This window comes from Leiobunum rupestre, chromosome 10 (assembly GCF_980474605.1).
Source record: "Leiobunum rupestre chromosome 10, qqLeiRupe1.1.hap1, whole genome shotgun sequence".
NCBI classification, from domain to species: Eukaryota; Metazoa; Arthropoda; class Arachnida; order Opiliones; family Sclerosomatidae; genus Leiobunum; species Leiobunum rupestre.
Genome location: NC_143393.1, coordinates 31,388,651 through 31,460,739, shown reverse-complemented (window position 1 = coordinate 31,460,739; position 72,089 = coordinate 31,388,651). Strand labels below are relative to the sequence as shown.

General features: G+C 31.3%; 1 protein-coding gene across 2 annotated transcripts; it reads left to right on the top strand.

Moving 5' to 3' along the window:
* Positions 1–20,866: 20,866 nt before the first annotated feature.
* On the top strand, positions 20,867–55,062 carry LOC149925386 (uncharacterized). 2 transcript variants are annotated; one of them, XM_090160894.1, is made up of 5 exons: positions 20,867–21,178; positions 48,675–48,718; positions 50,130–50,633; positions 52,358–52,591; positions 54,733–55,062. In XM_090160894.1, exons 1-5 carry the CDS (start codon positions 21,121–21,123, stop codon positions 54,850–54,852), a joined length of 960 nt encoding a protein of 319 aa, XP_090017020.1. In that variant the 5' UTR covers positions 20,867–21,120; the 3' UTR covers positions 54,853–55,062. The 2 variants fall into 2 exon arrangements, with proteins under 2 accessions (XP_090017020.1, XP_090017021.1); XM_090160895.1 differs by lacking the exon at positions 20,867–21,178 and adding an exon at positions 48,504–48,609.
* Positions 55,063–72,089: the final 17,027 nt, after the last annotated feature.

Genomic DNA, 72,089 nt, shown 5'->3' with positions numbered 1-72,089 from the left:
GGAAAAAATTCTGTCGAAAGCCAAATCCCATAGAAGAAGTGCGATGTCCTTACCCGATAAATATGAATATTCAAATTCAAATTGTTTTATTAATTTTGTAGTTGTCGTACATATTCGAGGGCCAAGTCAACTTGCGACTTATAGCCCTCGTTTGCATTAAGAAAAAATATTTTAATAATATTAATATTAATATTTTTATTAATAATAATGTAATAATTATATAGTATTAATTAAAAATTAAAAACACGTGATTCAAAAGTAGGCAAGGGTTAAACTACTAGTGTTAAACCAAATTATTTAAATGATTAATTATAGATTTAAATTAATAATTAGTAAATTAATTGCGTGGCTAGTGAAGCTCCCTCACTAGTAACTCAATTGGCGTTCGGTCTGAAACCAGTGTCTCCAAGATTATTACACCAAATGTAATGAAACTTATTTGCATACATTCAACCATATGTAACATAATCACTCATAAGTATGCCATAAAAGCATTTTCGATAATGAAACCTTGTTCATGAGATATGACGTAAATTACGTCACTTACAATTCCGTGACGAAATACGCGTCATCAGCTTTACTGATGGGAAACGGAAGTTAGTGAGAATTCCTCGCGCGTTTCTGGCTTTGCCCATGTCAAGTTTAGCTCGTGCCTCGCGATCACATGATTTCATTTCCATGGTAACCTTTTCAATAGCGCAAGGATTATAAGCATTTTTACATTTTTGGGACCGCTCAATGTATGTTCCGCGTGAAACAAGGTCTCATTGAATTTTTTTCAATGTAAATATTATACAGAGGCATACTTATGACTAATTATACATATGATTCAACTAACAAGCTTCCGTAACCTAAAATATTTTAAAAGATACAGTTAATATAGATAATTTTGCCAACCCTTCAAGTTTTCGCTTTGTTTCAACACCATTTGCAAATAACGTTAGTGGCATATGGTCAACAAAGTAAAATATATGTTCTTTCACTTGAAATATAAATATAAATTAGATTTATATTTATAAACAAAGAGCATTATCGTCGATTTTCTATTCGTAGAAAAACGCTTCGTTCAGGCGATTTACGGTGGTTGATCGAAATATTTTGCAATAAACTCAACAAAGGTAACTAATTTCTCAGATACAACATCAAATGGCAAATGTACATCTCTTAAATCGAATATTTATTTACCTTAAAAGTCAAGCATTGACTTAGCCTATGACCCCATGCGTCACGATGTATATATATATATATATATATATATATATATATATATAACAATAAACTATTATTATTATTATTACTATTAAAAAAAAAAACAAATTAAATATTTACTCTACGGTTTTGAAATTTTATAGCTTTTATTATTTTTTATATATGATAAAGAGACATATTTCATTAATTTAGTTTTGGTTGACGGTGCGAGAGGTTAAATTTAAATGCAAAATTTCAAAATTTATATTATATTAAAATTAAGAACTAAATTTATATTGAATTAAAATTAAGAACTAAATTTATATTGAATTAAAATCAAGAACTAAATTTATATTGAATTAAAATTAAGAACTAAATTTATATTGAATTAAAATTAAGAACTAAATTTATATTGAATTAAAATCAAGAACTAAATTTATATTGAATTAAAATTAAGAACTAAATTTATATTGAATTAAAATCAAGAACTAAATTTATATTGAATTCAGTTTCCCGAATGTAGATGGCAACTCAAGCTCGGGATTATATTTTGAATATGAAGAACTTGTTCTTTATATTTTTCATATTTATAATACACACACGCGTGTGTAAAAAATAATCGGGAATCATTTTGGAAAAGTAGTCAATTTCACATGAAATTTGATGTTCATGTTCGGTAAACATTTCGATAAGCACATTGTATCCAGTTTGCAAAAGCTGGTTTTTCTATGCTTAACTACAATATTACGTTGGTTGATCATTCTTTCGTTATTTATATAAAATTGTAAAACCAACAACGCCAAATAGCATTGTGATGATAAATTTCCAAAATTTTAGTCAAGCATTTGAAATTATATTTATTAATATTTTCCCGGGGCCCTATGGAATGTGAGCAGATACTAGATGCTCCCAGTTATCGATTTTCCTGGTTAAATTCCTTTTTGGAAATTTTAATTACTTTTTATATTTATTGGCTCTCCACAAGATTTCATACTGAACGCGTTAATCAGTTGAGCTAATAATAATAATAACCAGCTATAGGCTAATACCCAAGGCACCACCTTAGGCGCAAGTCATCTAGCAACATTTGCTTTTAAACGGGTGGCCGGGTTACAACGCGTAGGAGGGTGGTGGCAAGCCCTTCATGCCACGCGAGCCTGCACTAACTATTATCAAAAGTGACATAATTACCAAAAGTGTGTCAATCGGACCTATTTCTTAATGAATGTTACGAGCGAAATACAAGTTGGGAGGGGAGGAGGCGGAGTACGCCTTGGGGAGGGAAGGAAGTTAAAACCAACAAATAACGCCTCGTAGTGAGGAACGGAGGAACTAAGTAGCACTGGTCAAAGTTAGTGTTTTTTTTGATTTTTCGTCGTTCTGTGTAGATGCTATCGCCATCTACCTACGATATAATACCAAGGACTAAAAAAGATCCAGAAAGGCGACAATAAGTAGTCTTTTATGTGGTCGATCTCGAGTCGAGCATTCATTAAACCTTTAGCATACGAAAGTACTGGGATTGTCACACTTTTGGTAATTATGTCACTTTTGCTATTACCCTTAACCACTCCAAGTTTTTATGGAAACGGGAAACCGAAGAACTCGGGGAAAACCTCTTTCATTGAACCTGGTCAGAATAATTTTAGCTTGAGCGAATGAATCAGATAAAAATTTAGATCAGATTGGTGGGTGAGGTGAATATAAAATATTTAACTGATATGACTATCTGATTACCCAAAAATTACAACTTAAACGACCGGATCAAGTGACCATTAGACCAAGCTATTCAGGTACTAAAATTTTATTTGGTTTTTAATAACAAAACCTAAACATAGATGGCAATGGTCTGTACAAATAAAACTAGTCGAACTTTCGCTCGGCTTAGCTTAGCTCAGTCACTGTTTCCCGGTAAAATTGGCGGAATGATTTAGCGCACCTGGTATCAACCTGTTCTCTAAACAATTACATTCGTTGGAGAAACAAAGTTCAGAAATTTCCACTAAATTTATTTAAATTCAAAAGTGAATATAATCTATTCTCAAAAATAATTGCCAATCACTCGTTTCCTGCCGAAGCATTTTGTCTTTATTTTTAAAAATCAAGCGACGATATAATTTTTAATTTCAACGCAGTCGACTTCGAGAGAATGATGAGACAAAAACATCGATATAATTCCGAACACACGTGCAAGAATTACTTTCTCGGAGCTTTTAAAACGGGTTATCAACTCTCGATCGTAATTTTTTTTCGCGTTCTTTCGTCGCAGCAGGTGTTTTATCAAAAATATTCTGGAACTAGTTTCGTTAATTTCGTAAGGGCTTTTTCATTCAACTCTTCTTTCGGCGCAGACGGGTCAACGGGTTCGACTTGTACCCGCAATTTCACGAAAACGCTCTTTATATTAATATCTCTTCGGAAGCGAAAATGTTGAATGTATTTCGCCATCGAATGCTCTTCTTCCGTGTTTAGATTTAGAACAAACCGCGCTTCATCATGAGCCCATCAACTCGGCTATGATTTGTGACGCACCGCCAGACATTTGACCACCCTAATTCTACATTCTGCCGTGGTTTGCAAGTCGCCGATATACGGCGCTTCATAGATACAAATTTTTCTTTCTATCAAGTGAAATGATTAAAACCAAAAGGGTATAGAATTACTTCTTACTATATAAGTATTCATCTCCGTATCCTGGTAATGTTATTCTCTTCAAACATGCACAGCTGGTTTTTCAAAATGCTTTTTGTAAGAAATAATAGTGCACGGCGAAATTCATCATTTAGCGAGTTTCTAAAACTATTAAAGAGGAAAGTAATTTATTAATTTGTACATATTCCTATGCTGTGTAATTTTAACGTTTTACATGGTTAGGGAAAGTAAAAAGTAATGCGGTGTACACATAATATAATGTAATATACTTTAATGTAATGTACTATTACGTAATATAATGTAATGCAATGTAATTTACCATTATGTAATATAATGTAATGTAATATACTTTAATGTAATGTACTATTACGTAATATAATGTAATTTAATGTAATGTACTATTATGTAATGTAATGTACTATTATGTAATGTAATGTACTATTATGTAATATAATGTACTATTATGTAATGTAATGTACTATTATGCAATGTAATGTACTATTATGTAATGTAATGTACTATTATGTAATGTAATGTACTATTATGTAATGTAATGTACTATTATGTAATGTAATGTACTATTATGTAATGTAATGTACTATTATGTAATGTAATGTAATGTACTATTATGTAATGTAATGTACTATTATGTAATGTAATTTACTATTATGTAATATAATGTAATGTACTATTATGTAATATAATGTAATGTACTATTATGTAATATAATGTAATGTACTATTATGTAATATAATGTAATGTACTATTATGTAATATAATGTAATGTACTATTATGTAATATAATGTAATGTACTATTATGTAATATAATGTAATGTACTATTATGTAATATAATGTAATGTAATTTAATATTATCTAATGTAATGTAATGCAATATTATGTAATGCGATATTATGTAATGCGATATTATGTAATGAAATATTATGTAATGAAATATTATGTAATGAAATATTATGTAATGCAATATTATGTAATGCAATATTATGCAATGCTATATTATGTAATGAAATATTATGTAATGCAATATTATGTAATGCAATATTATGTAATGAAATATTATGATAAATTTGCGCACGCTAGAAAGTAATAGAATGGTAAGTGCTTTAAAATAAGAAGGCCACGTTACTTTATAGAAATATCTTTTGTTTATTGTTCAAATAAATATTTTTATAAATCTTTGAGTTTTTTGGTGTTTTAAAATGTATGGAAAATCTGTATTTGGTTTTGCAATTTCATTTCATAATGGTTAACAACGATCGAACAATGTACGGACTGCTTATTTATCTCGTGACAAAGGACAATTTACTAAAATTCAAGTGTTTAGAAATATGTTTTATTTCACCTTTGTTACCTATCTGTTGTTAGATGTTGATAGTTAATTAACAGTAATATTTAATAGCGACTTTAAATTCGTTTAATGTAAACTAAAGAATGTTGGGTAGTATTTAAAACATTATTTTAAATAGACCTTTATATATAGTATTTTATTTTAAAATACCTTTCCCAAAGAGTATTCAGTATTTTATTTTAAATACTTTTCCCAAAGAGTATTTAGTATTTAATTTGAAATACTTTTCCCAAAGAGTATTTAGTATTTTATTTTAAATTCTATTCCCAAAGAGTATTTAGTATTTTATTATAAATACTTTTCCCAAAGAGTGTTTAGAATTTTATTTTAAATACTTTCCAACGGGTATTTAATATTATATTTTAAATACTTTTCCCAAAGAGTATTTAGTATTTAATTTGAAATACTTTTTCCAAAGAGTATTTAGTATTTTATTTTAAATACTTTTCTCACATAGTATTTATAATTTTATTTTAAATACTTTCCCAATGAGTATTTAATATCAGATTTTAAATACTTTCCCAATGAGTATTTAATATTTTATTTTAAATACTTTTCACACAGAGTATTTAGTATTTTATTTAACATACTTTTCCCACAGAGTATTTAGTATTTTATTTTAAATACTTTTCCCACAGAGCATTTAGTATTTTATTTTACATACTTTTCCCACTGAGCATTTAGTATTTTATTTTAATTAATTTTCCCACAGAGCATTTAGTATTTTATTTTAATTAATTTTCCCACAGAGTATTTAGTATTTTATTTTAAATAATTTTCCTAAAAGAGTTTTTAGTATTTTATTTGAAATACGTCTCCCACAGAGTATTTAGTTTTTTATTTTACATACTTTTCCCACAGAGTACTTAGTATTTTATTTTAAATACTTTTCCCAACGAGTATTTAGTATTTCATTTTAAATACCGAAAATTTTACTTGACACTGAAATGAATGACTATTATTGATCAGACTTGAATCAAAAGTATGGCATGTACATGACTGTTGGAGCATACCATATTAAGCCTATAGATTTATCTTCGACGTTTACAAACGAAGCAAAATTTCCAGGATAATGTTTATTTCCCTAAATACACTCAAAGGCGATTATGTGCCTGATTTCAACCCCTTTCGTTTATGTGCCTATCCACCATTACGGTATTGCGAATATCCAATCTTTTATTGTGATCGTAAAACCACTTAGCGACCAACGCTAAGCTTTTAAGCTGCTGGATATAACTCCACTAAGCGGATGCTTTGCCTTTTTTCAAACCAAAACCAGCTAATTTAATTTCTTCCGTGGGCCACTAGGTGGCTCTATGTTCATTGAAAAGGCTAATTATCACTTAACTGTTGTAATAGCTTTCCTTCAAAATAAATGGCGAATTATCACGGAGCTCGATTATTCGTCATTAACATCGCATCTTTCCGATATGATAGCGTAGTGTTTAAATGTTTTAGCTAACGCATTATTTTAATGATTTGCTTTTAGCCCATTCTATGGATGCCTACTAATTGTTTCTGTCATACTTAAGGGAAAAACGCCTAACGAAAAATGTTCTCTTTCTAACCACCCTTTTAAAATTTTTGGTTAATTATTTTGGTTTGCGAGCTAAGTTAGAACTTGTAGTTTTCTTCACCAAGGACAACCATCATAATTAATTTTACTGTCTTCCAAAGCTGTTAATCAAGTTAATTTAGTCGACAAATATTTAAAACATTTAGATCTACCTTGAAATGTTAATGGAAATTTCTAATCACATACCTCTGGCTCACTTAAGTGTGATTAGAATCAAATAGTCACACCTCGGGGAACTCCTACTTCTTTTAAAGAAAATCTTGGCTGAAGTCTGGTTTGCCTATTAGAGAAACTCCATCTGAAACTTAAATAATAAGTTAGAACAATTCGAAAATTGGGCCGAAAACACTTAATTATTTTATGTAAATTATTACGTTTATTTTTGACAACTAGCTTGTCTGAACAGTAAATTTTCGAATCGAAACGAAACGAAATGATATAAAATGATATAAAAGATAATAAAACGATATAAAACGATATAAAATGACATAAAATGATATAAAATGACATGAAATGACATAAAATGATATAACAGGATATAAAATGATATAACAGGATATAAAATGATATAGCATGATATAACATGATATAACATGACATAAAATCATATAAAATGATATAAAACGATATAAAACGATATAAAATGACATAAAATGATATAAAATGATATAACATGATATAACATTATTTAACATGATATAACATGATATAACATGACATAAATTGATATAAAATGACATAAAACGATATAAAATGACATAAAATGACATAAAAAGATTTAAAATAAAACGAAACGACTAGAAATTGTATTAAATTAAATAATTTTTAGTAGAAATTAACATAGACATTTAATACGTTTATAGAGAGTAACAAAATTTAAAGAAATAACAATTTGTATGATGTAATATTTTCCTCCTGCCAGCCAGCCAGGCCTCCTATCACGGAATAGTTGAACTAGGATTTGTACACTATTTTGGTATAAAGCAACCGGAATTAACGAACAGGCCTGCCAGAAATTGTATCAAACAGAGGTCAATTACCCACGTACAACTACATCTAACGTTTAAATATTTAATATCCTACTATAAATTAATCGCTATAATTTTCTGACAGCGCAACAAAATTTTAAAATACTCTAATATCATATAAAAAGATATTTTCTAGCAAAACAATCGAATCCTTTTATTCCCAATTAAGTACCCCACCCGAGGCATATGCTATTTTATACATCTGACACTTCAATTTTCCCTTATTTGGGTATAAATATTGCCATTGAACCCTCGAGGTCATTCAGAAACGAATCACGGGTAATTTTTCCTTATGATTAGCCTAAAAATACCAGACTGTTTTTCTTACAAGATAATGTTTTTTTTTTATTTTATCAATGTTAAATTAAAAATAAAGAGAAGAAATTATCACGTAAAAAATAAATATGTTTAAACGCGCGAAGAAGCAGAAATAGAGCTAAATTTTGCCAATTTTTCCGGGACCAGCACTGGTTTTTCAATATGAATAATAACATAAGTAACATAATAACAATAAGTATGACACTTCCTATGGCTTTAGGGCTAATTTTCTAACCGAACCTTTTTTGGGCACTCATACTCTCTACAAGCTGTGACTTGGACTCGCGACTTACCGTTTTGGATGATTCCTTTTTTCTAAAAATTTAAGCCTAATATCGGAGATCACGTTATGGAGTCGCGAGGGGCTTTGGCTTTGTTTAGAAGCCCGCCTGCGAATCACGCGTGGTAAAAAACTGTTTTAATTTTTATCATTTTAGCCTAATATTCGGCCTATCTATCGGAAACCAGATATTTCGTCTTAGCGGAAGTCTCGCGTATTTTAGACACTAGAGGGCTCTGTGCTTAGAAAACATCTTGATTACGCGATAACTATGACTATCAGTTTGGTTGTAAATCTCGTTAATTGTCATACTTATTGTTATTACGTTACTTATGATAATAAGGATATCGCAAAACACCGTTACGAAAATGAGGAAAATAAACGTAACCCCTTTTAACAACAGCTTCTTCGTGGATTTCAGGGTCGAAGCATTCAGCGGCGCGGAGTACCCTTTACGCCGCTAGGAAGGGCGTTGTCTCTTGAAAGTAATCTCTCTCCGATCTTAATGTATAAAAGCATCGTAGTAATCTAGCATTTATACTTTTCTTCCTCTACAACGTTTTCTTTTTAATTCTTAAACGAAACTGAAAACAGAGCCGAAGGCCTTTTCATTCAGGAGATTCTTATCCGACGCTTTTCTGCTTAATTTGACTGACGACGAACGGCTCCAAGCTCTACCGTACGGTCTCAGGAACTACCCCCCCCCCCCCCCGTGAGCTCGGAATTACTGTAAATTTGTAAATGTATCCGTCGACCACTGAACCCTGAGCTCTTCAGAATCAGCGAACGACTAACCGATGAAACTTCATCAAATTGGCCTAATAGTTCTTTTTATAAACTAACGTGGCCTTCTTGTTGAAATGTTGCTCTTACGTCACAGTGTCTTACTTTCACAAGCCTACTAGCGCGCGCTACAGTCGCGAGGAATATAGGTTTTTTTAGCGCGCGTGAAAATCGCTCGTGCACAAAATATACTAATAAAGCTGAGTCTTGTGACGTAAGAGCAACATTTTAACAACTATTCCAAACTGTTTGCATTGGCGATTCGCTTTGAAAAACCACTAAAAAACTTAAAGCTGAATAATCAGCTAGGCTAATACCCTTGGCACCACCTTAGGCCCCATCATCTGGCGACTTTTAATGCCTTTTTTAACAGGTGGCCTGTCTAGTCAGTCTACACCTGATTACTCGTTTTCAGTAAACATTTCTATGATTTTGATTGAATTCTTGCAATATTTGTGTGATTTCTAATGTTTTCTCGTAATGTTTTGGTGATTGCCATTAATTTCTAACAATTTGTCCACGTTTTTTATTTATTTTATGACACTTTTCCCGTAATTTCCTTTAATATATAAGAATTTTTCAGCGATCTCAATTGATTTCTAACTTTTTAATCAGTGATTTCCATTAATTTCTCGCAATGGTTCCGGCGATTTCAACTGATTTCTCACAAAATTTCGAAGATTTCTGTGATATCCTACATAAAATAGCCTATATTCAAATTTTAAAAAGAACCAAATTAAAGTCGTGAGCAATATTACGTTGATCCGCCGGAGAGCGCGCTTGGTTTTGAAAGTAAAAATTGTTTTGGAAATATTGTTTTTAAAATTTTAGTTTTGGATTTATAACGGAGATGACAGTTAAATAAAGAAAATTCTCTAACAACCTTCAATTACACTTCTACTGATTTATACATGGATTTATCACACTTTTCCCCTATTTACATTGATTTATCACACACTTTTCCCCTATTTGCATTGATTTATCACACACTTTTCCCCTATTTACATTGATTTATCACACACTTTTCCCCTATTTACATTGATTTATCACACACTTTTCCCCTATTTACATTAATTTATCACACACTTTTCCCCTATTTACATTGATTTATCACACACTTTTCCCCTATTTACATTGATTTATCACACATTTTTAGTGAGTTTCATTAATACATAACAATTGTATCTGCCTTTTCAACGGGTTTCTCACAACATTTCGGTAACATCTATTGATTTCTCACAATATTTCAGTTACATCTTTTGATTGATCACAATATTTAACTAATATCTATTGATTTATCACAATATTTCGGTCACATATTTTGATTTATCACAATATTTCGGTCACATATTTTGATTTATCACAATATTTCGGTCACATATTTTGATTTATCACAATATTTCGGTCACATATTTTGATTTATCACAATATTTCGGTCACATATTTTGATTTATCACAATATTTCGGTCACATATTTTGATTTATCACAATATTTCGGTCACATATTTTGATTTATCACAATATTTCGGTCACATATTTTGATTTATCACAATATTTCGGTCACATATTTTGATTTATCACAATATTTCGGTGACATATTTTGATTTATCACAATATTTCGGTGACATCTTTTGATTTATCACAATATTTCACTAATATCTATTGATTTCTCACAATATTTTAGTAACATCTATTGATTTCTCACAATCATTCGGTAACATCTAATGATTTCTAAATTTTCTTGTGATAACATTTTCCAGCTTCGAATTGATTATACCAGAAGTGAATAAAATCGAACTACACTATTAAATTAAATTTACTGTACCATTTATAAACAACAGTAATGGTTTGTACAAAATAGCGAACAAAGTCTATAGAAACGCTAAATTCAGCTTGCGTAGCTTGATCGTAATTTACCGAAGCAAAATTTCCTGTTTTGATTAGAGACAGCAGAATCATTTAGAGATAAACTCCTCCCAAGCTGCGGCTCAAGACTTCCCGGGGCGCAATTCCCCTGGCTATTCTACCGAGGGACCACATTTCCATTAGATTCAAGATAAGATGCCGGGATATCAACCCCAGAAGCGTTTCTCGAAGGCATTTGTTAGTTTAAGTATTTAAACGAACGAATGATATTAAAATTAATACTTCTTTTAATTTTCTTTAATTAATTTTGAAATTTTTATATTAACTATATAATAAATAAATTAGAATAACACTGTATTAAATAAAGATGAGAGAGAGAGAGAGATATATATATATATATATATATATTTATTTCAGTTTAAGCCAGCTCCAACAAACAGAGAGGCGTTTATTTTCTAATTATTTACACTGAAATTTATACAATACTTCATAAAGCATTTAAATGTTAACATATATTTTTTCATTTACAACATGAATCATTTTACTATTTAGGGCGCTACTGTACATATTTTCGGTATTACTATATTTATCGTAACTTAAAAGTATTGATAGTTGTTTCTTAAAGAAAGACAAAAGTGGTCCATGAATTAAAGGTTCGTAAGTGTGAAAACATATTGAAATTTCGAAACACATTACAACTGTATAGATACAAGTTTATTTTCGTGGGGAGCAAGTTTGTATTCATCAAAATTATTAAGCCAGAAATTTTGCCATATATATATATATATATATATATATATATATATGTTTGTCCGCTATAGGAATCTACAATTTTGAACTTAGGTCGACCACATTTGGTATACTATCTCATCTTACCATGACTGTGGTTTTCGACGGTTACGGTCGGCAAAACAGCTTTAATTAATTGAATTAATTTGGTGATTAGGTATATCCGCTATATACAAGATACTACACTTTTATCGTAGCCAAAAGACCGAGTTTCTTAATTCTTTAGGCATACACACAAATAAAGCTTAAATTATTGCAATTTTTTTCACTGATGCTGTGTCCTTGGTATGCTTTGTTTTGTTGTACAAATAATGTTAAATTGTAATTTAAGTATATAAAAAATTCCGACTCAGCTAGTAATAAATAATATTAGATATAAATGTAAATTTATTTATAAATATGTATAGTTTTATTAAGCAGATAAATTAATTTCGGGGAAAATATCAATTGCATGTTGGTAAAATAATAATTAATACAATTAAGTATACATATATAAATATATAGATGGATTAGGCAGATAAATTATTTTTCGTGCTAAACAACTTAAATATGGTATTTATTAAATATATAAGTTATATATATATAATAACTTATATCTTCCTAAATTTTCCAATAAAAAATATTTTAAAAACATATAAAAAAATTGGTAATTTCCAATAAATTTAAAATATTTATCATTGGAAAATTTAGGTAGATATAAATTGGTACAGTGAGTATTAATTTCGTTTTAATGTCAATCAGGTATATTAATTAAAACTTTAATTTTGAAAGTGAAACGCCAATTGATGAGCTCTTATATATCTGGCTTCATAAACGTTAATTTGCCAATTAAATCCGCATTAGTGGAACCCGAATACTGGTCAAGTATGTCACTAATTAATGCCTGAATTATCTAAATATTATTTAGGACTTAGTGTTAAATTGAGGACGTTGTATAATAAGTATTATCTAGCTTGCCAATTTTTATAATCCCATTTATTAGAATAACAATACGGCTTAAGTACCATTTCAAATAGGCCGAAAAAGAATTAAATTTAAATTAAAAATTAATAAATAGTAATACGTTAAGCTATAATGAAAAGTCGTTTTTATTAAATGTGTACTAATGTAAAGGATTGGCGAGGAAAAAGTAATGATTTTCTGATGTCTTTAAATTATTTTAATTTAAGAAAGTCATCAATTAATTATTTGTATCGGATATAATGAATGGGTTTAAATCTATGCTAAGTGTCACTTGTTCTCAAAAAGAGTTTGATCATATTTATGGTTTGATTAACCCAGAAATTAACCTCTGCTTTGTTTGGATGACTTCACCCATTTTTAAGGAGAGGCGTTGTCCTAGAAAATAATAGTGACATTTGGCGCATCTCTGATTTCAATCTTGGGAAATGAACTTGTCACATATCGCACGACAAACGTTTGACCAGTGGAGAAGATTCTTTCACGGGGGTAACACCATTAGAGGATGATTTTTAAATATGGTACCAATATTAAATGATTTAATAACCGCGAAAAACATGATTCTTTGTGTTTATTTCTAATGTGGAATTCTGTCTGCGTTGAACTTTTGTTTACGTAAAATAACGTTTTTATTCCCATGTCACTAAAATTGGCGCCATCTAGGACAAATGAAAAGCATCGAATTCGAACCTCTAAGAAGTCTCCATTGGTAAGAAGCGAGTGAAAAGGTAATTGATATTCTTAACGATATAGCTTCGCGAAACTGATCTGCAACGGGGAAAAGTAGCTGCTTCAACGGTTTAGAAATACGGAAACGAGAAAAACGCAGACGTCAGTCAAAAACTTCTCAAATGTTTTGCATTTTATTTATTAAAACAATGAAATGAAACCGTAAAGAAATTGCTTAGCGTGATGGATTGTAACCGATAAATGTATATTTATAGCAAACAAGCGCGCGGAGGAGATAAAAAGGCTCGATTCGGCTCTGTTATGAGAAAACACAATACAGCTTAGCTATAAATAAGACTGTCGAAATTACGACTCGCGCTATTCAAAGTGAGTGGCAAATTATTATTTTTTGATTGTGGCACTTCGAGCCTCTATTCGAAATCGAGGAGTAATTACCTCTCATTCTATTATTATTTTTTCATTTCAAAATTTTGTATTTTTCATTGTTGATTTCGAATGAGGAGATTCTAAAAAAATACTTTGAAGAATAGAATTTGTTTAAGCCTTTGATCACGTAAGATTTTATTGAAATTGAACGTGCTAAGATTTTTACTCTAGAAAGCGGTGAATTATATATGGTCGCTATCTAGTGGGTTTAATGATTGACATTATATGTCCCGAAAGATTTGTGACCAACTGCGTGTCGAGGTTAGCCACGCAATTGAATGTAGCCGGCCGTAATTATTATCAGCATTTAAATTCGGATATAACAAAATCAAATTGTAAACCAGATTGTTTAAACCCGAAACTAATCGGAATGTATTATAAACACACATACAGAATGCGAGCATATTTCAGATTCCTCAAGATATCAATTTATGAAGTTTCCCGGATTAAATTTATTTCAGAATTTTAACTACTACACATTGGTATTTGTTCTCCGCAAGATTTCAATTAATTTCTCAGCTAACAGAATCTGTTCAGAATAGATAGAGCATATCAGTTCATATTGGTTACTTGAGAGAATTGATCTGATACAATTTGAGATCAGATAGGTGGGGGAGGACGCTATAAAATATTAAACTGATCTGACGAATTGATTATCTTCAGATGTCTGAAAATTACAACCTGATTGACCTTATCAGGTGGCAGTTGTAAGCATTGCTTCTAATATTATTGCAAAATACGTTAAACATATTACGTTTCCGATGAGTTTTGAAAATAGACCTGAAAAAATAAAAATGACAAAAAGATCTCGATCCGTCAAAGATAGCAATGCGCATGTGGAGAAGGGATGGATATCGAAATATCAAACTATCGATTGTGTAAGTACAATTTTAATAAGTGGCAATATGTTACGCTATATTTTCAATTTGACCAATACTATCGACAGTTTGATATTTCGATAGCAGCCTCTTCCGCACACGCGTACTGTCTTTTATTACGGATCATGATTTTTTTTGTCATTTCTGATTATTTCGGAATATCCTCCCAGTGCTTTAAGAAACAAATATTAAAGTAATTACATAATATAATGACCATTTAATTAGAAAAATATACTGTAAATCAATACACTGTACGAACGTTTAGATTGTCAGGTAGAGTTGTACACGGGATAATTTAGAACCGTTAATAAGTATATTTTTTCCACAGTTTCGCGACCAATTTACTCAGCGAAGTTGGATCTACTTATTCCCTAATTTATTCATCCTTCGCATTGCAGTCCATATGTGGTTCCTTTTAACGTTACATTAAGTAGAGTGTATACAGAAGACTTATTTTAGATTACGAATCATTATAAATAGAAAAGAGAAAACATCTTTTATATATTTTTAATTTCAATTCCGTTTGAGTGTTCCGTAATAATTGCAACCTTCTCGGCGCGGTATATAATTACCAAAAAGCCTTGAATTTCAAATCGGAAAGAATATCACACACCCTCGCCTGACATATTTGTAATTTTCAAAAAATATATTATAAAATGAAAATAAAATAATGTTATAGCTCGGCCCAAACAATACCGTCGAAAAAAAGGGGTCAATCTAGTTGCCAATTATCTTCGTAATTGTCCTCACCGAAAATCTTTTGAAAATGAAAAATGTCGGTCGAGGTATTGAATATACGAGCCGCCTGTCATCGGCTAAAAAGCTTATTAAGCTCTACGGCTCTCTTCGTCTTTTGATATGGCCATAAAATATTTTATTTTGACGTGAACGAGCTACAAATCGCAAATATAATAATCACGAAAAACGGCGTTTGTCGTATATCATTTCGGAGATCTCTCGGAAATAATTGAAAGTATAATTGCGACATATTTAATGAGCTGGGGCACATTGGAAAATCATAAGGAAGCTTGGTTGACCACTTTCCTCATCTTGGATGACCCTTAACTCATCTTGGTTGAGCGTATCTTTTGGAGACCCCTTCCACCATCTTGATTGAGTTTATCTTTAGTGACCACTTCAATCATCTTGGTTGAGGCTATCTTTTGGTGAGCACTTCAATCATCTTGGTTGAGCCTATCTTTTGGTGACCACTTCAATCATCTTGGTTGAGCCTATCTTTTGAAGACCCCTTCCACCATCCTGGTTGAGCCTATCTTTTGGAGACCATTCCACCATCTTGGTTGAGCCTATATTTTGGAGACCCTTGCACCATCCTAGTTGAGCCTATCTTTTGGAGACCCTTCCACCATCTTGGTTGAGCCTATATTTTGGAGACCCTTGCACCATCCTAGTTGAGCCTATCTTTTGGTGACTACTTCAATCATCTTGGTTGAGGCTATCTTTTGGAGACCCTTGCACCATCCTAGTTGAGCCTATCTTTTGAAGACCCTTCCACCATCTTGGTTGAGCCTATATTTTGGAGACCCTTGCACCATCCTAGTTGAGCCTATCTTTTGGAGACCCTTCCACCATCTTGGTTGAGCCTATATTTTGGAGACCCTTGCACCATCCTAGTTGAGCCTATCTTTTGGTGACCACTTCAATCATCTTGGTTGAGGCTATCTTTTGGAGACCCTTGCACCATCCTAGTTGAGCCTATCTTTTGAAGACCCTTCCACCATCTTGGTTGAGCCTATATTTTGGAGACCCTTGCACCATCCTAGTTGAGCCTATCTTTTGGAGACCCTTGCACCATCCTAGTTGAGCCTATCTTTTGGTGACCACTTCAATCATCTTGGTTGAGGCTATCTTTTGGAGACCCTTGCACCATCCTAGTTGAGCCTATCTTTTGAAGACCCTTCCACCATCTTGGTTGAGCCTATATTTTGGAGACCCTTGCACCATCCTAGTTGAGCCTATCTTTTGGAGACCCTTCCACCATCTTGGTTGAGCCTATATTTTGGAGACCCTTGCACCATCCTAGTTGAGCCTATCTTTTGGTGACCACTTCAATCATCTTGGTTGAGGCTATCTTTTGGAGACCCTTGCACCATCCTAGTTGAGCCTATCTTTTGAAGACCCTTCCACCATCTTGGTTGAGCCTATATTTTGGAGACCCTTGCACCATCCTAGTTGAGCCTATATTTTGGAGACCCTTCCACCATCTTGGTTGAGCCTATATTTTGGAGACCCTTGCACCATCCTAGTTGAGCCTATCTTTTGGTGACCACTTCAATCATCTTGGTTGAGGCTATCTTTTGGTGAGCACTCCCCCATCTTGGTTGAGTTTATCTTGGATGACCCTTCCACCATCTTGGTTGAGCCTATATTTTGGAGACCCTTGCACCATCCTAGTTGAGCCTATCTTTTGGTGACCACTTCAATCATCTTGGTTGAGGCTATCTTTTGGAGACCCTTGCACCATCCTAGTTGAGCCTATCTTTTGAAGACCCTTCCACCATCTTGGTTGAGCCTATATTTTGGAGACCCTTGCACCATCCTAGTTGAGCCTATCTTTTGGAGACCCTTCCACCATCTTGGTTGAGCCTATATTTTGGAGACCCTTCCACCATCCTAGTTGAGCCTATCTTTTGGTGACCACTTCAATCATCTTGGTTGAGGCTATCTTTTGGAGACCCTTGCACCATCCTAGTTGAGCCTATCTTTTGAAGACCCTTCCACCATCTTGGTTGAGCCTATATTTTGGAGACCCTTGCACCATCCTAGTTGAGCCTATCTTTTGGAGACCCTTGCACCATCCTAGTTGAGCCTATCTTTTGGTGACCACTTCAATCATCTTGGTTGAGGCTATCTTTTGGAGACCCTTGCACCATCCTAGTTGAGCCTATCTTTTGAAGACCCTTCCACCATCTTGGTTGAGCCTATATTTTGGAGACCCTTGCACCATCCTAGTTGAGCCTATCTCTTGAAGACCCTTCCACCATCTTGGTTGAGCCTATATTTTGAAGACCCTTCCACCATCTTGGTTGAGCCTATATTTTGGAGACCCTTCCACCATCTTGGTTGAGCCTATATTTTGGAGACCCTTGCACCATCCTAGTTGAGCCTATCTTTTGGTGACCACTTCAATCATCTTGGTTGAGGCTATCTTTTGGTGAGCACTCCCCCATCTTGGTTGAGTTTATCTTGGATGACCCTTACCCTATCCTGGTCGAGCCTATTTTTTGGTACCATTAACTCCATCCTGGTCGAGCCTAATTTTTGTTACCCTTAACTAAATACTGGTCGAGCCTATTTTTTTGGTACCATTAACTCCATCCTGGTCGAGCCTAATTTTTGTTACCCTTAACTAAATACTGGTCGAGCCTATTTTTTTGGTACCATTAACTCCATCCTGGTCGAGCCTAATTTTTGTTACCCTTAACTAAATACTGGTCGAGCCTATTTTTTTGGTACCATTAACTCCATCCTGGTCGAGCCTAATTTTTGTTACCCTTAACTAAATACTGGTCGAGCCTATTTTTTTGGTACCATTAACTCCATCCTGGTCGAGCCTAATTTTTGTTACCCTTAACTAAATACTGGTCGAGCCTATTTTTTTGGTACCATTAACTCCATCCATCCTGGTTGAGTCCATTGTGAGTGACCCCTTAGCTTAGATGACCTCACGGGTTGACGAACCTATTGGCATAATACCCGAGGAGGTTGCAAAATTTGGGGAAAGTGAAATAGATAAAATCAGCAACGATTACAGCCCCGCCTTTAAATGAGTAGAAGCGTAGATTGTAGACAATAAAGCTACGTCTACACCACTACACTTTCTCCCACTAGTTGTAAAGGCGGTTTAATAATCTCTCCTAAAATCGTCAATAAGTATTCAATTACTCGAATTAATTTATCGCTATTAAATCGAAATTTTAAATCGAAAGTTTCAAGAGACTTCAAAATTCGTCGTGTTTTCCCGCGTTATCAATTATGGAAAAGGAAAGTGAAACAGTTCTGGGAGCTGATAGAGCATTCGCTAATTGGTGGCCGCCGGCGCCACGCTCGGCCGCACGCGGGAAAGTGGCGAATAATGAACGTGCTCCGACGGGGGAATCGAATTAGAAATTTCCTCAACAGCGTCCCAAAGCAATTAACTATGTAAAAACACTCTTTTTCTGATTCCCAATTTCTTCCCAGATGGACACGAATTTTATGCGCAAATCGAACGTTATTTCACTTATTTTGTCCCGTTCCGTTTTTCCTTCAAATTTAAATACGCTTAATTAAGTTTCGGGGCAGTTGTATCGTTCTGTATTTCTTTTACGTCCTGTAATTATGGAAGTTCATAAATATAGATCATAATAAATTATGTTTATTCGTATTTATTTTCTCCTTTCCAGCACTTTTTCTATTCATATTTCTTTTTATAATAAATGCCCTTTTTAAAATTAATGCGATAAATTCGAAATGTGTTTCCAAAACTCAAGTATGAAGTTCTATATTTTTCGAAAAGTTTCTATAAATTTCGAAATATTTTTAAAATTTAGTACAAAAATTGAAGTATTTTTAAAATTTAGTATAAAAATTGAAGTATTTTTAAAATTTAGTATAAAAATTGAAGTATTTTTAAAAATTAGTGTAAAAATTAATTTATGTTTAAAATAAAATAGGAAAATTTAAATATTTTTAAAAAATTCATAATTCAACTGAAATTATTTGGAAAATTAAATATTTTTAAACTTTTTAAGCAAATTTAATTATTTTCAATATTTTGTATGAAAATTTAAATCTTTTGAAAATTTTATATAAAAATTTATTTTAAAAATAAATGTGGTATGAAAATTTAAATTGAAAGATTTTGAAAATTTGCTATGGAACTCCAGAAGAGTTCATGAAACTTTTCTATGCAACTTCAAAATAATTTTCAAAAATTTGCAATTAATCTCCAGAATATTTCTGAAAATTTGCACTTAATCTCCAGAATATTTCTGAAAATTTGCAATTAATCTCCAGAATATTTTGAACATTTTCTATGAAAGTCCAGAATACTTCTATTTTTTTTAAATTTATCTCAGGATTATTTCTAGAACTTTACAATTAACCTCCACAATATTCTGAACATTTGCTATGGAAATTTGCACTAAATATTCAGATAATTTAGAAAAATTTCTATGATACTCAAAATATTGCTTTAAATTTTTGTACGAATTTTACAAATCTAAAAAATGTTTGAAAATATTCGACATTTAAATCAAAATTGAGGGTATATTGACATTTACTATATTAAACTTAAATTATTTTTTAATTTTATTTACTAGATTAATTTTTAAGCCCACCTACTAACTTAGTATGGTCTACTTTAAATAGCAAAATTTGTGTAACGTTATTTATGTAATTGAAAGACTAATTAACAGTTGCCAAATTTCGTTCAATCTAACTTTGCATTTTAACTTCAAAGTAGGACTATAAGTCACATGCTGACTTGGCCCTCTTACTGCAAAAATATGTAAGAAATTCGAATAAAATTATTTGATTTGATTTGATTTGAACCTGTCTGTTAATCAATATGGATTATAAAACCATTTACTAACAATAAAAAAATTGTAATTTTGTTTTATAATTTGTTTTTAAATCCAGAACAAATTACGTTACATCGTTGCCAAATCTTCGCTTATTGATTTAAAGTGTCAAGTTTTTATTGACGCTTCGAAATTCACGGTCTTTTTATTTGTTAAGACGTATAAAACCATTATATTTTTTCCGAGTTAACGACGTGTGTGCTTAAGAGTTCAAACTAGCGCTACCTGGAGGCGGGAAAAAACAAGCCAACCGAGAGGGAAAGGCTAGGATATCGCTCTGAACTTTTCGTTAGACTTTTAAAAACGTTTTTTTTGTCGTCTCTGGCTAAAAAGTCTCTCGCAGATCTGAGAATAAAGTGAATCAAGGAAGTAGGGCGGTTAATCGTCGAACGAGATATATAACTTGACCGGACCGGCCCCCGAGGAAACAGAAAGTATTCGGCTAACATCAATAAAGGTTCCTTCTTGTTTTTAATTCTATTCCCCATCAATCGAGCCTGCGTTATTTTTTATTTGTCTCGTTCTCTTCGCTCAAGAACGACGATCAAAAATTTCCTGCGCGATTTATATGAAACAAAACATTTCATTTTGTCGCTATTTTTGCTGCTTTCGGAACTTTTCTGGCAGTCACTTTTCAGTTGAACAGAGACTAGTTTGACCATTTAAGTCCAGTGTCGCGCGCCGGTCATAGGTTTGCCCAAAAAGTCCATTTTCTTAAAGAGTGCCGTTCGTCATGTGTAACACGAAATATTACGCTTTTTTGACTGTTTTTGTTTCGGTTTACGTACTTGGTGAGTTTCATTTTATGATATTATTTTTATTATTTTGGAAGTTAGTCGCGTTCTATTATTATCCAAGGTATTTTGTCTGGATAATTTAAATTATAAACTATTAAATATAAATTTTGGTTCTAAATTATTATTTTAAAATTTTATATTATTACTTTAAATTAAAGTATAATAATTAAAATATGACCAAATATGAACAAATGATTAAAATAAATATTATCAAATGTGAACATTTGAAAAATAAAAAATACGATAAAATGTGAACTAATAATTAAATTAAAGTATTATTAAATATTAAATTTTTATTCAAATAAATATTATGAAATTGGTCATATGATTGAATCAAAATTTGATCAGATGATTGAATCAAAATTTGATCAGATGATTAAATTAAAATTTGATCAGATGATTTAATTAAAATTTGATCAGATGATTTAATTAAAATTTGATCACATGATTAAATTAAAATTTGATCAGACGATCAATTGTAACATATTATTAATTTATAAAATGACCAATTGTGAATATATGATTAATTTATAAAATGATCAATTGTAACATATGATTAATCTAGAAAATGATCAATTGTGAACATTTGATTAGATTAATCTGAAATTTTGTCAGACCAAATAATGTTTCAAATAATTTTACAATAGTTATTAATTAATTAAGTAATACTCAAGAAAGGTTTGATAAACTTACATTATCAACAGATCACTTTGAAGAATAAACTAGTCATTTCAAAATCCTTTTATTGACCGTTTCCGCTTTAGTGCAGTCCGAAATCCTATTTCGTACATTTTAAAGCCTTGAAATTTGAATTTATCCTTAACTATAAATCGTGGCCTCACTATGTATATACCACTGAAACGAAAAACATCATTTTTCGTTTAGGAATTATATTATTTTTTTTCCCAAAGCATCCCTTAAAATACGGGGAAACTATCGGGGACTTTTATCGCGGGGCACTCCCGCAGATAGCTCCTTAATAATTGGGACAAATATTTTAAAACCTAGCGTTATTTACCTTCTCGAGTATCCATTGTAAGTTCGCCGATTGTGGTTTTGTTCTACGAGCATTATACCAGCCGCTCCTTTATATTTGACTTACAAAATATTTTATTTTCGGATTTCAAGCTCGGGTTTGGGACGTTTTATGGGACAGGATAAACATCGTATTTTTCTCTAACAATATAAATTCAGGTTTTAAAAGTATGGACGCCAGAATCGTATTTATTTAAGAAAAATGCCATTGAATACGGAACGATTCGATATGGTGGAATTCCTCACATCAGAAGTATAAAAAATATTTCTTTAAAATAATATTATTCGTTTGAAACGTTCAAATAACGTTTCTGAATAAAAATAGTGTTATATGGGTATAAAATGGTTTATGAATAACTAAATATCCATACGCGGGGTAATTTTAGCTTTTTTACGTAAAAGACACGCGGTAAATGCTTAGCCGTATTTTGGCGTATGCTTCTGAAGTTGGGGGAAATCAAATCGTTTCATTTTTAAAGCCTACTTCTCCAGTTATATTATGTACTTCTGGTTATAAGTATTTGGTTAAAATAAATAATATTTGGTATATATAAATTAAATGATAATAAATTATGAATAATAATAATAATTTAGTTTTCTATATGAAAACCTCAAATAATTTCGACGTTTATCATGTCAGGAATGTATAGACTCAAAGTCGAATAATAATACTCAAATATCACTAGACTTATTTGTTTACGGTAATTCTCCTTTTGAGATGCAATTTGATCAAATTTATTATAATGGTTTGTTTATAAGATTAAAATTTCTGAAATATTATATTCGTTAAAAAAAGGTCAAACAATCCCACCAATAATGGGGAAAACTTCAATAGCAATTACTTACAGATATTAAAAAAATACACGCGTTTGGAAGTCAAGTATCCCGGAATTTACTGGAGGTAGAAAAGACACTTCTTCATTTACATAATTGCAGATACGTAACAAGGTATCATACTCAAGAAATAATTTGGTTGAAATCTTAGTTCTCAGTTTGAAACCCTAAAAACTAAGCTAAATAATTCTTCATAATTAATATATATATAATATAAACTATATTAATATAATGTATAAAATATATTAATGTAATGTATAAAATATATTATTGTAATGTATAAAATATATTAATGTAATGTATAAAATATATTAATGTAATGTATAAAATATATTATTGTAATGTATAAAATATATTAATGTAATGTATAAAATATATTAGTAAACTATAACGTATAAAATATATTAGTATACTATAACGTATATTAATATATTAATATATTAATATAATGTATAAAATATATTAGTCTAATGTACAAAATATATTAGTCTAATGTACAAAATATATTAATATAATGTATATAATATATTAATATAATGTATATAATATATTAATATAATGTATATAATATATTAATATAATGTATATAATATATTAATATAATGTATAAAATATATTAATATAATGTATAAAATATATTAATATAATGTATAAGATATATGAATATAATATATATCATTTATAATAGTAAATTAATCTATTAATTAAAAAGAGCCCAGAAATAGAGCAAAAACCGAACTTAATATTTGACAAAAAGCGGTCGATATCAAGTAAAAAGAGAACGGTATTATTTTCTTGAAGAAAAAAAAGGTGAATTTGGCACAAACTGTGAATTTTCAATCCGTCCCTCGTGGGGCTATGGCTTTTGCAATGGCGCGATGCTAATTGTAACCCCCTTTTTCGGTCCGGCCATGTCTCGGGCTTTAATGAGAATCGGCCTACGCATCCGCCTCTTAAACCAAATAAATCAATAATTCTGGTTCAAGGTGTGTTCGAGAGAGGTACCTCGCGACGGAACCGACTGCTTAAGACACTTCCGTTCGGAAAACACTCATCACGACCCAATTATTTGACGCAAATTTAGAATGGTAAACAAAAAATCGAAAACTTAATAGCTTTATTAGAAATAATCTAAATTGGTTTATTTATAACTTGGTAAAGTAGAATTTTTAACCGCGGAAAAGAATACCAGTATTTATATTACGATCTAGCATTTGACTTATAGACCTATATCATAAAAAGAAAACTTTTTATCGTATAATTTTCGTGGAAAAACGGTAGTTATCCCTAAACGACTTCTTTTCCGTGCACTTGGCTCCGGGCGATCTGGACGTGTTTCCCCGATTTCTTTCCCTTATAATGAGATGGCTATTTTGCCAGTTGTTGTATCGACTGGTTCGCGAGTGTCAGAACTCAGATTGCCAAACTTTCTAGTTGATTTTGAATAATTCAAAAGGTAATCCAAAGTACCATCGGCGTCTTTGATTTAATATCTCATTTTGTCGACAAAAATCCTAAGAATGTCGAACGGTTCTTTTACCCCTGCTTCGCTATATATAATTGTAGTTTCGATTTCTTGTCTCCTTTTGATTACACAGTCTAATGACCCTTAGAGAGACTTAATTTGTTCCCTCGCCGAAAGAGATCATTTTTATAAATATTTCTCTAAGATAATCCAGCTCACTTGCCCCGAAGACGAACACATTTATCCGTCTTATCCGTTCCCGAAATAAATGTGGCGAGATTTGTGGGAAATATGTGGAAGATTTTCGCGAATATTTTACCCAAATCTTTTGCCTTGTTTTTCTTTCTTTTGAGTATTTCTGCGTATCACTTTGTTCCTATTATAACAAAATTACCATAATACTAAGCGTATTCGAGATAATTTTGTTTGCATTATCTGCACGGATTAATCCAAGATTTAATCGACAATAACGATAATATTGAAAATTTTATTTAACTTTTTAGTTTGATATCCGTTTTAAAGATACTTTTAATATCGAATCTATCATTTTTTTTAGATTTATATCACTAAGTTACTATTTAAATTAAAAAATATCCGGTAAAATATGAAATTTCCAGTTGTGGTTATTTTTTAAATTAGGAAACAATGACTTTATTTAATTGGGTAATTATATTTCTGAAATTTTATTTTAATTTTATTTTATAACCTCAAAATTGTTACACAATATGGTTTTTGGTAAAAATCTTGTTTATAAATTTTTACTCAGCTTGCGTTATTTCTGCATTTGTTATAAAAATTGAAAAAAATAAAAATACGGAAATAATTAGGCAAAATACTAACTTATCAGTTGCTGACTTATCGACTAGTAACTGATCTATCGGCTACGGCCTTATCAGTTACTAACTGATTTATTGGTTAGTAATTGACTTATAGGTTACTTAATCATTTTTTGGTTAAGGGTTTGTCCCCCGAGCTCTTCGGTTTCCCCTTCCATAAAAACTTGTTGAGGTTAAAGGTAATAGTTAGTTTAGGGAGCTGTTGACTCGCGTGGCATGCAGGGCTTTCCACCACACACCTACGCATTGTTACCCGGCCGCCTGAATTAATGGCTTTAAAAGTGACATAGGCCTAAGGTGGTGCCTTGGGTATTAGCCTAGCAAAAAAGATAACTGATTTATTGGTTAGTAATTGACTAATTGGTTACTAACTGATTTATTAGTTTGTAATGAATTAGTTACTAACTGATTTATTAGTTTGTAATGAATTAGTTACTAACTGATTTATTAGTTTGTAATGAATTAGTTACTAACTGATTTATTAGTTTGTAATGAATTAGTTACTAACTGATTTATTAGTTTGCAATGAATTAGTTACTAACTGATTTATTAGTTTGCAATGAATTAGTTACTAACTGATTTATTAGTTTGCAATGAATTAGTTACTAACTGATTTATTAGTTTGCAATGAATTAGTTACTAACTGATTTATTAGTTTGTAATGAATTAGTTACTAACTGATTTATTAGTTTGTAATGAATTAGTTACTAACTGATTTATTGGTTTGTTATGAATTAGTTACTAACTGATTTATTGGTTTGTAATGAATTAGTTACTTACTGATTTATTGGTTTGTAATGAATTAGTTAGCTACTGATTTATTGGTTTGTAATTAATTAGTTACTTACTGATTTATTGGTTTGTAATGAATTAGTTAGCTACTGATTTATTGGTTTGTAATTAATTAGTTACTTACTGATTTATTGGTTTGTAATGAATTAGATACTAATTGATTTGTTGGTTTGTAATGAATTAGTTACTTACTGATTTATTGGTTTGTTATGAATTAGTTACTAACTGATTTATTGGTTTGTAATGTATTAGTTACTTACTGATTTATTGGTTTGTAATGAATTAGTTACTTACTGATTTATTGGTTTGTAACGAATTAGTTTCTTACTGATTTATTGGTTTGTAATGAATTAGATACTAACTGATTTATTGGTTTGTAATGAATTAGATACTAACTGATTTATTGGTTTGTAATGAATTAGATACTAACTGATTTATTGGTTTGTAATGAATTAGATACTAACTGATTTATTGGTTTGTAAGGAATTAGTTACTTTCTGATTTATTGGTTTGTAAGGAATTAGTTACTTACCGATTTAGTAGTTTGTAATGAATTAGTTACTAACTGATTTATTGGTTTGCAATGAATTAGTTACTAACTGATTTATTGGTTAGTATCCGAAAAATCGGTATAATCGGTTAATTAAATTATTGATCTATGGGTAAAGCTAAAACATGTTTCAATAAATTAAATATTAATTTAACAATTATAGACTTAGCGACGTTTTGGTGAAATAAAATATGAAATCTAATTCTAGCGATATAAATATCCCGTGGGCAAACGCGTGAAATGGGAGTAAACTACACATTTTATTTCAAATATTTTTTTTTGAAATAGCCGTAGGCCGTTTAAATTACGTAGTTTTCGTGAAACCCTGCAGAGAATTTACGGCTAACAAAAGCCAAAGGCAGATTGTTTTGTATTTGAAGCCAAGGGGTGATACCGTCTCTAAAGGTTCAATGATACCCTAATAGCAGCTAGTGGACTCTTGTTTTCCCCTTGAACGTGAACCTGAGAAAAAACCCGAAAGATTTCTCATTTTCCCCCTTTTGTATTTGGCTAAGGCGCGCGCGTGTTGTACGAGTCAGCACGTTTTGCAAGGGCGTGTATAAATTTAGATTAAGAAAGCAAATTTGGAAGGGGTTTCTTTCACGTATACTTTTTTCTCGCGACTCGGGGTGGTCCCCCTATTTTATAAATATATTTCTCAACCAATTTGTCAAATGGTTCGCGCGAGTGTAAACTTTTATGTCAGAACGTATTAAGCTCGGGAAACGGTTGATAATTCAATTTCTATTGTAACGATTCGAGAATGAAATGAATGGATATTTCATTTTAAATCTGATTAGAAAGTTGATATGACTTGTGATTTATTCGTAAAGGAAAAAATATTTATGTTGGTCACGGATTCATTTTGTTTAAGGGGGAAGAATACAGTAAAAACCTTTTTTTAGTTCAAGCTCAACGTTTCTGTTTTAACAATTACATAATTGAATTATATTTTTCTTATTAGGCTGAGCCTTGCTCTAGTGCTTAAAATAATTTTGATAATTATAATATTAATAGTTAACGAGATACGAGGTCCTAACTAAAGGGTAGTTTGGGCTCTTGCCCAACTTGTTTAGCTCCGGGGGTCGAAATTAAAACGTAATAACTTAATCACTTTTAAATTTTAAATTGTCAAAATTATTTTAGTCACTAAACAAGAAGCTGTTCTACACTTAAATATTAATTTTATAAGTTAAAATACAAAATTAAAAGTGTTCAGCTTGAAATAGCGCGAAACTAAACAATGGCCATGCACTGCAGTATTCCCCCTTAAACAAACCGTTGTCTACGGTATTATCAAGACGAGTGTACGCCTTCCGATTGAAGGGTTATATTTTAACTTCTGATTCACGAGAGATGGCGCTCCGATCTAGACTTAATTAGCTTTTCACGAAGATCGTTACGCACTTTTTCAAGGTGGGGTTTTAATTAAAAATATTCCGCGAAAGCAAGGAAAATTCCGTTAATTACATCCCAAATTTGTTATAACGCAAGAATTTGTAACGTCATATTTTTTATGGGTCTTGAAACCTTTCCGTTGGCTAGGCAACGTGGTCCAGATACCAGAGAACCTAGTAGCCGGAATCGGCGAACTAAATGTCGGAAATAAATAGACATTTCACGTGCACTGTCCTTTATAGTAACGTAGGCAACAATAACCTTACTTAAAATTGTTAGTGGAACGTTCACAAATAAAAAAACGCGGTAAATTTAAATATAATAAATAATATAAATATAATAAATAATAAATAATAAATAATATAAATATAATAAATAATATAAATATAATAAATAATAAATAATATAAATATAATAAATAATATAAATATAATAAATAATATAAATATAATAAATAATATAAATATAATAAATAATATAAATATAATAAAAAAAAATATAATAAATAATAAATAATATAAATATAACATATTATAAATAACATAAATATAACATATTATAAATAACATAAATATATCGTATTATAAATAACATAAATATATCATATTATAAATAACATAAATATATCATATTATAAATAATATAAATATAACATTATAAATAACATAAATATAACATATTATAAATAACATAAATATATCGTATTATAAATAACATAAATATATCATATTATAAATAACATAAATATATCATATTATAAATAACATAAATATAACATTATAAATAACATAAATATAACATTATAAATAACATAAATATAACATCATAAATAACGTAAATATATCATATTATAAATAACATAAATATAACATTATAAAAAACATAAATATAACATATTATAAATAACACAAATATAACATTATAAAAAACATAAATATAACATATTATAAATAACACAAATATAACATATTATAAATAACATAAATATAACATAATATAAATAACATAAATATACCATATTATAAATAACATAAATATACCATATTATAAATAACATAAATATAACATATTATAAATAACATAAATATAACATATTATAAACAACATATTATAAATAACATATTATAAACAACATATTATAAATAACATAAATATAACATATTATAAATAACATAAATATAACATGTAATAAATAATACAAATATAACAAATAATATAAATATAATAAATAATATTAGCTCATTAGCTACGGAATTTTCGTCTGCTAAGCAGACACTTTGTGATTTACCACCTGTTTAGCAGACGAAAATCTAGCAGTCTATGAACTATGAAATGTGTTAAAGTTCAAATGAAATATAATAATTTTAAGGTTTATGCCAGTACAATTACAATTGAGAGGGTTTGAGCATTTTTATTAATTTTTTGGGTGAGGTCTTTGTAATTCTTGGTTACGATATATAGGTGTCGAAAGAGTCGCTTTTTCCGCGGTTGCTAATAGGCCTTTCTATAAATTAACGTGGCCTTCTTGTTTACTGTTTTTATCTCACTTCTACCATGCTCCCCCAACTCTCCTACTGAAGAGAGCAGATGAATTCGTCCATAAGTTTGACTGCACAATTTCAAGAACAAGTTGGGCAGTCGTAGCTAATTTATGGAAAGACCTATTGACGAACAGTTTAGAGTAAAGGAGGATTCACACTATACCACTTAATTGGACCACTTAATTGTATCCAACTAATTGTAAACAAGAAAATTGTATAGTGTGAACAGAAAAAATTGTAACCAATGCTACAATTTTTCTGTTCACACTATACAATTTTCTTGTTTACAATTAGTTGTAGACAATTAAGTGGCCCAATTAAGTGGTATAGTGTGAATCCTCCTTTAGTATTAGCCATAAATCGTACCACTTCACGTTTTGTGGATACATCAAAATTGACCTTCAAAACCTTATTATATTTACAGAGAAGTTAAAAATATTATTTCCTATTTATATTTTATAATAAAACTATTAATTTTCTATCGGATTTAACCTGAGTTTGATTGAAAAGTTCGTAAATTGCGAGGTTATTCTTAAACAATTTAAAAAAGATACATTCAAAACGAATAAGGAACGCGAAAACATTAACGAGGGTGGTTAAGGTTGGGAAACAAGACATCAACTTTTAAAATTCTCAAATCCTAGAAAATTCCAAGGTCTAGCGAACATTTTGCTAGAATTTACAGGAGTTTGAATTATGCTCATAAAAGTTATATTTTTTGTAGAAACTCTTTGCCTAGATAGAAATAAATAATACTTTAAACTATAAAAAAAATTACGAGTAAAATTAAAATGTTTAAAATTTAAAATGGGTAGAAACTTAGATAGAAATCTGTTTTTTTTTCTTTCGAAAAATGATGAAAGGGTTGTGAATACTTTTTTGTGAAAATTGAAGTCCGGGTAATTATGTTCTACGTAAAGATAAACGGGTGACCTTCAGCCCTTCATTTGTACGTAGTCTTCCACAAGGTCTTCGCTCTCGCTTCATGGGAATTTTTCATTATATTGTAATGAGACGTAACCGAAATTTGACTTAAAATAAGTAGAGGCACCCATTGTCATTAGTCCTACGAACATTGTGTTTAATGAATTTTAATTATAAAAATTCCCGCGTCGTGTTAGTGTGCTGTATGGGCGTCAAATAAAACGAATGTAAAAGTCTTATTCTCTTATGTAAAAGGTTTCAGAAATAATTGTGTCAAGAAACCTTGAAAAATTTTGGGATAACGCCTTTTGTTGTACAAAGTATTTTTAGATGATTAAAACACTGAAGTTCATTTTTCTTTGGTATCAAATATCTTACATCATATCTAAAATTAATATATAATATAAAATAATATAATATAATATAATATAATATAATATAATATAATATTATAATATAAAGTTACGATAGTCACTAAATGCAGCCGTAAAAACATGTGTATATCTATACGATTATGTTTATATTTCTGTTTGTTCTATGGGTAATTAACGTGTAAAAAAATGTCACTAAATGCAGCCTCAAATCTACAGACTCGAGTAGGGTTGTATTTCTAATTGTACGTTGGGTAATTGGCGTGTAAATAAATATCAACAGCTAAAACCATTATTTTTATTCTTCCAATTGTATCAAAATGACCACAACAACAATAAGTGTCTTTCCCGAAATGTACGGTTGGATAAGATGAACCAATTTTTTATTAACCAATTGTGTGATATACCGAACAAAAATCATGACAACGCGATTGCCAAAAATGCTGATTTGTGATCTAAAGTAAAAAATAACTTATATAAAGTAGGACGTATACCAATTCAAAATTACCGATTTTTACCAAAATTGCGGAACAGGTTTGGTGGTGATAAAAACTTAAATCACTGTGGAATGTTTTGGATGAGTTATGGGCTAGTAAAAAATTTAGGAACTTAATAACATAAAATCTATATCCTTAGCTACAGTTGTGATAAATACGTGATATGTTTTATAATTAAGGTACTTACTGGTTGGTATGGGTATGACGTTTTTTTTAAATGTTTTAAAATTGACCCGAAATATTTAATTGTTTTAAAATAATTTTTGAAAATTTCGTGAATTTATCGCAAGATATTCGTTGTCGTGCCAAAATATTTATTTAAGCATTTTTAACTAATTTTAAAATCAACAATACATTTTTAACCTTTTTATATTTTGCACTGTTTGAAATAACATATTCGCCGGGTTCAACATTTCTAAATGTTCTTTATATTTTGGTGATTTCCGGAATAATCATGGGTACTTCAGCGAGAATGATTTGACGATGTGACCCGGAATACCACACCGTAACCTGAAAGTATCTTTGGCAAAACACTATCAACAATAAAGCGATGTTTGTAAACTTCCATATAAAGCTTTCCCAAAGGGGCGTTTTAATTTCTTTCCTTTTAATCTCGGCGGTGTCTCGAAAATAATGTACTTTGAGAATCAAGTGCCGGTCAAACCATCACATCACGAAACCGGATTTCCGTTATGTTTAACGTGCCTTATATATAAAGATTTATTTATAAAACAAATCGTGCGTTTTACCTAGAGAGGGCGGTGAAAACATGGTCAGGAAATTGAATGTAATTTTTAATTCCTATAGTAACCAGGAAAGTAGTTTTGGTCTAAAATATATATTCCTTTTAACTGTTCTGAGGTTATTTAAGAATTAAATTTATATTTAATTTTTCCAAGGGAATTTTAACGGATGTTTTATAGAAGTGTACCGAAAAGGTTGTTGAGCATAGACTAGCCATCAATCCACCATTTTGAAAAAAGCAACATTTACTGGCAATACTGCAATCAAGGTCGTTTGTAAAGTGGAAACTTCTTTAATTTGGTATTTTTTAAATCGAAAGAAGGTGTTTTTTGCCGGTAAATAATTAATTAATCAATTAGATAAGTTCAAGTTCAAGTTCAATTTTATTAAGTATTTCATTTCTGATATTACAATTGCCGTAGGGCTGAGTCATGTCTGACTTGTAAGCCGTTGCTTCTCGTTCGGTGGGTAACAATACATGCTCAGAGAAATAAACAGTACAGGAAGAATATTAAATTAAATATTAAAACGGAACAACCAAAAGAAAAATAACAATGAAAAATAATATAACATATTAAGATAACAAATGCCCGTTGTAAAACGTAAATAGAGTAAATTATAAACAATGTAAAAAAACTAATAATAATAGAAGAGAAAAAAACACTAATGAAACAGGAAAATATATACTATTTCAAGCTAAGGTCATTTTAAATTTCATAAAGTAATAAAAGCTATTTCAGCGATCTTTATTACGCTGTATACAATGTTTTGTTTAAAACTTGAACCGATAAATGAGTGTAAAAGATCTATGTATTTCAAATCTGGTTAAACCTAAAAGGTAGAAAACACTCTAACAGAAACCTCTAGGATAAACTAAAACCTCACTGCATGGAGAGAAAGCTAAGTATAATAAATTAACCAACGAAACTAAAAAATTTAAAATATCTGGCACAAGAACAGGCTTTCAGTCTACGTCTCCCTAACCAACTGGGTAAACAAAAGGTTTGACCTCCAATTGATTTAGCGATTGACGTTTCCCAAAAGTGGACATTGTGTCACGTAGAGAATGGTGGTAATGATGCCTTCCACCTAGGAGCGTCAAACACAAGGAGATCGCAGCTAGCCTTTAAACACGCTAACGCAGTGTTGTGTACAAATTTCATTGGACGAGCTTTTACCGTTTTACGCTGAACATTTTACGGGCGGGGGGAAGACAATTTCCGAATTTTCCCCTTCCGACGGCAGCCGGCGCTAAAGCGTCTAACCAATGAAAATTGTACACAAGAAAATGCACGACTTTTGACGGAATGCGTTCTCCTTGTGTGATGGGGTGCTTTGTTTGTTGCTCCTAGGTTCCACTCTTTGACCCGAAACGAAGTCTATAATCGAAATCATATGGCAGTTTATAAATGTTAGAAGGCCGCGTTAGGAAACTTATAGGAGAACGTGTAGGTTTGCAGGCGTCAGTCTTACTCAGCGTAGACTGTTTTCCCTTCACGGTCTTCGGACCCGTTTTCGAGGACGTGCTTAAAGTATGAACTCAACTGTCCTGGCTGTAATTGTAAGCTCTTTTTCATAATAGCGGCTTTTGGTCGATGGTCATTAACTTCTATTATGCAAATAGCAGCCTTTATTTCTATTTGGTAACCGTTTGGATAATTGATTACCATGCTAGACAAGGTAATCATCAAAAATTATGTTTTCAAAACGTAATAAACTTACTTCATTTTAAAATATTTCACTTAAGGCCCCGAAATCCACTCGCTTCATTATATAAATGTAGAAATTATTCGGAGTAATTTCGCGGTATAGAGAAATTATTTTTCTAAATAATTAATTCGAATTTATTCAATTATCTACGGTGAACCGATTATCCATGGACAATCACCTGATTTGCTTAATATATTTTCTCTAACGTCGAAGATTTTTTAAAGCTAAGATGTAATATTTAAGATAGTCATTAGAAACTGTACCCGCAATTTTATTTTTCAAAATTAAACATTTTCGTTCATGAATAAATGATTAAAAAGTAGCACTTAAACGATGTCGGTTAAGGATAGTTTCCTAATAGGAATTTCATCATTTTAATTTAATTTGATAAATACAAGTGAAACCACGTTTAGGTCTCAAGTTAAATAATAATTATCTTCAAAAACGAAACTATATTAGTCCATTTTATATTTCATATATATTTCATCATTATATGGCCAAAAGATATGTTATTTACTCCCGAATGGTTTTCAATTTTCAACAAACTTATCTGCCGAAAAACATGTGTTGACGGCTATTTTTTGTGAATCATTACCTAAGAATTTCAAAGTGTAATGATAGCTTATAATTTTCAATACTTTGACACGTATGATTTAAATGGTCAATGGAAAAACACACTATGTTCCAAATTCTCGATTTTTGGTCAAAAACTCCAGAGGGCACATGTAACACATATTTAATATATTTGGTTTAAAGTGCCAACATTTTTCAACTGCAACCCCTAGCGGCCAAGTGTTGCGTCTTGCCCAATTTTGATTTTTGCAAGATAGATCACACGATTCTTAAAATGTAGTATTTTTTGTAGTGTTGTTAATTTTCCGGAAAAATAAAATGCGGAAAATTTTCCGCAAATTGGAAAATTAAAAATTGGAACATAAATTACTTTTTAGGGTTTTTATTGTTTTTAACTTTTTATCGATATAACATGTCTAATGTAAACATACTACAAAACACTAATAGTGTTACATTGTTAATCAGTTTAAACTAAACTAGATGCTTAGTTTTACTTTCAGATTCGAAAAAAATAAGGCGAAATTGCCGCTTTATTTAAATTTGCAAACATATATTAGACTAATCATGGAAAAATACGGCAAATATTCCGGAAAAAAGCCTCGGTCATTTTCCGCGGAAAATTTTCCGACATACAACACTATTTTTTTGGATAGCAGTGCCTGATATAGAAAAAAAGATACAAAACGAAAACCAACTCGGAACGCACTAAATCAGCCATATTTGACTGACTTTAACTCCAAATGACGCCAGCAAATCTCGGTCATCTTTTCGGTATGGGTAGACAATATGTCATATACTGCAATGACGGTGAAAAAACTTTGGGATAATTGTTAGTTCGGCAATCATTGAAGTTCCCAATGATCAATCAATATGTTTAATTTAGCCCAAATCCAACCTCGAGTTTTGGAGATTTTTGGGCTAGAAAAAATTTATTGTTAAAAAAAGAAATTTAAAACATAATTTTGCTTAAAATGATTATTTGTTCCCAATTGGTGGTTTTTATTTTCATATCTTTATTTATAACTCAGGCATTACTCTCCAAAACATACTACTTGATAAGAATCGCGTGATCTAACTATTGAAAAAATCCAAATTGTGCAAGACGCAATTGTAAGTTAACTTGCCAGCTAGGGGTCGTAGTAGAAAAGGGTTTGCACTTAAAAAATTCAAGTGTTCTGGAGAAAGAAATATGTGATAAATTTTGGCAGAAAGCCCCACAAAACCAGGTTATAACTGCTGAAAAACAACAATTAGGACCTGGAGTTACGGGGATTTCTGCCAATTATTTTATTGTGCACCGGTACTTATTACTATAATAAACCCTGTGTAAACTTAAATAAGTAATAAATATTCAATTAAAGTATTTGAGTGACATAACTGAATTTTGCTTATAAATGGGTTTGTTTATAATGGTAAAACTTCAGCTCGTTGAGGTAGTCCTAAATATGAATTAATTTACGTACAATTTTTCGTTGGTCATTTTCCAACCAAAATGAACAAGAAAATCGATGTGCACCAAAATATTTCGATATTTGCATTTTTTTTGAAACACCCTAATATATATATATTATATTTTATTTTCTGCACATTGTATAAATGCATGCTTAGTTGACTGGGTCAAATGGTCGAAACTACTGTGATAAACAATTTTTAATAAATTTCTAAATTTGATTTTTATATATACCCAATAAACCTAATTATTTAAGTCAACCGAAAATTGTAACGGCAAGATCATTGATGTAACAATTAACAAGTTGGCAAACCAAAATATACCTCTCCTCGGAAGAATTGTCCCTAGAGGTATTAATTTCTCGACACGACCCCCGTAGATATATCTCCGCAATTTAGAGTTATTTGTTAAAAATGTTATCCCAGTTCTATCCCGCCCGGTATAGAATTTTAATTATAATTAAAATAATTGAGACGAAACGACCAATTTTAATTTATTCAGAATATCATAAGTAGTTACAGCAGTGAGTTAGACGTACTATAACAATGCACAATTGAATTAAACCCTTTTTACAGTACAAGTTTATCAGTTGAATATAATACAAAGCAAATTTTAATGAAAAAATATCTACAGAGGGTATTTTTTAGTTTGTAATTTTAACGGAATCTGGCCGATTTTAATTAAACGATAGTTTATCGAAATTTTGTTAAAAGAATATTCCCTAATTTCCCGTCGCCGTTATTTGGAAAATTTAGTTGATTCGGGATTGCCAGAACTTTAATGTTGTGGGCGAGTGATTACAAAATAAAATGGCAACCAGAATTATGCAAAATTATAAATGTTTATTTTTATTCAGAACAGTCTATGGAACGTTCTAGATTTAACTTTCATCAATAACCCAATAATATATATCCCTTCTACGTAATTCTACAGAACTGGTACTCAAGTGTCTAAGACTAGATTTGTCTTAGTTCACCGTGATTGAAAAATAAACCAAAACACACACTTAAGTAAATATCATAAATTATACTGAGTAATTTTAACTAAATTCAAAGTACCTAACTATAAACTCTGTCTTAATTAACAGCTGAGAGCTGTTCGCTACTAATTACTTACAATCTACTTAATAAGCCTCACAGGTTGAGTTGATAATTTCTAGGGTATAATTAGGTTATTCCAATACAAAAAATAATAACGATCAATTTTATCTTACAGCTGACTTGAGTTAGTTCACAATTACTTTAACACTTTCAGTCTTAAACACGCACTGTTCATACACTTAAGTCCATTCACTCACGTTCCAAACGCGAAACACAATTTAACTCTTTTCTTGACCGAAGACCGAACATACTAATTAAAACCGCAAAGTTACCTCATAACTTTTGACCGACACCAGGACCCCGTCCTGTAGTAGTTCGTCTGACAGCCAAGAACTAAGAAACACTAAATCTTCGAAATTGACCGCAACGGCCTTATATACGTTTATTTTGTGTTTTTTAACCCGTCGAGATTTGACTAAAGTTCGAAAAATTGAAGAGGTTATATTTTTACCCGGTTTGATTGATAATTCTCCACACGGTGGCGCTATATTATTACTTTGATATAGTTTCCGCGGAAGTTTTGAATAATTATCCTTTTTCTAAGCGTTATTAAAAGGTAAAAAACCCGCCTTATCATAATGGTTTCTTTACTTTTTATTTTGCTAAAGGAAGTCAATGGCTCGGCGGTAAAATATCTGCATTGTAACTATGCGACCCGAGTTCAATTCCTGAACACGGTCAAATAATTAAAATACTCAGATATTTAATTAAATATAATATTAATATATTTTATAAATATTTAATTAAATATAAGATTAATATAATTTATAAATATTTAATTAAATATAAGCTTAATACAATTTATAAATATTTCATTAAATATAAGATTAATATAATTTATAAATATTTAAAATGATGTAGAATAAATTATAGTACCTAACGTTATAACTTTGTAAATGACATTCACCAAAGCTGTTTTTTTAGAAAAACACCGTAACTTAACAAGCGTGGGGGCTGAGTGGTTAGAGTAAATCTCTTGCACGAGGCAGACCCGCGTTCGATTCCCGGCCGGCGCCAATAATTCGCAAATTGATACTAAGACGAATACCGTGAACAATTGGTGGAAACCCTGCCATTGGACGTTGAGAGGTAGCATTACACTCAGCACTCGGGCCGTCCCAAAGTCAGCTAGAAGAAGTTGGAGAGGAAACGCCCATACAAACACAACAGACTCAACATCCACAACCATCATAACACGAACTCAACATGCACAACCATCAAAACACAAACACGACAAACTCAACACTCACAACCGTCATAACACGAACTCAACATTCACAACCTACGCATTAACATTACAAAAACGTAATACACCAAACCGTCACGACGGTGAGCGAAAAAACACCATCCAAACCAAACCGCAAATGTATCCGTTAACGCTCACCGTCACACGGTGGTTTTGCCAACCCTTCGAGAAACTGCGAACGCAGAAATTTCGAGAAATTGCGTACGCAATGATTAACCTTTGCTCGAATAATGCGAACGCGTTCGCAGGACAGACGGACAGACACACAGACAGACAGACACGGTGATTGTATAACCCCTCCTAGGGGATTTTGTCCCCTCGGAGAGGTAAAAACCCTAGTTAAGTACAAATTATATAAAACGTGTATGAACAGGTAATAAAATTGAACTGAATTGAATTATGTTACTTAATATGGTAATCCGAATGTATAGATTTTCAAACTAAAGCTTGGAAAAAGCTAAAAACATTATTTTAAAAATAACTCTTTATTCTGTCTCTCTCTAGCCAAATAACCTAATTTGAACACTTATCCTGTTGAGTTTCATTTGAATTTTAGTCAGGGTCAAAGCATTCGCTTATTCCGGCCGCTGCAGGCGAGGGTGGATTCTCAAATAGAAGAAACGATTCTAACGCTTCAATCAAACGTAGATCTTAACAGAAGTTGAAGATTGAACCGCGATAAAAATGTTAGAAACCACTTTCCTGGAGTTCGACTAAACGAGAACGGAATAGTACTTTTCTTACGTACAAGAACCAGCTTTTTTCTTTATAAAAATACATTTGAATTAACAAGTCACTTAAAACCGACGGCTGAAATGTTAAGTATTCAGCCTCAAATAGTTGGCTCTTAATTTTGTAGAATCAATAAAATTAAATGCAAAAGCACTAGAAGATTTTTTTTTAGAAAAAAGGTCAAAAATTAAACAAGCTAATTTTTGAATGTTCCCAGTAATAAAACACCGTGTTCGTTTGTTTTCGTGATTAAGAGCTTTAAAATCGCCAAACTTTTAAGACTTTGTTGACCTACATTCGTGGCAATTGTATACATTAGAAACTAATTTTATTAAGGATACAAGCGATCCTCTGTTATTTGGACAAGAGATTCATACGGGTCTTTCTTATTAGCAATTTAAAAAGGTTCCAATTTTTTGTTTGCGGTCATTCTGTATATTTCTTGTTTTAAAATGACTGATAAATTAAGGTGAATGTATAACGACACTCTCGAATTTATTTATGTATAAATAAAAAGGGTCTCAGAATATTTTAATATAAAAATCTTACTTGTTCCTTCAGGAAATGTTAACAACGGGGAATTTATTAAAAAAGGGGAAATTTAATTTTGAAATAATTTTATAAAATAACTAAATAAAATAAAATAAATCCCTGCAAATGATTTTATAAAAATAAAATAAATCCCTACAAATAATTTTATAAAAATAAAATAAATCCCTACAAATAATTTTATAAAAATAAATAAATAAAATAAATCCCTACAAAAATTTTATAAAAATTAATAAATAAAATAAATCCCTACCAATAATTTTATAAAAATAAATAAATAAAATAAATCCCTACAAATAATTTTATAAAAGTAAATAAATAAAATAAATCCCTACCAATAATTTTATAAAAATAAATAAATAAAATAAATCCCTACAAATAATTTTATAAAAATAAATAAATAAATAAAATAAATCCCTACAAATAATTTTATAAAAATTAAATAAATCCCTACAAATAATTTTATAAAAATAAATTAAATCCCTACCAATAATTTTATAAAAATAAAATAAATCCCTACAAATAATTTTATAAAAATAAAATAAATCCCTACAAATAATTTTATAAAATAAAATAAATCCCTACAAATAATTTTATAAAAATAAAATAAATCCCTACAAATAATTTTATAAAATAAAATAAATCCCTACAAATAATTTTATAAAAATAAAATAAATCCCTACAAATAATTTTATAAAAATAAAATAAATCCCTACAAATGATTTTATAAAAATAAAATAAATCCCTACAAATAATTTTATAAAAATAAAATAAATCCCTACAAATAATTTTAAAAAAATAAAATAAATCCCTACAAATAATTTTATAAAAATAAAATAAATCCCTACAAATAATTTTATAAAAATAAAATAAATACCTACAAATAATTTTATAAAAATAAATAAATAAAATAAATCCCAACCAATAATTTTATAAAAATAAATAAATAAAATAAATCACTACAAATTATTTTATAAAAATAAATCCATACAAATACTATCTCAAATTTATGACGGCGAAAATATCATTTAAAAATATATTGAATTTTTTGTATAAATTACACTTTGAAAAATTCTACGTCATTTTGTAAACGATCTTGGTAAGAGTGGCGCATTCGTAATTCTTAAAAAAATACGTCTACTTATACAAAATATTACAATTTAATTTAATAAAGGTACATCATTTATTATCATTTAGGTTTATGCAACTAAAAGGATATACACAACAATATTATTCATAAATATTTGTAGCTAAGAATCGGTCATAAAAATTCGGATTTTTTTAAAAACAAAAGCGTTTCTGTGTTAAATACTTTGTGGAAATTCTTTCACTCGGAGCAACTCGATTTGTAAGTTGTAACCCGAGTTGGTCAACAATGGTTTGTGAAAATTTTGGGTCATACAAATAGGTCTTTAAGGACTTGTTCAAACTTAAGAACTTTTGTTGGTCAACTTGTAAGCACTTTAGTTTACAGTTGCAGCTACAAAAATTAGTTAACCTTTCCTTTAAGGTAGTTAACCTTTCCTTTAAGGTAATTAAACTCTCCTTTAAGGTAATTAAACTCTCCTTTAAGGTAATTAAACTCTCCTTTAAGTTAGATACCCTTTCCTTTAAGGTATTTAACCTTTCCTTTAAGGTAATTAACCTTTCCTTTAAGTTAGATAACCTTTCCTTTAAGGTATTTAACCTATCCTTTAAGGTAATTAACCTTTCCTTTAAGTTAGATAACCTTTCCTTTAAGGTATTTAACCTTTCCTTTAAGGTAATTAACCTTTCCTTTAAGGTAATTAACCTTTCCTTTAAGTTAGATACCCTTTCCTTTAAGGTATTTAACCTTTCCTTTAAGTTAGATAACCTTTCCTTAAAGTTAACTGCATTTAATTGAAATCTTTTCCGTGGTTTAATTTAAGAAATGTAATATTTATTGAAAATTAATCAAAGTTTTTAACTAAAACCAAATTTATACTTCCTTCAATAAATATTAAATTCCTTATAGTGAATCCCTTACCGGATAATAAAAAAAATTATTTATTACATCAGCGCTGTATTCAGCTAAATTTGGACTAGATTTGAATATAATAATGTTCCGGTACCAGTAGATTGAATTTCTAATGATTTATAAGTACTTCGATTATTCGCGTGTCCTCGTAAACTCCATTGTTTCGCCACATTTCTTTTCCTGATGACGTATTCAGCTTTGTCGGCGGCACGACTTTGTAGAGGCACCGACAAAGCCACCGTTTGGATGTACAGACGATAACGACTTTCGACGAAGGTTACGCATTTTGTCCCGCAAACAGTTTATTCGGAAAAAGTGAAAGAGTAAATTCTCCGTGAGTTATTGAAAAGGGTTCATCTTTCGGCGCGTGTTTTACTGGTCACGAGCGGGCGATTAACCCATCTGGAGCATCCACTTTTCTTTTTGTATTTCGGTTAATATTGTGGTCAAACGAAAAACACGCGGAGGAACCATTTTGCGGGAAAATAAATGAATTTTTATTTGGAACATGGCTTCCTTTCCTCAGGGGTCACCCTGGTAGCCAATTTCTAAGGATGAACGTTCGATGGGCTGACGGAGTGATTAGCGCTTTCGCCTCGTGGCAAGAAGAGCCGGGTTCGATCCTAGAGGAAAAACTCGGAAAGTTTACTTTGGCGTTGAGTTTTCAAGTGAACTCGCCACTGGTTAAAGTTCTTCGGTTTTCCCTTAAAAAACGTTTGTAGAGGGTAACGATAATAGTAAGTGTATTGAGCTGTTGGCTCACTTGGCATGAAGGGCTTGCCACCACCATCCTACGCAGTCGAACCCGTCCACCTGAATTAATGGCGTTAAAAGTCGCTAGATAACTTAGGCCTAGGGGGTGACTTGAGTATGAGCATAGCTGATTATTATTATTACTTAATATAAAACACTTAACCATATAATAAATTTAAATATTAAAATGTTGTATAGATATGATGTAACGTTTTCAAGCTCTAAATATGGAAAAAAGGTTAAGATTTTCGGTAATTTGATCATCTAAGCTCTATTGCTTTGACATCATATTAAACTTGATATTTACTACATTTTACCTTATTTTAGTGTAAATTATCCCCTTAACTGCATCTAAAAGCTTGAAAAAGTATAAAAACGAAATAAATATTTGTTTTTGGTTTTCAAATAAAAAGGTTTCAGAGTACTGCTTATACGTTCTTCTAAACCCAGATTAATATTACTCGTACGTCATCGATTTATTAGCCTATCCGAGAAGCTCATTTTGAAAAGACATTGATGTTGCAAGTGAATAAAATGGGCATTATAGAAAGACCGATAATACTCTCGCAATAAATAAATTAAATATTTTTAATGCCACTTATTTATGGATTGTAAATACTTATTAAATTTCCAGATAATTAGAAACATTTTATTTAACTTTATACGGTTGAAGTGAAATCCATATCCTTTACTTCTTCGTCCCAGAGATTTTTAAATAATTATAATTATTTCGTAATAAAAATTATCGACTGGTATAATTGGGTTTTATCGATCAACTGTCATAGTTATTCCTCCTTTTCATGATTAAGTGTTTTTAATTAAGAATCGTTCTTTCAATAATGTCTTAAACATTAAGAATTTTTTTCATCTGAAGTACATCAATTGTTTTAATTAAATATATATTAGGTTCCTAATGTATAACGAAGGTAACGAGTTTGTGGAAATTTCCTTGAAACTTAAACGTAAAAAGATTATTCATTAATATTCTAATCGTTGACTTTAGTTTTTATTAAGCCTCAAATGGTGTAAAAAAGATCGCCTAATTACGTTGAATTTCATCATTTTTCAAATTGAATAATTGGCCATTGTATTCTTACAAGACAAATGATATTTTTAATGTAATGTAACTAATATGTTTAATGTAAAGTAATGTAATGTAATAAATGCAATGTTTTATAATGCAATGCCCTATAATGCAATCTAATGCCCTGTAATGCAATCTAATGCAATTTAATGTCCTAAAATGCAATCGAATGCCCTATAGTGCAATCTAATGCCCTATAATGCCCTAAAATGCAATCTAATGCCCTATAATGCAATCTAATGCAATCTAATTTAGAGGTCGGGGATGGTTCACTTTTATTCAATAGATAAAGCTCTAAAAATTATTCGTAAAACTTTTTTATCAAGTAATTTATATTTCTGTATTATCCGATTAATTTTTTTATATATTTGTAAAATTAATCGGAAAAACGACGTTTTTTTCGAAGCTCAAATTTTACGAATAATACATGTTTTTTATCATTTTCCAAAATATTAACCGGTAAATTTCTTTGTTTACATTTTTTCCCGAAAAAAATCAATTTAAACATGGATAATGATTAACCGTTACCGACCTCTAATCTAATTCCCTATAATGTAATCTAATCCAAGATAATGCCCTATAATGCAATATAATGCCCTTTTATACAATATAATGCAATATAATGCCCTGTAATGCAATCTAGTACAATATAATGCAATCTTATGCATTATTATGCAATATAATGCAATCTAATGCAATAGAATGCCCAATAATGCAATAAAACATAAAATAATAACCAATTATATATTACATTAAATAATACTTTGTATAACACTAAAATTTAAATGTTGTCGAGTATGTAAATGGTATACAGCTACTATAATATAAAATTCTATAACTCTATACAAAAGTGTCTTTTATTCGTAGTACATTCAGTTGAAGATTGAAAACACTGCTTATGGAAGAATAAAGCGTCGAAATTGGGTAGCAATATTGTTTAATTGTTCGTGAAGGCATGTTCTGGAAGCCACTCGAAGCCATCAACCTCAACAATCTCGGGGCTTCGTAATTCGACGTCATTTGTTATTAGCCTACGGCTCCACGCCTCATTAAAAAATGGAATAGCCCACTTAATGTTCAATCCAGCTCGAATTTCCGGCTCACTAACGGGATTGTTCAAATAATCTCACATCTCGGATTATGGGAAATACAGAAGTGAAATCTGTGTTTTAGATAATACGCGCTGTTCGACAAAAATCGTGCGCTTGATTTGATTTTAATGGAGAACAGCGATTTAACGGACAATTTATGTTTCTGATCATCACGCCTCTCACATTTCAATTTCGCCTTCCAAAACCATATCTTTTTTCCTACAATAGGTGGCAGTGATGCACTTATAAAATGAAATTTAATTTTAGAATATGACGTCCAATTTACACCAATTGCTATTACGGTTTTTAAAATTTACACCGATTGCTATTACGGTTTTTAAAATTTACACCAATTGCTATTACGGTTTTTAAAATTGACACCGATTGCTATTACGGTTTTTAAAATTTACACCAATTGCTATTAGGGTTTTTAAAATTTACACCGATTGCTATTACGATTTTTACAATTTACACCATTTGCGGTTTTTAAAATTTACACCATTTGGTTTTAATTTACACTAATTACTATTGTGGTTTTTAAAATTTACACCAATGGCTATTACGGTTTTTAAAATTTACAAAATTTGTTTTTAAAGGTTACACCATTTGTTTTTAAAGTTTTTAAAATTTACACTAATTACTATTGTGGTTTTTAAAATTTACACCAATTGCTATTAAGGTTTTTAAACGATTCTTAGTGTTTCTACCAGTGGTGTAGCCAGGGGAGGAGGCACAGGGGGTACTTAATTCCCAGACTATGGTACCAGAGGACCGTCTCAATATAGCCATCCTCCATAAACTAGAAATAGATATTAGAGAAAATAATAATGTGCCATCAGTTGAAAACCTTGTATTATTAAAAAAATTCGAAGAAATAGAGATAGAAGACGTTGCGATTTTCATGATTCTGGCTGAATCTTTCATCTGCTGACAAAGATATTATTCTTTGATTACAACAAAAAATTATTGGGCAGCTTGATCAATCAATATTGTGCTAAAAATCGCGATACTAAAGTCACGAATACACAGATTTTTACCAATACGATATATCATATGTAACGTAATCCATCATAAGTAAGCCATTTTCTTTAATGAAATCTTTTTCAAAGGATGTTATGTAAATTACGTCGCTTCCATCTCCGTGACTAAAAACGCGTCATCAATTTTTAAGAAGGCTAATGTAAATTAGTGGAACGGATTTTGAAAACGAGCTAAATTGCTTGGGCGTTTCTGTCTTTGGCAGTCCACGATATTTCGTTTCCATGGTAACATTTTCAATAGCACAATGATTATAAAAATATACAATTTATGCGTCCACTAATTGTATATTCACTTTAAAACCAGGTCTCATTAAAGGTAATTAGGTTTGATAAATAATTTATCTTTTTAAAAATTTTGCCCAAATTTAGCACGTTGCAGCAAAATACGACCAATACTATTCTGGAAACTAGCGCGTGAAACAGCTCAAATTCAAACGGCGGTGTGGCCCTTCAACAGCCATAATTTGTACGAACATTTACCAAATCTTTCGGAAATACTAAAGCGTTAATTAAACCTAGGATATTTATTTAAATAAAAATGAGCTAATGTTTTCCCTAAAACAACTTCGAAATTTACACATACTACATCAAATTAAATAATCATCTAAATCCATATTATTACGCTTTTGATAAATGTACACAAAACTTAGAAATAAAATAAACACCGTCGCAGAAACACCTTCGAAATAAATGATTATCGATTTAATATAATTATGAATATTATGTTTCTGATAAATATACACAGTTTAAATAAACGTAAAGAAAGAGGTATTTTAATCCTATTTATATCGAGAGGGCAGGATAATGACATAACGAGCCTCTTTTAACAAGCCGCTTTTAAAATAAATAAATTTTTAATCATATTCAGCGTGCATTTCCTCGTTTAACTTCACTTCCGCCGCTTCGAGCCATTTAGTTCTTCAATATATATTTCGGCTTATACGTTTCTACCAGTTCTTGCAGGAAAAAGATCTAATAACTCTATTATCAGTTAATCACGATTTAACATTATTTAAAGTAAGCATCTTTGTTAAATGAAAAAAGATTGATCATTTAGTTGAAGGACCACCGGAGTATCATGCCTCCAGCTCAGTTCATCTTTTTTTTTGTAAAAGTATTGTCATAATCAATATTATTATGTCATACGATTTCAGTTAATATATTTCAGTTAAAAAATATCGTCGGGAAATTAAAATTTTAAATAGAATTCAATTATGAGAAAAGAAATTTTAAATATAATTCAATTATGAGAAAAGAAATTTTAAATATAATTCAATTATGAGAAAAGAAATTTTAAATATAATTCAATTATGAGAAAAGAAATTTTAAATATGATTCAACCTTGGTAAAAGAAATTTTAAATATAATTCAATTATGAGAAAAGAAATTTGAAATAGGATTCATCCATGGTAAAAGAAATTTTAAATATAATTCAATTATGATAAAAGAAATTTTAAATATGATTCAACCTTGGTAAAAGAAATTTTAAATATAATTCAATTATGAGAAAAGAAATTTGAAATAGGATTCATCCATGGTAAAAGAAATTTTAAATATAATTCAATTATGAGAAAAGAAATTTTAAATAGAATTCATCCATGGTAAAAGAAATTTAAAGTATAATTCAATTATGAGAAAAGAAATTTTAATTAGGATTCATCCATGGTAAAATAAATTTTAAATATAATTCAATTATGAGAAAAGAAATTTTAAATAGGATTCATCCATGGTAAAAGAAATTTTAAATAGAATTAATCCATGGTAAAAGAAATTTTAAATATAATTCAATTATGAGAAAAGAAATTTTAAATAGGATTCAACCATGGTAAAAGAAATTTTAAATATAATTCAATTATGAGAAAAGAAATTTTAAATAGAATTCATCCATGGTTAAAGAAATTTTAAATATAATTCAATTATGAGAAAATAAATTTTAAATAGGATTCATCCATGGTAAAAGAAATTTTAAATATAATTCAATTATGAGAAAAGAAATTTTAAATAGAATTCATCCATGGTAAAAGAAATTTTAAATAGTATTCAACCATGGTAACATAAATTTTAAATAGTATTCAACCATGGTAACATAAATTTTAAATAGTATTCAACCATGGTACAACAAATTTTAAATAGTATTCATCCATGGTACAACAATTTTTAAATAGTATTCAACCATGGTACAACAAATTTTAGATAGTATTTAACCATTGTACAACAAATTTTAAATAGTATTAAACCATGGTACAACAAATTTTGAATGGTATTCAACCATGGTACAACAAATTTTAAATGGTATTCAACCATGGTACAACAAATTTTAGATAGTATTTAACCATTGTAGAACAAATTTTAAATAGTATTCAACCATTGTACAACAAATTTTAAATAGTATTAAACCATGGTACAACAAATTTTAAATAGTATTCAACCATGGTACAACAAATTTTGAATGGTATTCAACCATGGTACAACAAATTTTAAATGGTATTCAACCATGGTACAACAAATTTTAAATGGTATTCAACCATGGTACAACAAATTTTAAATGGTATTCAACCATGGTACAACAAATTTTAAATGGTATTCAACCATGGTACAACAAATTTTAAATGGTATTCAACCATGGTACAACAAATTTTAAATAGGATAATAAATGGTATTCAACCATGGTACAACAAATTTTAAATGGTATTCAACCATGGTACAACAAATTTTAAATAGGATAATAAATGCCATACTTATTTTGTTATATTACTTATGATATTATTCATGAGGTAATGCTTGCAATTTTTTACACGAAAGTTTTAAATACAATTGTTTGTGATATAAAATGAATAAAAAACGTATCTTATATACAAGGGTTGGGCATAAGTTAAAAATTTATAATTAACATTTAAAAGATCTCGGGGTGTAGATAAGGTTATATAAGTATTTTCATTGTAAAGGCGTAACATCCTGGTTACGATTAATATAAAGGTTGTAGGGGTTCCGAAACAAAGGAGTCTGATAACCCGGTAAATACCATTTTATAAGCGGAAACATAATTTATAGTAGAATGTATTATGGTGTTATCTCAACGTTATTTTGACCGCTAAGTTGAATGCTCAAAGGGTAGACCCCATCTGTTTACGTTTTAAAATTCTTTGATGTGAAAAGAACGTTCTGTTTTTTGGCAGGTTGCGTCATGACAGCGCCAAATGAAAGCCAAATGCAAAGACAGGTAAGAACATTTCCTAAGACATAATTTATGATGCTTCGTACATGGTAATAGATGATTCAATAAAACCCATTCAGTGATTCGCTAAGAAGTATTAATACATAGAGCCTGGACGCTAGGGTGTCCCTTATTTTTCGAAAGTCAAAAAAAATCAACGCATACCATTTAATTATGTTTATTATGACACATTTTGCATTCATAATAAATTTTAGCTCATTCTATAAACGGGAACCCGTGCCGACTTGCATCTAAAAACGTGCATACAAGTCGGGCAGGAGAAGAGGCGTGTGTCCACGTAATTTGCCATTTTAGTGTCCATTTATGCGCAATTTACACATGAATTTACTGTTAGAATGGCGGCAGTCGAACTACGAAGTGCTAAAAATGACATTTATTAAGTGGGAGATGTACACCATCAGATAACAGGTGCGAAATTGCCTTCAAATCGACAGGTTCTAGCAGTTTTGTTTTTCAATATTCGGGAAGTTAAATTAGCAGTTTAAAGTGAAAGTGCTAATCTTGTAATTCGTGAATGACGATCACTTACTACTAATTTAACTTCCGGAATATTGAAAAACAAAACTGCTATAGAACCTGTCGATTTGAAGGCAATTTCGCAAGGCTGTTATCTGATGGTGTACATTAAAAAAAATGAAGGAACTAATTGTATTTATAAAGTTAATGTCGAACCAACTTGACTTCGTTTTGGCTTGAGTATTGATTTTAGTTCTTCTCTAGCTAGCCTGGCGAATATTTCATCCAGTGATTCCGGCTTTTCCGGCACGTAGGGTGGAATATCGCGACCGAAAACTGTCACTACGCCCCCTTTGATTCGCTATTGAAACCTAGATATGTAGCGGCTAAAGCAGACGATATTAGTTTTTCCTGATCGTTATTCGTAAATTGGACTTTATAAATAATGATACTTGCATTTAAATATAATTTTTGCATCGTTCGCTTATATTATGATAATTTTAATTAAACAAAAACGTTCGTATGACTTTTTATTTGGTCTGTATAAACTGTAACTTGCAAGTCCTGGCTTACGGATATATTACTTCTTGACAATTTCCTTTAAGATATTTTATTGAGGCGTCTATTGGCATACATTTCCTGGCAAAACGCGAATGTGTAATTCTCGTTTTATTATTACGCCTAACGACGTAAAATTTAAAAATTAAATTGATTAATAATTCAACAATTATAAAAATTAATCTTATTAGAGAGTTTTTGAATAATCTCACTCGTGGATCTCGCTATATCTTCCCGTCATGACTTATTCGAATCAATAGGTCTAACCTTCACAAAAAAAAGCCAAGTTGTTATACTTATTATGGTTTTCTAGAAATGATAAATACACGCTTATATATTAGGTCGAGTTTGTGTAGGTGAGTTTCTAAAACTTTCATTTCAGAATTCAACTTCAAGGCCTAACATCGGCAAGCCGCAACGACTGACCATCCTGTTACGGAAACCCAGGTTGCGATTGAGAACCACTACGGCAGAAAGCGTCACTACCGTCTCGAATTACACGGAAGTATTGGCCACATCGGAAGATACCTCGTCTACGACCACACCGACCTCGACCACGACAGAAAGTCCAAATGCAACCACGAAGAAAGCCAAATCCGAAGAAATCCTCGACAGCAGTTCAACGGACGACAGACATTTCGTCGCATGGCCCTTGAGAAGGAGGGCTTCGTCCAGACGATTTCGGCCACCGAAAGCGCCATCCACGACGAACAAACCTCTCTTGAAGCTGCGCAAACCAAAACCATCCAGACCAGCCATGTACAGTTTGGACGGTTTTGTACCCAAGCCTTCTTTGACATTCAAGCCAACTACCGAAGCCCCAGCGGACATCCTAGCTTTTAAAATGGATCTTCAGGCTCTAGGCTCATTCACAAGGAGAAGCAAGGTCACATTTCATTTTTATTTCAAGTTATTTTGAGAGAAACAAATCCCTATTCCCTAGCTCTATAAATATTGCCCCATTACAAATTATCTGTCAAACTCGTGACTCTAAAGATTCTTAGAAAAGTAGAACGTTTTTTTTTTTTCAATTTATCGAAAACTCCAGAAAAATCCATCAGTCGTTTTTGATATACAGATGATTTTACGAATTTTGACCACGATCCTTATCTTGACCTCAGTCTATCTTTTGAACAATTTGACGGAAAAACACACGAAGTTGGTATAACTTTGAAAATAACGAGCAGGCAAATTCGATTATATTTTTGTACGGTCAATTACTTTTTTAATTTTAAGGTTTTCTAAAATTTTATCTTAGATCCTCAAAAACGTTTCCTGTTCGGATTTTCCAAAATCAATCAAAATATCCTGAATTATTTTTAAACCAATGATGAAAAATCCAGAAAAAAATAATTACAAGCTAACTAAAAGAATTTGCTGTGTTAGTTTAATTTAGGAAAGTGTTGTTAAGGTTAGAGTTAGGTAATAATATAGGTTAGGTTAGAGTTAGGTAATAATATAGGTTAGGTTAGAGTTAGGTAAGGATATAGGTTAGGTTAGAGTTAGGTAAGGATATAGGTTAGGTTAGAGTTAGGTAAGGATATAGGTAAGGTTAGAGTTAGGTAAGGATAGGTTAGGTTAGAGTTAGGTAAGGATAGGTTAGGTTAGAGGTAGGTAAGGATAGGTTAGGTTAGAGTAAGGATAGGTTAGGTTAGGTTAGGCTAGAGTAAGGATAGGTTAAGGTTCGGTTAAGCTAGAGTAGGGTTAAAATTGGATTAGATTAAATTAGCTATTACGTGAATAATAAAGCCATTTCGGTTAATGTTTCGAACGGCCAACTGATCAGGTTATTCATGTCGTAATTTTCAAATGTCTGAAGATAATCAGTTAGTCAGATCTAGTTTATTTTTTATATTCGCCCACCTAACCAATCCTGATATCATACGTTTAGTAAATATACAATCTTGTGGAAGAAAATAAAAATAAACAATGCTTATAATTTCGAAAGTACTTTAATCGGAAGATGTGTAAAATCTATAGCTGGAAGCATTAATATCGATGGTCTTGCGTTTTTAAATGACTTTGGATTATGAGAGGAGTTTAGACCCAAGACAATTGGATATCGTTGCTCCATAAGTTTCATAAATCAAGTAAGATGTCCCACTTTCAACCAAATTATCAAGAAACGTTCTGCTTCAAAAATATATTGGCTAAGATCTTACGTCACAAACAGTATCCCGTCTTAAGGGGGAAGACTATAGTAAACACCTCTTTTTCGTTCAAGCTGAACGTTTTAGTTTTAATAATTACACAATCGAAATGTATTTTTATTAATAGGCTGAACCTTCCTCTAGTGCTTAAACTAATTTTGATAATTATAATATTAATAGTTGCCCAACTTGTTTAGCTCCGGGGGTCCAAATTAAAACGTAATAATTAAATTGTCAAAATTATTTTAAGCACTAAACAAGAGGGTGTTCTACACATATATATTAATTTTATAAGTTAAAACACCAAAATAAAACAGCTTGAAATAGCGCGAATCTAGACAATGACCACTGTAGTCTTCCACCTTAAAGCAGAAAATTATAGCAGTAGAACTCGCGTCACTTAAATTTCATGATTTCGCGTAACCTCTGTACTATCCTCAACAAATGAAAGGTTTTGCAGGTGAAATTCACCAATGACGCTGGCGACGAAGACCTCGCAACGGTGAGAAGGTACAAGAACAAATCGAGAAAGAAACTGATTCGGAAGACACCCTCTGGTCGATACCGCACTTTCCACAAGAAAGGCCTTCCAGATATCGACTTCCCAGCTTACGAGAAAATCCCTCTGACCACATTCACTTGTTCGGAACGTGAAAATCCTGGAATGTACGCCGATCCCGAATCCAGATGTCAGGTATTTGTCATCCAAAGATCTCATTTTTCAACCGAGCTCAAAGACCGAGAAGTTCGAGAACAGAGCGAATTTCTAGCCCTCTTCGTCTGTGCTGCAATGTTTTACAGCTTGGACAGCTTGAGTGACCACTCAGACTGCTCTGCCTATTGTAGCTTACCTCTTTCTTGGACGTTTACTTTGTAACTTCTATTCCAGAATTCCAGTTGTCCTCCACCCCTTGTTAAAGGGTTTGTGACACTGAGTTTTTTAGTTTCCCCTTTCCATAAAAATTCGTAGATGTTAAGTGTAATAATAATTGTAGGGATGTTTTGCCTAGCGTGGCAATAAGAGATTTCCACCACCCTCCTACGCAATGTAACCCTAAATTTAGGCATTAAAAATCGCTCGATGACTTGACCATAAGATAGAGGTTAACGGTAATAGTTAGTGTAGGGAGCTGTTGGCTCGCGTGGCATGAAAAGCTGGCCACCACCATCCTACGCGTTGTAACCCGGCCACTTGAATTAAAGGCTTTAAAAGTCGCTTGATGACTTAGGCCTAAGGTGGTGCCTTGGTTATTAGCCAAGCTGATTTTAGATCCTTGGGTATTAGCCTACCTGATTATCTGAGAACCGTCTGAGCCATCGGTAAAGCTGTCCACACTGTCGTTCCCCAAAATATCGAAAAGTTCAGGAGTTTGGCCCGACCTTTAATGGTAAATTTATTTTACGTTCAGAGAGAGCTCTCGAATCACAACGCGTTCCAATTCTAGATTTTTGAGAGTGATTTAAGAGCAATAACTTTCCTAGAGCATACCTGATCGTTGAAGGAACTCACCATTATATCTAGGTTTATTAAGTACCACGAGCACGGGAGTACAGCACTAGCTTCTTGTACTATCTTCGCGTACATAGTAGCTTAAATTCATCTTCTTTTTCATTACAAAATGGCGATCCTTTGTTTAAAAGAGTGTCATGAAAAATCAACAAGCAAACGAGCTTTCGGCGAAAGCCCACCGCCGCATACTTTGTAGCGAAAGACTTTCGCTACAAAGTATGCGACGGTGGCCTTAGGTACCTGAATTTATTCTTAGGTTGATATTCTTAAGACAAGAAGGTGACGTTTTAGAAATTATGTTGAATATATAAAGGGTGTTTTTTCAAAAGAGCTGTAGGGGTGAGTTGAGAAGTATGCCTGTTTTTCTCCCTTTTTCCTACGATGAGTTAAATGAGAGCCAGAGAGCTTCAAAGTTTGGCCTACTAGTCCCTGGAAGTAGGCTGCAACAAGTGCAAAACCAAGCCGCAGGAAAATGCGAACATTGAGGTTTGGGTTCGTGTGATAAGTGAAAAAGGACTTGGTAAACAAATCGAGGTAACCAGCGTAGAAAAGTAAACTTAAATAGTATTTGAAGTCCCTGCTGCTTGGTTTTGCGCTTGTTGCAGCCATTGAATTGGGAATAGTACCGCTAGAATGACAATTTCAATCTGCCTTCCACGAAACATTTTTTTTTAATGATAACTCTATCACTTGTTGGTGGCGCCATCTGCTGTTAGCGGTGGGAACTATGTCCTACACAATTGAATTAATAGTACTAATGTATTTGAAAGTGAGAGATGGCGCCACCCATAAAATGATAGAGTTGACGGCTGAGTGCGCCGACACAAAATTTCAGAATTTGTTTCGCGAAACCACGACTCCCGAACGCCCCTATGTCATTCTAGTGGTACTATTCCCAATTCAATGGTTGCAGCCTACTTCCAGGGTCTAGTAGGCCACTATTTGAAGCTCTCTGGTGCTCTTTTAACTCATCGTAGGAAAATGGGGGGAAAACATGCATACTTATCAACTCACCCCCTAAAACTCCTTAACATTTTTGCATCACCTTTTAAATCACCCTGTATAATTGTAAGGTCTGATAACGGACGTTTTTCAAGCAACACAATTAATAAATAGTTCGACCAAACTAAAATGCAAACACTCTTAGACCTTGCTATAACCTATTCCTATTGGTAAGTTCCAGGCCTATAAGCTTAAGCCTACTCAGCCTATTAGTTAATCTCCCACTGGGCACTATTATGTAGCGTCCGAACGCGTGCCAGTCAAATGGAGGATATGGTTACTGAAAGGACTACTTCCAGCTGAACTTAATTTACTCGTTGCAGGTTTGGCACATGTGTCCAGGCGGAAACAGTCAACACAGGCACAGTTTTCTGTGTCCGAACGGAACCATGTTCAGCGAGCGAAGAGGAATCTGCGATTGGTGGTACAACGTCGACTGCTAAAGAGAAGATCGCGAAGGGCAGAGGACGATATTTTTTGTTTTAGTATTACTCTACACTGCCAATTTATTTTTTACGAGACGGATCAATCTCTTCTGTTCTAGAAAAGAGGCCATGCTATCGTCAACGGCGCGTGTGATTCGCGATTTTCATTCCCCGCGAAAAGACTACAATAATTTCTTTAGATAATGATTTTTAGGTGTTGTTGGTGCTGTTGATACCGCGTATGATTTTAAACAGTTTTATAACAGACTCGTTTTGCGATTGTCGACGTTCTGTTAGTTAATTTAACTTTATAAATTTTATATTTGGCGTGCGCGGGAGCGTGTAAATTTTCATAAATTTAAATTATCATTATTATGTATGATTATATAAAAACTATTAATTAATTAATTTATATTTTAATATTATTATACAGAAATAATCGTTCATTTTCAAAGGTTACTTTTAATAGGTTCTACCGGAAGTAGTTATATATGTTTTACAAGAGAAGTGTACATTTAAATAAAGAATTTTTTAGGCAATCGAAAAACGGTAAAATTTTGGAAAGAATGTTTTACAAGAGAAGTGTCTAGGCAATCGAAAAATGGCCAATTTTGGAAAGAAATTATTTTAACAGCGGTAGACACATCTCTCGTGAAAAATATACGATATACTGCGCCGGCTTATACGCAAAAGAGTCCGTAATTAATACTGTTTAAACTGATTTTATTTTATTGTTTTCAGAACCACACCAATCACTGGTTGGCTTTTAAACTATAGATATTAGAAACGTTACCTAGAACTTAAGTTAAATTTTTTGTTTTATTTTGAAGGTCATACGTTACCGTATTTTTACCTCAGTTATGTTTTCTTCTAAGCTATACAGAGTTGGATTTCATAAATAATTGCGTTATTTATTAACAAATAAGAATAAGAATAGTAAATAAGAAACATTTGGGTTGAAGAATCCACAGTGTAAAGTTCAAAATTTAATTTCGGAAATTGATCACAGAAATTTAAGTGATCAACTATTTGAACGAAACGATTCGTAGCTGATGTATGATCAATTTAAATTTAGAATGTTACGTGAATATTATTTGTATTGACGCGATTAATACGTTGATATCCAAACTGTATGATGTGGCCCTTCAAATTGATCCAACATATTTGTAAATTCTGTGATATTTATTGTTGAAATAAACATTTTAACAAAGTAAAGTTTGTAATATTTTAATTTAATTTCATTTACAATTCTAAAGACGATATACGTGGCGATTGTAAGAAATATATCATTTCGTACTCGCAACAAAGTGTCGTAAGGTATAGAGTATATCCTTCAAAGTGTTCTTTACTTATGACCCAAAATGGTTTGGGAGTATTTGACTAAAAACCACTAAACTGCCCAGGAAATGTCAAAAGCCTTAGGAGTGAGCGGACAATATTGAAACCTTTTGGAGGCAACAAAAATACTATGGGTTATATCAGAAGTAAATGAACCAAAGTTATAGGAGAGGCCAAAATTTTAAAAGGCATTTTCCTTAACGGGGCGAGATGAAAATCCATCGGAGTTCCACCCCCTTTAGTTCCCGGCAAAAATTGCACTAGGGAATTGTGGGTATCCACATTCGATATACACGTCATCACCTACTAGTCTCAGCGCCGGCCCTAGCCCTTGGTCAGGGTAGAGCGAGATTGTGCGCCTCTTTCCACCTGGCGCCTAGAGCGACCGCTCCACTTGCTCTACCCTAGGGCCGGCGCTGACTAGTCTATAGATTACGATAGTGTAGCTATGAAGGGAGATCTCATATGGAAAATGGGCTTAGTATGAGAGATATAGCGGTCTGATAACATCGGTTCATTTACTTCTGGTTATGTTCACATTAAAAGTTCAACTGCTTCACGCCAATTTAAAAGCTATTTTGTCGATTGGCACATATTTATAATGGCATGACCAAGTTGACGAATTTTGTGTCGCTTTTCTTAAAACGGCTCTAGTGTAGTACATGGTCCGATTTGCTTGAGATTTCAAAAGCCAACGAATGTGGACAATAACTGCCATATATTTGCAAGGAACTTGCGGAGTCGTTATTCGTGCACTAGTCTCTCGAATTTAACACGTTCACCGTTTAGTGACCGAGGCTTAACGTCAAATTCTAATCGTAAATTAAAGCAAGTGGCGGCTCTATCATTGCCACCTGAATTATGAAAAGGCCCCTGTTATTAGAGATGGCCATGAAACTATCCGAATCTTCGAAAAAAATGACTTTCGTGGAGAGCGTGGAGCCAACTATTAATGGGAACGGAAGCTAAAATTCAAAATAGCGAAACAATAATGTCGTCAGAGAGCCATTATAGAGTATTATATTTAGACCACTTTTACTCTACTTACGTTAGTGAACTTTAACCTAAATTACATATCCCATATAAAATATATTGTAAACAATTACTATAATTGAAGGTATTGACATTTGACAAATTTAAAAACGAGCCAATCAACGCGAAGCATACTTTTATGTCCCACCTTTTGGGTCAAAATGTAGTTTCAGCATCTTTTTTTGATTTCCACACTAGCGACATCTGTTGAAAATAGAGCTACTTCGCCTAGAGCCGATACTTGCTTTAAAACATAAATTTTTTCGATTGAGCAAAAATAAGTTAAAATATGAAAAGCTGCTGTTTGTGCAATACGTAAAAGTATCCAAGGGCTTTTCTTTAGTTTTTTGATTTAACATGTGACGACTCTCAGACTCTGATGAATGTTTCAACGTTATATCTCTGCAAAACAACTTGCCATTGCATCATTTAAAATATATGGGGTTTTACTTTGGGCTGGTCCGAACCAGCTCTCAATTCCAACTCGAATTAAGTCAATTTTACGAGTGACGTCATATCGAGAGCGATTGTCAAATGAGAGGGACTATATTTTTAAGAGCAGTGTTTCCGGGACAATTTGGGCCAATGTTTAAGAAAACCACAGCAAAGTTTTATAATCTATTCCTTTTTACGAAACCTTGCGATGCCCCATAATATTTATAATATAAAATTATTTTGCCAAGAATATAAAATTAATTTGCCAAGAATATAAAATTAATTTTCCAAGAATATAAAATTAATTTTCCAAGAATATAAAATTAATTGCCACGAATGTAAAATTAATTGACCAAGAATGTAAAATTAATTGGCCAAGAATATAAAATTAATTTGCCAAGAATATAAAATTAATTTGCCAAGTGTTGTTATTTGGTTTTAAAAACCACCCCAATTCTGTAGTTGTTGCAACTGAAGAACAGGATTTCCAAATCAAAATTTAATATCGTAGAACATTAAAAATAACCTTATATTGAACGAAATACTCTTGATTTAGCCAAATGTATCGTTGATGTAATGGAAAAAGGTCAAACAAGGGTCACAAACAAGAAGTGGTGAGTTTAATTTTCGACGGAAGCAGCACCTCACAGAACTTGAATATTTTATTACGCGGCAATGATGTGTTTTTAAGTGGCGGAAGCCTCTCTATGCTAATCCGAATTATGCAAAATTTTATAAATAGTGAGGGGAACATGTTTAGCGTGAACCCCTGTTGAAACTCTGAGCCATTAACTTTATGGACCAGCCAAGCTGGTGCCGATTTGAGCCAAGGCTATTTGGGAAATCCAAGTTAACCGCTGTAGCCATTGAGGGTCTTTCAGTACTTGGACCACTCTCCACGGGAAGCGAAAGGTAAAGTATTCTTACATTTTATTATTCAAAACCAGTGACTCTTAATATGCAAATATTCTCAAATTGAAAAACCTTCTTGTACCTTTTTTGTGATAATTAGTGGTTGATGTTACACACTGCGGTAGGGTAATATAATAATACTGTCCAAGTTACCACAATATGACCAAGTTAGCTGACCGGGTTACATTGTGTAGGAGGGTGGTGGCGAGCCCTTCATGCCACTAGAACCAACAGCTCCCTACACGCACTATTACCGTTAACTTCAACGTGTTTTTATAGAAAGAGGCAACAGAAACAAGTTGGCAAGTCAAAATATATCTCTCCTCGGAACAGTTTCTAATTTTCAGTGAAGCGTAAAATGTACCCGTGGTTCTGTGGTAGAACGCTCGCCCGGCTTGTAGGAGAGCTCGGGTTCAAATCCCGACCGATACACCCAATGACAAAAAGAGGGTTCTTTTGGACAAAACCTTTTAATTAATTCCAAGAAACTGCGTACGCGATGTTTACACTTTGCTCCGAAAATGCGAACGCAGCCCAGACAGACAGACCCACAGACACGGTGATTGTAATACCCCTCGGAGAGGTAAAAAAGGATATTTTGGCAATTTCGTAAATTATGGGTGTAGAAGTCGAAAAATGCATCTTTTAAAAAAAAATGCTATTTAAGGGGTCAAAAAGTTAAACATTTTAAACAAATAAATCATGAAAATAAATACAGATTCCCCTTATCGTTATCTTCGAAGATATTTGAGTTCTTTCAAGTGATATACCTGGGGTCAAAATTGGAGTCAAAGTCAAATTTTGACAATAGTCAAGACACGCTTTTGACCGAGATAATCGGGATTGTTTTTCTATAATATAATTACTAGTAACAAATGTGCCACGATCATGGACAAATGAACGTTGGACATGGATTTGAAGTCCGAAAATTATCTCTCTGATACTGTCATCTACAGATCTTGTATGCTAACGGATTTTAACCTATCTTTTGGGTTTTTGAAATATCCATGAAAGGCAGGAAGTAGAGGTCAAAAAACCAGCTCGTTCTTGGCTGAGTTCAAGTTCTTTTCAAAGTGGTTTTAGGACCAGTTTTAAAACATTACAAAAGAAAGGATAACAAATTTATTTGATGAAGTAAACATCAAGAATTATTTTCGTTTTCAAATATTTAATTAACGAAACAATAAAACTGTTTCGCCTGTAGAAAAACTTCCGCCAATGTTCTCTTTCGCTAAAGATTTTACTTCAATATTTACATTTATTTTCAATGAATTTGTTTTCACGTTACTTTTATCAGAAGTAAATAATATACTTATTCAGATATAAATATAACATATATATGCATTTTTATCTTGCCATGTTTCGACCAACAAAAAATATTACTAATATTATGCAAGGTTAATGGAATAAGACTTTAGAAGGCTGGTAAATAAATAGACTGATTCAAATATTATCAAAAATAAATTTCTTATTTACGTTTATATTACTAAAGATGCGTAGGAGGGTGGTGGCAAGCGCATCATTCCAAGCGAGCCAACAGCTCCCTACACCAACTATTACCGTTGACCTCTACAAGTGTTTATGGAAAGGGGAAACCGAAGAACTCGGGGAAAGGCCCAATAACCAGTGTGGAGAGAATGATTTTTTAATACGTAACCAATGACTAAAAAACTACAACGATATTTTTTTATTTTTAGTTTGAGTGCAAAATATTTTCTAAAGACTCATATCGTATATAGATTATACATTTATCTTATTCTAATTAATCTTTCTTTTTTTTGCATTATACAAAAGCCATCATCTTTAATCTTCCTATTTTAAACGTATGTTTACAAAAACCCTTAAATGAAAAAATTTAAAATAGTGCAAAGTGTTTCGCGTCTATACGAGTCGTCGCAAAGATCAAAGCTTGCGCGGGTTTCGCGCGCGTTGAAATGGAAAATCGACTTTTGAACTCGCGTAATTATTACGCGAGCCGGTTCCCCACCATTTCATTCTGAGCGTATGTAAAGCATCGTGTTAGATAGAATCTAGGTTATATACTATTAGCGGTTTCTCTAATATTTATCACTTTACACTGCGAGGGCAGAAGATCCAACGCGGAAAAGATTTCAACTAAATATCGACGGAATTAAGATCAAACGTTACACCCTCTGTAATTATACCAGATATGCGGGAAAGACTAAATCATGAAATTATTCTGATATAGCTTCGATAGAAAATTACAAAGGAATTAGGTTAAATCGGGTCATCTTCCAAGTCATTTTATAACCACCCCGCCATCACCATCATTATGATTTTATTATTCATATCTAAACTAAATTACGCAACTAGTTTTAAAAATTTTAATTTCAGTTTTGACAATGTAATTTGAAGGTATTCGCTTTTTCTAATAAACAACAACATTATTATTATTATTATTATTATTATTATTATCAATTTTATTCAACCAATTCGGTGAATAAAAAATTAATTAAAGTTGTAATAAAAGGTAAAGGATTTTGCTTTCCACGGTTTTTAGTTAAAAATAATTACTTAATTTAAAAATTAATTTTGGACAAGTTCAAAGCAAAAATATAACAATACATAATTTAAATTTCAATTTTGTTTCGAATAGTATTAAACTGGTTTATGGAAATAATTCCTCTTCTTATTTAATGTCGTTATAGCAATATCAATTTGTATTGATATTTTGTGAATTTTATTGTACACAATTAAGGAGATAAAATGAAACAGCATATTTTTGTAAATAAAATAACCTAATTGTATATTATTTTGAAAATTTTCCTCTTGTAATGGCTAAAATTTAGCCGAGAAAAATGTTAATATGACACTTTAATTTCAACGTTTGATACCGTTGATATAAACCTAATTTTATTTTATTTTTAAATGAAAGGTAAAATAATTTGGTTTATTCATACAATGTAATGGACAATACGCTCTTTTCATCGCTTGATTTGTGTTTGACATAAATTAGATTGTACGCGGTAAAAAAAAAATGTTATCATTTCTGATAATATATTTAATCAAATATTTTTTCTTCTAGAAAGCAAATACGCGCATCCCACCTGTGGATAAAAAAGCAACGGCCAGATTAATTTTGCCAGCTTATTTTCTGTATATAATGTCATAGAAATGGGTTACGTGAAAGTGAAATTATTATTTTATAGATTTTGGGGGAAAAATACAGGTTTGCGGAAAGGAGCTGTTTTACTTCCTTTAATTTGGAAGGATTACTTTTTTCTCTTTAGTTTGGAAACCGCGCGGTTTTAGCTTCGAGACGGCAGTTCTATGATAGATGAGTAGAGGAACAAAGCGCGTTCTGTTGGTTCATTTCTCGCGAAGGGATGGGATCATTATTAATGAGCTTGGGAAAAAATAAAATAGATGGCGCTTTTTACCAACTCATTTCACGTGCGAGCCGCGTTACCTTTTTTCCTCTTAACTTTTCTTATCAATTAAATTCGGAGAGAAATATTTTTTTAACGTTCGTCTCACCTTTTAACCCAACTACGGAATACACTTTTGAAAGTCGAATAAAAATTTACGACTTTTAAATTCGCCGTAAAAAATAGCGATACGATTGTGCCATAAACTTGATCCATTTGCAACGCTTCGTTTTAAATTAAAGGGATTGATTACCTTTCCTGTGAACGCGCTCTTTTATAGTGATAAATATTATCACAATAACGTCAGTGATTTATTGATATTCAAGTAAATAAATGTAACAGTATTTCGAAATTAGGTGTTAGATCTTTCTCGAAAATTATACGTTTGAACTATTTTACATTAAAAATTATTAGTCAGCGTATAAAAAAATTATATATTTGATTTTAAACGTTATTAGAATGTAAGTAAAATTATAAATTTGATTTTAAACGTTATTAGAATGTAAATAAAATTATATATTTGATTTTAAACGTTATTAGAATCTAAATAAAATTATATATTTGATTTTAAACGTTATTAGAATGTAAATAAAATTATATATTTGATTTTAAACATTATTAGAATGTAAATAAAGGTATATATTGGATTTTAAACGTTATTAGAATGTAAATAAAATGATATATTTTTGATTTTAAACATTATTAGAATGTAAATAAAGGTATATATTTGATTTTAAACGTTATTAGAATGTAAATAAAATGATATATTTTTGATTTTAAACGTTATTAGAATGTAAATAAAGTTATATATTTGATTTTAAACGTTATTAGAATGTAAATGAAATAATATATTTGATTTGAAACGTTATTACTTTAGAATGTAAATCAAATTATATAATTTTGATTTTAAGCATTATTAGAATGTAAATAAAATTATTTATTTTATTTTAAACGTTCTTAGAATGTAAATAAACTTATATATTTGATTTTAAACGTTATTAGAATGTAAATAAAGTTATATATTTGATTTTAAACATTATTAAAATGTAAATAAAATTATATATTTGATTTTAAACAATATTAGAATGTAAATAAAATTATATATTTGATTTTAAACGTTATAACTTTAGAATGTAAATAAAATTATATATTTGATTTTAAACGTTAGTAGAATGTAAATAAAATTATATATTTGATTTTAAACATTATTAGATTTTAAATAAAATTATACATTTGATTTTATAAATTATTAGAATGTAAATAAAATTAGAAAGAATGAATTTATTGCTACTTAGGGAGAAAGACTAACTGACTATTTTGAGAAGATTTTGGATGAAATCGCACTCATGCTTAACCTTAATAAAATCCAATCAGCCCGCTACCTCATTGGTTCGCCAAAACCTGGATTGCGGAATTTGTTTTGTGGATTTTTATTTTTCTTCTATTTTGTGGATTTTGTCGATAATTTTGTGGATTTGTGAAATAGAGTTTGTGGATTTTGTCCATAATTTTGGGGATTTTTCTTCAGGGATTTTGTGGGTTTGGTCGATATTTTTACGGATTACTGTAATTTTCATTCGTATTTCGTTTTTTGTTATAAATCCAAGATATTGTCGTTTTTATGGATTTCCGTTTGTTTGTGATGATAATTTGAATGATTTATATCAATGATAGTTAGGGCTCGGATATTGGATCCGAAGATGTGTCGGAGCCGGAGCCGGAGCCGAGCCGGATGCAAAATCCTAGAGCCGGAGCCAGGAGCCGGCTCCGATTGCACTAATTATGTTTTTAAGCGCATGTATATATTAAGATTACACTAATGTTTCTGTGAAAGAATACACTATTGTGTTTCAAAAGCTACTCAAAGCGTTAAATAAAGTAAGAAAAAATTCGATTATTTTATAGACCAGTAACATTACCCGAGTTAAATCTATACATAAATAATTTGTCTTTATATACCCTGTTTTACCATAATATTTTAATTTTTCTTAAATAGATAGTCCTTACTCCTTAAAAAGTTACCAGTAGAGTGCAAGGTTAGTAAATTTTAGACTATAAAAGGTTGCCTCGATACGCTGTGGTTGCTAAGGGCTAAGGTTGGTAACTTCGTTGCTAACGAACATCGTGATGTCACTGAGATGAGATCCTATTGAAAATCAATGGGATCTCGTCTGGTTGACGTCAGCAACAGACGAATTTTGGAGGCAATCCAAAAATTCTTTCAAACCGTTTCTCTATCGAGACCCCGTTGAGTGGAGTATACCACTGCTACTGCTAGGACTCGTAAATTCATCCCAAAAAAGCTTAGACATAAAGTAGAAGACCAAAAATTCAAAACCAAGGCTCACCGACATTTCTTGCATTTATAGGTATCTTTCTGATCTAACAGTTCGGTAATATGAATTTTCCATTGACCTGACTTATTATTAACTTGAACCTCGTCGTAAATAGTGATCGCTAAAAATTACCATAAAAGTATTGGAGCCGGTTTAAAACACTTGACGCCGGAGCCGGAGCCGACTGGAGCCGACTGGAGCCGATAGCGTTTAAGTCGGAGCCATGCGTAGCACTAATAGTCTGCCACAGCGATCGTGAAATCGAAAGTTTCGGTAGAGGAAACTCATCCCGTCCTACTGCCTTCATTGCCAAATTACAGCCAGGTTAGATTGGTACCTGACACTCCCAAAGACTAGTCACAAATATTAGTCAGTCCTTCGGCACGCTGTGAGTTATACAGTGTGTTTCAAAAGGTGATGCAAAATTTTTAAGGAGTTGTAGCGGGTGAGTTGAGAAGTATGCCTGTTTTTTCACCATTTTCCTACGATGAGTTAAAAGAGCGCTAGATAGCTTCAAAGTGTGGCCTACAAGTCCTTCAAATTTTTGCATAACCTTTTGAAACACCCTGTATGCACATTATCGAAATAAAGAATCATAAAAAAAACTGTTTTCGAAGAATAGGAAGTGTTATACTTATTTGTAGTATGTTTTGTTAGTTTAAATAAAAATAAAAATAACAAAATGTTTAAAATAACAAGTGATTAATCAATCCGCTTGTAGCGTTACAAATTCAGTTTAATTTAGGCTTGAGAAGATAAAAGATCCGAAATAAAAGACATAATATATACCTTTGTTAGTTTTGTAAGGTCAATAGGTTCTGTGAAAACCTGTTTCAACTTTGTAAATATATATCGTCGATAATTTATATAGGAGCTTCACGTAACATAATTACGGTGACAAAACAGGGGAAATGGACTACTTGCTTCCCAAAATACCAAATATGGATCCTTCTAATCCTATAATCAAATAAAAGGATAGATTTCATAATTTGAAAACTTGTATTTTATTTTTTCCCATTGGCTCTCTAAACCATTTCATAATATACATTTTATTGCACGGGAAGTTGGCCGTGACATATTATTTTAATTTATATTATTTATCCAAGTATGATTAACGTAAATAATAATTAAAATTGAAGATCCAATATTTTCCTAATATCGGTTTACTCGTCTTTTAAAGGATCCTAATAATTAAAAATATTAATTACAATAATTGCTCCAAAAATAGTCGGTTTCAAACGAAAAATTCACGCAGCGCCTCTCGTGGCGAGATCGCGCGTAACTTGGTTTGAAAGTTTTCCCCCGCCCCATTGAAATTAATGTAAAGTTGGCGATAATTTTACGTTAATTAACCTAGCAAATGATATAATAAATATTTTACTGGCAATTTTTCCCGTTTATATGAACTTAAATGTCTTATAAAATCGTCTAGAAAAATCGTTTATCGCTTTATAACATTAAAAAATAATATTTTTAACGCGTTATGTAGATAATCGAACAGCTGCTCGTCTAGGTAAAGTTTGCGTTGTCAACGAGCGTATTAGAAGGCAAAATTAGATTTTAGAAAGTAGGTTGTAATTCGGAACGTTATTAATATTTTTCGCGAATTTTGTCATCAGTGAATTATAAATATGACTTGAAATAAGTTTCAAGGTTTATTTAGAAGCTAATTTCATAACTTTTCATCCATTGGTTCGTTCACAATGTATCTTTAAAGTAGACGAAAATTTTAAGGCGGTGACTCGACTCTTGGCCAATCTTAAGCCTCGGTTTAATATACCGCGTATTTTGAAACTGAAAAACCCGATTACTATCTTTAACTGATGGCGAACGCTAATTGTAATACGAAACAAATAACGAAAAACGTGGGATTTATGGCGTTAAATGGACTTAGAACCTATTTTAGAGAATCTACGTACAGAAAAGGTCAAGCTCTTTTGGTAGGAAATCGTATATTTAACGTTAGGGAAACAGCTCAGTAGTTCAATGGCAATGCATACGAGAGACATCGGTGACTAAAAAGGTGTAAGATATAACAATTAATGTAAGTAATTTAATTTTAATTTAATTTGACTAAAAAGGTCTACGATATAACAATTAATGTAAGTAATTTAATTTTAATTTAATTTGACTAAAAAGGTCTACGATATAACAATTAATGTAAGTAATTTAATTTTAATTTAATTTGACTAAAAAGGTCTACGATATAACAATTAATGTAAGTAATTTAATTTTTATTTAATTTGACTAAAAAGGTGTACGATATAACAATTAATGTAAGTAATTTAATTTTAATTTAATTTGACTAAAAAGGTCTATGATATAACAATCAATGTAAGTAATTTAATTTTAATTTAATTGGACTAAAAAGGTCTATGATATAACAATTAATGTAAGTAATTTAATTTTAATTTAATTAAAAAATTACTCTAGGCTGTACAAGATAGAAGTATTTAAAATTCACAGGGTATCGCCGCTCTCTCCCTAGCGGGCATGAACTTTGAGCCCGCCTATTTCGAAAATAAAACAATAAAATATATCTGAATAGCTTTTTTTGGATTTCTTTTAAACTCATTTATTATGAAAAAATGTTAATCAAATACTTTTTCTAAAAACGGTTTGTTAATTTACTTTAAATCATCGCTACATTTACATTAGCGTCAACGGGAATTGTTGTTTATTTTTAACCAAGTTACGCGCGAGCTCGCCCATAGAGGCGCTGCGCGTCAATCGCTCGTACTCTATACTATCTATAGTCTTCAACACAGAGCCCGCTAGTGTCTAAATAGGCTCAATGCGAAATACACTATTACCAAGGACGATTCGGTTTGCAAGTACAAGTGGGATATTTGCGACGGTGTTAGTGTAGAAAAAACATTCGGTCAGAAAATGAGTGTTAACTAATAGTTTTTACGTTACTTTTGATCTAAATTGCTTTAAAATTAGCGCCATTTCATTTACCCTAAACACCCTACCCGCAGAGCCGCTCTGCGGAAGACGCAAAAACAAACTTACATGTATTAAGTGATAGGTGTTATAAATCACCAACTATTAGTGGCTTCATATTCAACTAGGAATTGTTTATAACATATTTCATCATGGTTGCGCAAAAGGCACGCGTCAAAGTTTTAAAACTAACGTATGCTACAGACGAACTTATAACGAAATAATTTTTTAAGCAGAATACATTTAGGATAAACTTTTTGAAACAAGATAGCGCTAAAGCTTCCCTTATCCTGATTCAATAGACGCATCAATAAAACATCTTCAAGGAAATCACCAAGAAGTAATGTTTCCGAGGTCCAGGAGATGCAAGTGACTGTTTATATAGTGCTTGTTGAACTAATGGAAATTTTTCACCCGTTCGGTATGCAACAAGTTTTTCCTTTTAACCGCGTAGCTTTTATTTTTGACACATTAAGGCTTATCTAAAACACGATGTTTTGCTTACAGGTGAAAAGGTTCCAATATTTCAACAAGCACTATATAAACAGTCACTTGCAGGTCCTGGCTCTCCGATATATTATTTTTTTGGCAATTTCATTGAAGATATTTTATTTAAGCGCCTATTTGGATTAATTTTACAAACCGTTCGGTGGCACGACCCAATTAACACGTGCCACCTAGCGTGCGTCGCGCCATTAGTAAATGAAAGTGAGAAAACCCCCTAATGCTGCGTAGCGCCATCTTCAGCCTAGTCAGAGTAAAACTCATCTTCATTAATTTATTTAGTAGTAAAAATTAATTAAAAACAACCGCTAAATATTTTTAAACGCTGTTTTCACCGTAAAATGAAGGTTTTCATTATCAACACGTTCATGCTAAGTGGTAAGCTGCGCTTGAGGCGGATATAATATTATATACCTCCTACGAGAGTTCCAACTAGCTGGCATAAATTAAACTCGTACATTCATCTATGTAACATTTCAAAAATCATCCTTTGTAGGCTGTGATGTAGCTTTTCCACCTACTCGTAAAAAATTTGGTCAGTTAGCAAATTAATTTCGGTTAGGGTTAACCAAGCTAATAACACGAGCAGTCAAGCAGTTTAGGAAGGTAAATACTTATCTCTTAAAGTTAATTATGTACTTCTGATAACACTGAGCCTGTTACAATCATAGGAAGTTCGGTGGCGGGTATCAAGTTTTCATCAACTGCAACACAGTTTACGGCTGCGATTATACCGTTCTTAAAAAAATTAATTTTTTAGTAGTGTTTCCGCGGAAAATTTTCCGTATTTTCCGAAAAAAAATTTAATTCCATGATTAGTCTAATCAAGAACCCATAGACGTACCAAGAACAGAGGAAAGGAAATTTTGCTGGATCGCCTCCTAATCGATTTTTTTTGAAGAGGCGGAGCTATTGAGTCTTCTTCCACTATTGTTACTTCTAAGAAGAAGACGCGAACCCTTACAGAAAATTACATATTATTTTTAAGTTGGTTTTAAGTGTCCTCCATTAAGCGAAACTAGAGTTTTTTTAAGTAGGGTTTTAGTTAGTTTAAGTAGTTCTTAGACCGCTTATTTTGTTGGTTACTAAAGTTACTACAGGCGGAAAATAAAAGGCGGGGCTTATTTTGAAAATATAGATTAGGAGGCTCCACGACGGGCTAAAGCTATGATTACGTGTTCTTAGTACGTCTATGGGTTCTTGGTCTAATATATTGTTTACAAATTTAAATAAAGCGGCATTTTCACCTCATTTTTTCGAATCTAAACGTAAAACTAAACATCTAGACTAGTTTAAACTGATTAACAATATTAATGTTTTGTAGTATGTTTATTGATATTAGACATTTTATATCGATACACAATAAAAACTTTTAAAAAGTAATTTATGTTTCAACCCCCCCCCCCTTGAGTAATTTCTGGCTACGCCACTGCTCTTTTTCCACCATGATGCCCGAATCGTCTCAACACAGTCATCCTCAATAAACTATTTTTGATGAATTGTAAAATATCATGAAACCAACCAGCTCATAAAATGGCTTCAAATTTAAAAAATGCTCAATTAAAAGAGACTTACAACTGTTTTAAAATTAACAATTTTTTTATTTAAAAAATCCAATGTTTCGGAGGAACTCTTCCTCCTTCTTCAGGGATTTTTACAATTCATTTTTAAATAAATAAATTGTGAATTTTAAAACCGTTTTAAAACTCTTTTAATACTCTTTTAATTTAGTTTTTTCACAATGTACTACTAAAAAATGTTAACTTTTTAATAAGGTTAAAGTTAATTGAAAAGAAATGTTTCTTTTAAATTGAGTCAGTTTTTAATCAAATTACAAATGAAAGTAAAGTGTTTAAATAGAAAGTAATCGTTCATAATACACTGCTACGATTAGAAGGGAACCACAAATCATTTACTAAATAACGTTAACCAAGGACATCATAATTAACGAATAACGTTTCATTTTGAAACGTAAATTAACAGTTCATTTTTGTATGGCCTCCCATTTAAAAGCTGCGCGGCTGAAACAACGGCGGACGCCTAGCGCCATCTACACACCAGTTAATGAAGCTCGAAGGAAGAGTTTTTTCGAAATGTCAAGTAAAATTGATTCATATTTTATAATACCATTTTACATATTAATTACCTTTTTTTGCGTTACAATTCATTAGTATAATTTTAACAGTGCCTTTGGATCTTCAATAATTTCAACTCTTTTTTAAATAAGTGCCAAATCCAGAATTAAATACGATGTTTTCCTTATTTTCCTTAAATTAGGTCATTCCTATTAAAAACTTGATCAATTTCGAAGGTTCGTTACTAATTTATTTATGGTTTTACAGAAGCGTACCAAATAATTACGGATAAAAACAATTTAAACAATGAAATTTCAACATTTTTTAATAAGCCTATACTGACCCAGTTTCGCTGTAGCGTAGATTGATTTCGAACGCGTGACTTGCAACAGTAAATATCATCTTCTTCAATTAAAGAATGTAATTACGGTTGTGAGTATAGCTCGTGTCTGGGGACTTCGGGTACCTCCGTTTTCCGGTTGATGGTTTGCCATTTCGTTCGATATTATCGGATATTATATACCAAGTGTGTATTACTCATTGGGTTGGGAATATTAATCTAGAGATCCAATCAAATCTGCTTCCCGCGAAACAAGGTTTTGAAAATTACAAATGTGCAGTCTCTTCTAAAATGACGAGAAAACGTTATCATATGACCCGTGGCGCCATCCATTAATTTTAAAAATAAGCTCTTTTTGCGGGACAATGCGTCTTATTTGAACGAACCATTGAGAGATAGACGGTGCCACGGGTAGAATGATAAAGTTTTCTCATCATTTGGGACCAGATTACAGTATTATTATTTTTTTAAAACTTGTTTCACGAAATACTGAAATCCGACATTTTGATTGGACCTCTAGATTAATATTCCCAACTCAATGGTATTACTTTCTACTTTGGGAGAATGACGATTTTTAGCGTTTCTTTAACAGTAAGCTACCTCTCCCTAAAAAAAATTAGCTTGGTATAATAATCAGCTAGGCTAATACCCAAGGCACCAACTTAGGCCCAAGTCATCAAGCGACTTTTAAAGCCATTAATTCAAGTGGCCGGGTTACAATGCGTAGGAGGATGGTGGCAAGCCCTTCATGCCACGCGAGCCAACAGCTCCCTGCACTATTACCGTTAACCTCTGCAAGCTTTTGTGGAAGGGGAAACGGAAGAGCTCGGGGAAAAACCCCTAAAACAGTGGGGAGAGAACTTTTAAACTTAACGCGGAAGGAGTTGTTCCGAGTTTTCCCCCAGTGTCATAAGTTGGGATCGAACCCGGCTCCTCTTGCCGCGAGGCGAAAGTGCTAATACATTCTTAAATTAATTTTATTTACATACGCAATATTCTATTATTATGTTTCATTTTTTTTTCAAAAATAATTTATTCATTCATTGTTTAATTTTTTTTCAAACGCAATTAATAAATTAATTATGTTTCATTTTTTTCAAACGCAATTAATAAATAAATTATGTTTCATTTTTTCAAACGCAATTAATAAATTAATTATGTTTTATTTTTATCAAACGCAATTAATTTATTAATTAATTATGTTTCATTTTTATCAAACGCAACTAATTAATTAATTAATTAATTATGTTTCATTTTTTTTCAAACTCAATTAATTAATTAATTATGTTTAATTTTTTTCAAACGCAATTAATTAATTAATTATGTTTCATTTTTCCAACACAATGAATTAATTCATTGTATCATTTTTCAAACGTAATTTATTAAGTGTTTAATATTTCAAAAATTATTTATTAATTGGGTTCAATTTTCAAACCCAATTAATTAATTAATTAATTAGGTTTAATTTTCAAACATAATTAATTAGTTAATTAGGTTTAATTTTCAAACATAATTAATTAGTTAATTAGGTTTAATTTTCAAACATAATTAATTAGTTAATTAGGTTTAATTTTCAAACACAACTATTTAATTATGTTTAATTTTTCCAACACAATTAATTAATTGTTTAATTTTTCAAGCACAATTAAATTGTTTAATTTTTCAAACACAATTAAATTATTTAATTTTTCAAACACAATAAAATAATTGTTTAACTTTTCAAACACAATTAAATAATTGTTTAATTTTAGAAACACAATTAAGTAATTGTTTAATTTTTCAAACACAATTAAATAATTGTTTAATTGTTCAAACACAATTAAATAATTGTTTAATTTTAGAAACACAATTAAGTAATTGTTTAATTTTTCAAACACATTTAAATAATTGTTTAATTGTTCAAACACAATTAAATCATTGTTTAATTGTTCAAACACAATTAAATCAT

What these genes read in the sequence shown, in the direction of transcription:
- LOC149925386 (XM_090160894.1), top strand. Translation starts at nt 21,121, where the DNA reads ATGTGTAACACGAAATATTACGCTTTTTTGACTGTTTTTGTTTCGGTT. An exon ending in CATTCACAAGGAGAAGCAAG is followed by an intron (nt 50,634 to 52,357) that starts GTCACATTTCAT and finishes AAGGTTTTGCAG; the next exon opens with GTGAAATTCACCAATGACGC. An exon ending in ATCCCGAATCCAGATGTCAG is followed by an intron (nt 52,592 to 54,732) that starts GTATTTGTCATC and finishes TACTCGTTGCAG; the next exon opens with GTTTGGCACATGTGTCCAGG.